The sequence below is a fragment of the Haliotis asinina genome, chromosome 6, assembly GCF_037392515.1.
Source record: "Haliotis asinina isolate JCU_RB_2024 chromosome 6, JCU_Hal_asi_v2, whole genome shotgun sequence".
NCBI classification, from domain to species: Eukaryota; Metazoa; Mollusca; class Gastropoda; order Lepetellida; family Haliotidae; genus Haliotis; species Haliotis asinina.
Genome location: NC_090285.1, coordinates 25861284 through 25933372, shown reverse-complemented (window position 1 = coordinate 25933372; position 72089 = coordinate 25861284). Strand labels below are relative to the sequence as shown.

Below are 72089 nucleotides of genomic sequence, written 5' to 3'. Positions count from 1 at the left end.
CAGGAATAATATGTGTCTCTATTTTGAATTGTGGTCAAACGGACGAATCATCAAAACTAACTGAACTGAAATACTATTTTACAGATTTGGAAAGGGACCCCTTATTTCTCCGACCAACACTAATTACATACAATTAAGCGGCTATCCTCGCGTCATTGTAGAAAAAACCTGTCTCCAACAAGTAACAAGTTTGAGAATACAGTTTAACTAAGATAAAGCATGTATTATATTTATCGAATTGTCGCCAGAATTACATTCCTATCAACTGGTTTCAATGAGAACCATTGAAATGGTGGGTATAAGCTTTCCTCCATGTCTGAAATTGACACTCTTATCTGCATTTGTCAGAAACAAATAAAAGGAAATGGAACTTAAATCTTTAAATCAATATGTCTGATAGGAGGTAATGTGTTAGCAGGACGTGGCAGTTGGAGTGACGTAGCTCCGAATGGTGCATGCAGTGAACCCAGTGAAACACCAGTATTGCGGGCAGAATCACCCCAGGCACGCCGACTGTCAGGGGTGTTCTGAAATTAACACAAGACATGATATGAAGTTGATAACGGTGGATGAAATGAATATATTCACTTCACATACTCATTGACACTACAGGTTGCTTGGTCCTAATGTCATGGATGACATCACTAAATAGTCATACTATGTGTTTTGATAGTTTCTGGTATCACTGTGTGTAAGAGACCAACCCTCATGTGATGAAAGGGCGCGTCCACGTCTGTAACCTGGGCACTCTCATCTTCAACCTTGTTCTGAAAGATCAGCAAAACCGTATTCATGAATTTACAGGTGAGAGCATATTTAACTTCCCGTTTCATATTGACTATAAACGAGGAGACATTTATGTTAATATTTACTTATTAATCTTATATAATTGCAATAAACAGGTTGCACTGTGTGAATATGTTAATGACAAGAGTCATGGAGTATCTGTCACTGGAGTATCCTCTGGCTGCCGACAGTCTAAGCTTGTCTTTGTTGAAAACGAATGTCCTAATTATAATATGATCAGAGCTTCATTACAGAGCAATATCGTATTAAAGACTGACGATTCAAACAATTCTCTATGGGAATATTTCATGCACCATATAACAGTCTATAGATTATTCGAAAGGTACTGGATATTTAGTGTCTTTAATGAGATAAATAGTAAAACAGTGGGACATCGACCTGAGATTGGCATTTGTCGTTGACAGTGAAATGACCATGAATGCTATTAAAATGATTGGTCTACCCACCCTACTGTCCATCGCATCATTTACCATGAACTGTTAAACTAATGAATATAATTAGTAGTAATATAATAATATGTTCCCAAGACAATCGTGAATATGACTACGTGAAAACGTTCGTCTTGTCTACGCGCTACGCTCTGCGGCTCTCAAAGAAGTGAAAACAAGCCTTACTTTATCCAAAACACCCCTACTCCGACTCGTTCTTGACACGAACGACGTTTTCCATTAGTGTAATGGTCTGTCAATCGTGGGATGGTAGGCTCCACCTTGAAAGCCGAGTACGAACCGTGTCCACTCGCTCTAACACTTGTAGCTCAGTAAAGGTCATCTCCAATCGGAGACGGCAATGGCCAAGATCTTGTGCGCCTGCTATGGCCATTGGTCGACTAGATCAACGTGTGCTATCGAAGTTGACATCGTGGTTGTAATATGTCAACTAATGACTGTGAACATTAAGACCTCGTCACAACACCACAAATGAAAGTTGCCACTCCTAGAGTGAGAGACGCCCCATGTCATGGTTGGTTCAGTCCACACCATCAGAGTCAGGCACCTAATCGCCAGCACACGATCATAAGGTGCCTCACCTGATGTGACTCGATCCAACAGAAGTGGTAGAATCAGTACTTCGCTAAGAAACTGTAATCCCAAATATAACATATGTTTCATTTAACTACTTTCTAAATGGCATTGTGTGAACACTGTTGTATATTTCGTTTGCTTCTTTACCATCCATGAATGTATGGCCCTCATACACACACAACTATTTACACGCTTGCCATTTTTTTGTATGTTTATGGAAGGAACATTTTTAAGTTGGAAATGTTTGCCTCATCCACTTGACCCTTTGATATTGATTAATATTATAAAAACAAAACCATACATATTAAGGGGTTAGAGAGTGGTAATGTTTTAGTAATACACAATGCATCCTGACGTGCATTGGGGTAGGGAATGACATGTTTTCGTTTTAATGTAATCACCGTTTTGTGGCACTTCTTGTATATAGCAAAAGAGATCGCAGATAGACAAAGCACTGCAACGAGCCCTCCGACGACACCTCCGATGATCGCTGAAAATATATGGTGCATGATGTAAAATGACAAAAGGTACTATGTCATAATCAGGTAAAAAATGAAGGATTTTTCTTGGATGATCGGATTCCAACCTAAATATTACCGTCCCCTATAGCAGACATAATTAAAGTGTAGAGAAAGCTGGTAGATTGTTTGCACATAACTCAAGCACAATGACTTCATCAAGGTTATAAACATGTGCCATGACGACGCTGAACCTAATACTCTAACGAGTCGTACTAAATTTACTACATGGTCATTTAGATGTGAAAATGCATGACAGGAAATATTCCCGTCGTTGACAGACTGTACCCAGTAAAGAATGTGCGACAGTATGTATGTATTACCACGCTGTTGGGATGACATATGGTATGTGTCGTTATGAACCTCCAGTGACGTCGAATTGTGAATATCCGGGGTGGAATAGGCCTTCAGCAACCCATGTTTGCCATAAAAGGCGACATTGCTTGCCGTTAGAGGCGACTAACGGGATTGGGTGGGAGGCTCGTTGACTTGGTTGACATATGTCATCGGTTCCCAATTGATCAGATCGATGCTAATGCTGTTGATCACTGTATTGTCGGATCCAAACTCTGTTATTTACAGATCGCCGCGATATAGACAAAACATTGCTTACTGAGGCGTAAAACTAAACTCACTCACTCCAGTGACACTACTCTATAGTCTCGCCAAGTTCTCCTTTTACCCAGTTCACCTTTACAAGCAATGCGCGGGCATTTCCCAGGAATAGTCCTGGACGTTGAATTATTTTCCTTTAACGAGTTTTGAAGACTGGAGTAAGTTTGAACGTACTGAACGTAACGGTAATGTATCACATTATTGAAAACGTCCAGTATTTTGTGCCGATGTCTGGCATCGACCCAACAATACATCGTTAGCTTCGTGGTTATATCCACTAGGCCATGAAAAATCGCTGTAGAAGATGCGACCCGTCGTCAGTGTGAACCGTGCGTTTCTCGCAAGATGGGTAGTGCAGGCAGCTCTCATGAAGGACACATGTATTGCTCTCCAAGGCAAGGCATCAGCTGCCAGTCGCTTCCCGGTTGATTTCAAAAGTAAATACAAAATATTGAAATTGAGTGTCAGTCGGTTTATAAGTTGGACCAAAACCTTCTCCTGAGTTTTGTTGGAAAAGGTGAGTCCTTGGCCTTATAAACTTGTGTCAGTCCTGTGGGCTCTGCTCAATTTCCCTTGCTGCAGGCTTACATTTTCAAACAAAACTTCGCAGTCGGTTTTGATCCTGCACTAAACATATATTAGCTATAAATGTAAGTAAATGATTATGGTGATTTATGATCCTGATAACGTGTATTAGACTCTGTTGTCAGTAGTATCATTGTCACTGACGGAGTCCCTTTCACGCGTGTTGTGCCGGAAGTAGGTGTGTCTGATGTGTCTGGTACAGCAGTCATCACTAATGGGACCAGTGGGGTCGTAGTTGTAACCTTCGGACAATAATGTGTCACGTCTGATGGAATTTTCGATCCACATGCCACAAACACAAGTCCTTTATTAGCAGAAACTGAAAATACAGCACCGTACCCATTCAAGCATGCTCATTTCTGCATCATGAAGTGCAGTCGATTGAATATCGAATACGCAATGCAAATGTAATGGCTACCACACATGTGCCACCAGTTGCATGTCAATAAATGTTCCCCCATACATATATATCACAAGATGATTACATGTACACACCCCTTAGTTTGTCATAGATCGAAACAGATCATATCACACCAGACAACTTTGATGAATTCTGAATTCCGACTATGGTGAATGAAAACCAGTTGTTTCAATTACATGTCTAAAGGATACAATACCTGTCACAAGAATCCACAGCAGTCCACTGGTACTCGTGCCAACGCTTGCAGTCTTGTTCAGGGCAATGTCTATCTTGCTGGTATTACTTTGAAATAATATGTTGTTAACGGTGTCATTACACTTCAAAATGGTGCGATATTTCCGCCTTCCTCCGAAAAGACGAGGGTGCAAGAGGATGAGTTCACGGTGTTGCCAACAAGTTTAACGGTAATGCTTGACTGACATGTATATGCAACACAATGAGAGTTTGTATCAGAATGGACTGCCTGGTTGTCAGGTAAGAACACCTGTGAGTCTTTGAGCGTGGAGTCCCCGGTGAAACTCAAAATTTTATCATCTGAAAATGCAGTGTTGCAGTCACGGTCAGCAATAACATGAAACAGATCTGAGTGGGTAAGTGAGTGAGTTTAGTTTTACGCCGCACTCAGCTATATTCCAGCTATGCGGCGGCGGTCTGTGATTAATCAAGTCTGGATCAGACAATCCTGTGATAAACAACACAAGTCTGATACGATGACATGTGTCAGCCATCTTTATATGGATCATACGAAACCTTTGGATGAGTACTCTCGTGTGCGGTGTCAGGAGCGGCACGTAACATCCTTAAGGTAGGCCATCATCATATGTAACAATTAATGATGGAAGTGATAATTAGATGCCCGTGAGGTATCAGCCAATAGGAAATGACGCTGATTAGAGTTCTATATAACGATGAACACATCAAGTGTTGAATCGATAGTAAGGCTAATACCTGAAACGTTTGATCACACCCTTCAGGAGATGTAGTGGACAACGAAGCCTGTCATTTTTTGGCCTTATTCTAGTATCCTGTCAAACATTTCTAAGTCATACGTTGGTAAAACTATTATTATGCTGATTATGTATGTTATCGTAAAGTGTTAGAGTTGTCTTGAATGTATCTATTCAACAGTACTTACCATCAACACATTCGTATTTCAAACATAATGCAATTCCAGTCCATTTGGATCCTGTCACTGTCTTTCCCATTCAACTGACAGTACTGTCTTCCTATGCATTGTGTCACAAAATCTTTGTACATCATGTCCTGTCCCGGGTTCAGTAAAGCTTTAGCTGGAAGTTCATACGTTCTCATGTCTTTAGTGTCTTCGATGTTATCAAATTTTGACAATGCGAAGCTGTTTTAAATTTTCTGGTTGTGAACATTTTGGAATACATCTTTTCACGATCTTTACATCTACCGGGATCGGTGGAGAACTGGTGTGGATAGCATCCTGCTTTGGTATACGTCCTATTCCCAACGATATCTGCATTGTGGAATAAGAAATTGGCTAATTATAGCATATCATCCAGGCTGCCTTTACCATAACGTTTTATTTACTTCCACGATGATATACTAAGGTACAGTTAAGGTTTCAAAGCATTCAGACTTACTTTACTCAAATGTCGAGTGTATATGCGGTTTTGCGTGCGCTTTCTTTAATCGAATGTTTAATTAATTTCATACTTATTTGGCCACGCTTTCACATATGCCTAATGGCTAAGGGCTACCACATATGAAAAAGCTTTCTATGTGGTATGTGCGCATTCTGTACACATGAAAAAGACACTGACAGTCAGGAGAGTGAAAGAAGAGTGGCAAGAAAGAAGAGAGGCTAGACAAGAGCAGGATATACGATGATCCATTACATGCATTCCGTGCTTGGTAAACTGAAAGGGTAGCCTATGTCTCTCCCTCCTTCTGTCTCCTAGTTTCTTGTTGAGTGACCATGCTTACCGACGAACTGAAGGGTGAAAGTGAAAAGATGAACTATCCGTATCTTGGACACCATCTCCTATCCGTATGTTCTTCCTTCTGAAATGGTGCCGTAAGCGAAGACATTATATATATATGATTCCTACAAGTATTTGATTCGGTCATTCCCTGTTAAATGCATAGCAAACATATAGGGCTGTCTATTTGTAATCGTTCTGGTTTTGTCTGTTTTTGCCTGCGTACCATGATCGCTTCTGATACAGTGCACAACTTATCAACCTTAATTAATTTTGCATGAAAAGATCATATAGAATATATGCCTGGTTGAGAGTAGAACATCGTCTGTTTTTGATTTACCAGATACATTAAACCCTAGAAATACAGCCACGAATGGCAAATCAGTTTCTCTCGAATACCTGTCAACAGTTGAAACATGTTGTCAGTACTAGTTATTGTCAGTATGCATGCTCTAACAGTTGTGATGGATTTATAATTAGTAGTTTCGTGTACTGCCACATATATTTGACTTTGTAGACGACCCATTGAAATCTGGTTACATTAAGATGCGGAGAAATCACACCGGTGATAAACAGATATGCGATATTCACATCACATTGCTGGCTGTCACATTTCTAAAATACGGGAACACGAAGTGATCATCACAACACCCTGCCTGATAACGTTCCAATGATTGTAAACACGAGTAGAAGACATATTACGGTGTTATTTCTTATTCTGAATAACAAGTCAACTAGAGAAGCAGATATTAACGTCAGTGTACTGTTGCAGGACCTCCAGCAATCGAAAATGTACATTGACGAAGAAGGCTCTCAAGTGTTCTTTTGAGAAATCTAATATAACCAACAAGGAATTGTAAAACGGAACTAATTATCAACCAAAAACATGCTATCAAAAGAAGAACATCTTAAAACGTACTATCCTACATATTTCAATGCAACTTGCATGAACCAGTAAACATCTTCAGCAGCCCATGCTTGTCTTAAGAAGCGACTAATGGGATCATTTGCTGACTTGTTTGATGTATGTCATCGGATACCTGCTGCTTCTTATGTCAGTCATATTCTAGTTTGGTCTCGACAAGACTATTTTCCTACCGCTGTCAACGTCTGAAATACACAACATGTAAAAACAATCGTGCAAACTTGAAATCTCAAAAGCATCATACACACCTAAAGTTACCTGTCGTGCAGACCAAAGTGTCTTTGACAGTGTTCTTGGCGAATAACACAAACCCTTTTATATGATGAACATGTAAGTGGGGTTATTTCTGACGTGTTTCGCATTCCAGTAACTCCTGACTTCACGGGTATTCAGGAACACTATCCAACGTAAGCGTTAATCAAAGCGGCCAATGCCATGAGGAGATAACAGATATATATTGATTATTGACGTTGCATTGACTTTTGTTCCAGTATCATGAGTCGGGTACCAACAAGGACCCTTGAATGGTAACCGACCTGTTATGGGAGAAGTCAGTTCATCGCATCAAGGTGCTTCACCTGCCCCATTGGAACGCCGCATTCAGATATGGATCAATAGTCTCTAAAGGTGGAACAAATTACTGGGGTGAATCATTCCACTCATTCCAGATGAAGCTTGTTAAACCACATATCTCGTCAACCGATCAGTGGTAGGTGGTGTCAAACGTGTACGATATCTGATTCTGTATGAGCATGAATTGAAATTGACCCCTTCATTCACCACACTTGACCCCTACAGTCAACCACAATCGTTGAAACTATATAATAGGTGTAACATGTCAACTCACAAAACAATGAAACGGGCATGTTTAATTGATAAACCTGAACTCGAACATCTCTTAAACCAGTTGTCTTTATCTCGCCCCACACCCACAACCACACCCACACGTGTACCTCGTACCCCACCATCACCCGAGAAGACCTTCTGCCTGCAAGAGTACGGAAGCGATCCATTGATGAGAATCAGAAGTTCAGTGTTGTGAGATGAGGATACCTGACTCCAGCTTGTAAGACCTCTCAGAACTATGTTAAGAAGTGCTACCTGTTATGTTTCCGAACTCAATGATTAATGTGCTGCTAAACATACTGTATACACGAAATGGCTTAACAAACAAACTTGGTCCATTAAAGATCAGAAAACAGCATTCGACACATAATCAACTTGACTCATTATATACTTATGTTTGCACTTCATGTTGCACTTCATGTTTCACTGATTGACGATTCTAAATAGTACTTTCCGAGTTAAAAGTGTTTGTCTGCTTTTTATGTCGATGTCTGAGGTGGTTTGAGTGTGTTTTAGCAAAGCATGACGATTGTTCAGATACATGTAGCTCAATGCCAGTTCATAATGCACTCATAATTGAAATCAGACTTAATGTTGGTCCGACAAGGTAATTTATCAACTGATATGCAATTAGAGACATCCTTCCAAGAGAAGATGTTCGAATCTCGGATGGAACTCGACCCAAACCAGTACTAGAATTTGTACTTTACTGAGTATGATCTGTATTACATCCGACAATTTCTAACCAACAGATCAGGTTACTTACTACCCACATGTTCTTGATAGCCTTATTCTGTGTTGTTTAGCTAGCAAGAGAAAAAATATATACATTGACCCTTCTATACAGCTTGACAGCCAGTGTGTGAAATATATCATGATACGAATGACCTAGGAAAATCAATTTAATCTGTCAATTTCGGATTAAGTTTAATCCCGAACTGCGCATAATGAAACGCCAATACTTGATGGAGTATTACATCAAAGTAAAATCGAATCATCTCTGAAGACCATTAATTTGCACAACTAAGCGCATCACACGCAAATGGTGTTGACAGGTAGAAAGTATATTGGTATATGCTACACAAATGATTCACAATTATTTATAACGACATGGACGTCGAAGAGAAAGTGTCATTTAATTTTTCATTAAGGTTACATGTGTAGTCCCAGTCCTCGGATAAATTTCCAAAATATGCATAAAGTTATGGGTGGGGTGTCGTTGATTGTGTACATGACATGCGGGGGGATCACATACTTTGTGCATACAATTTACTGGCATCATTTACATTATACAAGCTTCTCAAAAAACGTTAACATCACACCTCCACCCCCTTTTACACGACAGTATTTATCAAACTCCTCTATACATGTACATGTACATGTTTCTGCAGGCATATTTACGATGGAAATATTTTACAATCAGATGAACTGGTAATCACACTTTGTTGTGTCATTAGAGTTAGATTTCAGCCTTGATATTATGTATTGTGCATTTGAATAGAACGTCAAATAAAGGCCCTGAATCCATTCCTCTGAGTGCGGTAACGATAGATCGTTACTTATTGAAAGACACTATTTGTTAAGTGAACCCGTACATTATCAACAATGTTAGCGCTGGACACGAACGCAAACGTTTGAGACGTACGCCAGGTTTACGTTAGCTGTATGAAGTGCATCTATCGTGAACAGCACAGGATACCTCTTTAGATAATCATTGCACTGTTGTGCAAACACGAAATATCGAATACTGGCTCGAAACCAAATGCCAAGGTTTGTTGTGAACCATAAGACCATGAATACATCAATGAGTATTAAGCGTCCACATGCCCACAACACCACAACAAGTCCATACACCTAAAGACGTCATTGATTAATTAATGAGGGTCATCCCAAGTGTTCAAAATAAGACACCTGATCGTATTTAGACATGTAGTTTGTTGTGTGTTACTGTGAACTACCGGGGAGTTTACATTGAGAAAGTGCGCATGCTCTTTCCTTATGTGTCCTTGTGAAAAGTCACATGATATCAGCAGATACTGAGTACAGGCTGTAATCTAGGCGAGCGTCCCGACAAGGAAGTGACACAAATGATAGTCACGTAGGTCTATAATGAGGAATAATCTTTGTCTGAAGATAACCAATCAATCATCGTAATGAGGGTTATGATCACCGAATTCTACCGTTTATTTATAGGTAAGGACACGTGCAGAATATAACTGTGCTTAGCAACGATCCATACTTCCCGATGTACTTGTGGAAGGTGTGTTATTGCTAAACACCTCATTGTTAAATAAATATATCAGTACGCAGTGGACTGATTATCTTGATAGGAACACTGTAGTATAGGTGCATCCACGGTCTATGCCCTGTGTATATTGATGGGTGCACCTTTACTCACCAGTGATTCCGATTGTTGGAAACAGTGCTCGGCTGCCATATAAGCAGATTTTTCTGTAACAAGTAATACAAGCCTAGTTTATACAAAGGAATAATAAAGAAAACATGATTATATTATCACGTATATTGTAAGATCGTTTTTACAATGAGGAGGACGTCCTGATTTATCTGTGTGTGTTTCTTCAGGACATGTTCATGTTTTATCAGTGTGGGTCATCACTGCAGTAGTGTCAACATGTTGAAACAGTGACGTTGCACCGGACTGACGGTAGTGAAAGACAGTGTTATATTTATGTAGCAAGGCGCGGAGACATCCTACCGAGGACATCCTCACCTTTTTCGGCTTGCCAACGGGGATTATTCTCTTTGGTCATGTGGAAAAGGTGTCCGACCTCGCATTGGAAGCTCCAAGGTTCTAAGCCCAGCACGGGTCTCGGACATTTTATGGCCGCTACACGAACATTGATATTGTTTCTTGCCACGCCTCTCCTTTGTTGCTGAATCCCTTTCAATAAAATCTTGAAGAGCATTAGAAGTGAAATGCGTAAGAAAAGTAAGATCTATGGATGTCAACTTCTTTGTTGTGAATAACACGACGTTTGGGAGCGTCGAAACGTCGAGTTATTAAAGAAGCTGATATCCATAAATATTGCTTTCCCTTTAGACAGCACCTTCAGATAACAACTTTAGAGTTCACCTTTAGATTACACCGTTAGATTTATACCTGAAGATACGACTTATAGATTACCACATTAGATTACAGCTTCGTGTTATATAGTCTGATTGCACCATTGGATTGTACTTTTAGACAACGCCTTTAGATTATACCGTTATATTACACCATCAGAATACACCTGTAGATAACACCTTCAGGTCACCCTTTAGATAACACTTGTAGATTGCACCTTTAGATTAATATTAGTTGCATTAATTTTCAAATTCTCTAAGAATCGTCTAAGCAGTAAAACAAATTATATTTAGAGAAAATGGCAATTGTACAGCAAAAGGAAGATCATATCTCCATGTCATAGGCATAGATGCTTGATAGGTATTTGGAAGATTGCAGGATAATACACAACACTTAATATGGATGTGTAGCTTCCTCATTATTTATACCCGACATATGTTGGCTAATGCTTGCCGAGTCATTAGGTGACCTGATTCATTCATCTGGTGAAGGGGCAAACGTTAGCCCAGGAACGCCGCGTGCAAATAGTAAAGAAGTTGCACATTGATTCTAGTGTGTTGTATTATGATATAAATGGTTGGCAAAAGTACCTTAAAAGATTTGCACTAATTTGCATAATGTCAGTACGACCTGCATGGTTTGCTTCGGTATCGTGTGGAGAGAGCAGATATACCAGAGAGCAGAGATGTTGTGGGGATTTTATATACCTGACAAGTGAACGATTTTCCGAGGGGACAATTGTTGGGAAAGAGTTTTCTCCCCTGAAAGACTGCACCAGCCCTTTGTGTGCTTCCTGGCTTGTGCGGTGTAATGTTGCAACGGTGTTTTAGATAAACACAGATCTGACATTTCAAGGTAGATTTGTGTTACATCATCTAAGACAAATTACAATGTACCCTGTGTGTGGTAGGGGTGGTGGGGGGATCACACTGAACAAAATCGTGATTTGTATGTGGACGATCATGGTGTGTACCACAATACGGCCCAATCAGTCATCGAACATTGAAACGCGATCGCCTTCCTTTGAGACCGTACGCTAAACACTTCAACTCTGTTGTAAATTTGTCGCCATACTGACACATGCTAAGAGTAAAGAGTCATGCTTTGAATTCATTACCAGGAGCTGATGTAATTGATGTAAATATAGCTTGGAATCAGTACCCCACGGTGTCCATGTCTTGTAAATTTAGCCCCCCAAATATTTGCGCATTGTTAAACTGTTAAGCTGTACACGTATATACCAGAAGCCGTGGGACTGGTTTGCCAATGACTGATCTGCACAAGAGACTAATTTCCACAGGGTGTTCAACAGTCCGATATCATCACTAATAATAGTACAGTAGGAGAAACGGTTGATATCAAAATGATCAGCGCGAACAAATTACATAGCTGGTTTGGTGGGCAGCGTTCAACATAGATGTGGGCAAGCACACCGCCACATTATACCATGGTTAAACATGTGTAGTCAGATATGTAATCAGCAATATGTGTTGTTCGTCTGCTGTTCAGTTGTTGCACGTTCATTGATCTTATCCATGTACTATGAAATGTTAAATTAAAAAATAAAACTAAAAAACTCCAACAACATGTGCCTCCGCTCTGCGCAGAAATAACAACCGAAAGGATAGATTTATCAGAAATGCCTCACAGCTACTTTAATGCGATAACTACTAGTAGTTTAACAGGGACAGGTATCTGGTTGTGATTAACATTAGTCGATGAACATTTGATGACAGTTCATTTTGTCTGACGTCTGTCATCAGTGTAGTATATCTGTCCACATTGTGTCATTTTCTAACACGCCCGTTTTGTGTAGCCGTTAACAACACTGAGACCTGTAAAACCCATTCACCCTCATTCTTGTCCCAGGGATGTGCTTAAACACACTGATTCTTTTCCCGATATTACGTCGACCACGTTCACGTCCACATCTTGAAAAACGCTTGCATGCTGTTTTTTTACATTCATACACACTCATACGCCTTTTCCTTTTCAAAATCAACCCGAAATGGAAACCCCCCGACTATGTTTAATAGAATATAATGTTAAACCAAGTCTATTGTTTTGCCTCGGCCAATGCCTTCGGGTGATTGTTAGTGGAACCGAGCCGCAGCTCAAAAGCGCTCGTGTCATTGCGAGGATTAAAGATTTTTAGACGAAGCAAGTATAGATTTCCTTAGGTATGTGAATCTCCCATTTTCGTCTCCTTTTCACATAAAATGTGATTATTTCTCACTCTGAAACAAACCCACACTAATCTAGCAAGGCTGGCTTGCTTACACATCGCTAGTTCAGTCCGGCCCAACTAGATACACACTAGGGCTTCGTGTGGTGTTTTATTTTGGCCTCCACACATTTTATTCACTATCATTATTATTATTGTGATAGTATTTTGGTATGGGTGGTCAAGGTAAATTATGAATTGAAGATGTTTTCGTGTCTTTGTTTTTTTTTATCAAGCAGCAGCAGCAGAATCTTGTAGACTAAGTAGACATATTTGCTGTACTTATGGCCATATTTAACACCTACAGTTTGTGTCATATCCGCTTGGAAGCGTGTATATCTACGTATGGGTGACTCATGATCTGCTTGGAAACGTGTATATCTACGTATGGGTGACTCATGATCTGCTTGGAAACGTGTATATCTACGTATGGGTGACTCATGATCTGCTTGGAAACGTGTATATCTTCGTATGGGTGACTCATGATCTGTTCTTTGTTTGGTGCATAAGTATGTTTTCTGCTCCATGTTTTGGTTCCCTAAGTATCTGTTATTTTGCTGATCGTGTTTCTTATACCCTACTTGGCATTACACGATTATGAATGTTATATGGAGGTATAGAGGGGTTCCAGTTAGCCAGTGGAAATCGCTCACTCCGAGTGGCCCGTATGTGAGAAAGGTTATAGTTGGGGATCATAGTTCAGGTGAAATTGGGTTTAACGTCGATATTGTTAAAAATTTCGCTCATATGTGCATGTGTGGCTGCATGTACTTCCCCAGACTTTAGTGACTTTTATAGTGTTTGTTCTCTGAGATACCATGCCACAGTTAAACATGAATGCCCCACTCAAACACATTATGCTGAGCCGAGCGCCAGACAGGGACCAACCATATTTTAATGTCTTTGGGTATGATGCTGCCGCGTATTGAACCCGCAACCTTCCGGTCTTCGGGTGGACCACGCCTGGCAGACACCGCATGTCAGACAATCTCAGAACAACTTTCATCTGTGTTTTCGTTGTTATGTACAGTAGCGCACTAACACGTTCACGGTAAATTCCGAATTTCCCCCCGACGTGAACCCGAACCCATCCGGTCTCCGAGTTTAGGCCTAATACCTGGACCGTTACTAGAGTGAGTTTCGGTTACGTCGCTTTTAATAATATTCCCGCAATATCAAGACAAGGGACATAGTAAATCGATGGATTTTGGCTATAGAATCAAGCATAGACATTGTACACCTTACTAAGGTTGACGCTTGTCTACAGAGAGTAACAGTGGTACAGTGAGTTTACTTGTACGCAGCTTTTGCCAATATTACAGCAATTTCACATGACGTGACGAGATGACACGTTAACCCCTAAGCTACCGCCGCCCTCCTTCGCTATTTAATACTGACGGGTGTATTCGAACCTTGCAATGACATGTTTCTCAAAGAAGGACGAACTGTGCCGTGTGTTGTCTTGCTTTGCTCGTTGCTCGATGCTCGACTAAAGGTATTGACCAATTTTTATCGGGTTTGACCAATCAACTACCGTAGTCTAAAGCGTTCTATCGTTTGCTTGTCACCCCAGGTTCGATTTCCCCATATGTATACAACGTGTGAAGCAAATATCCGGTTTCTAATAACAAGCAGAACGTGTGGTCTTAGAATTGCATAACACGAAGCACAGCCGTTTGATATGGATAATGAATAAGATCTATTACATGCACCCCCCCCCTTCCAACCTTCCCCCTCCCCTCTGCATAGGAACACCCGTAGGAGGCAATGTAAATAATCAACAGCTGGCATTGGCGTGAAACATATATATGTCAACATACGTCCTGGGGTACGTAGCGGGGCTTTGATGTGTGGTTCATCGGACGTTTGTTATGGCTTTTTTGGTTGTTTCTTTTCGCGCGCAGGTGTGTGTGTGTGTGTGTGTGTGTGTGTGTGTGTGTGTGTGTGTGTGTGTGTGTGTGTGTGTGCATATATATACACACCCTAATTTGTTGTAATATGCGGTGCTAGCACAACCTTACTTCGGTGCAAGGAACAAACCCTTTCACCTTGGAGGACCTTTGCTCTTTCTAATCTGTATTGATTCGACTGACGAGGACGTTATTATAGAGCTGACAAGGAGCAGACTTTTGTACCCTAAGGACGTTCTTCCTTATCTGTATTGATTCGACTAACCCATAGACGTCTTTATATAGCTGACAAAGTTACCGAAGGAAGTACAGCCTTAATAATGATATATGTCTCAGGATCAGAAAACACAGGTATGTAAGAGCATTATTCCATTTAATTTGGGCAAGCATCATTGTCTCTCTTCATTCCTGCCACTATTATCGCTAGACGAGGACGAAAAATCATTTCTACTGCTTTATTAAATATACTGTTTCCTCAATCTTCATCCCAAAAGAGCAGTACATTTTCCCAGGGCAAGGTCAAAGTATGATGTAATGAACACCTAAACCAGGGACACAATAAACCTACACAACCCAACAAGCTACACATCAACAGGAAAAGGCACCTCAGGGTACATAGGTATGAATGTAAGAACATAAGTAATGTGTTTTTATGAAAGTATGCTCTGACAAAAAAACAACAACAAAAAAACAATAAAACCAAACAACAAAAACGAATTTCACATCACACACTCATATATTATTCAATAACACGTATGAAGGCATATTGTAAACCAGATTCATTCGTAAACTAAACTATGGTCAGCATTTGGTATTGATGATGTGCTTATACTATGTTGACCACAACAAGGGGTTTGAACTCTCCAGACAGTATTACCATCTCATATAGGACGTACATAAATACTGGAGTGAGTATGTTTAACGTGGCTTTTAGCAATATTCCAGCAATATAACAGCGTGGGCCACCAGAGATGACAGTCACACGGTCTACAGCAAGACGAGCGGCAGCGTAACTATTAAACCACCCCACCGCCCTCTTTCGTTGTTAGGGCGGTGGAGCAGCCTTGTAGTTAAAGCGGTCGCTCGCCATGCCGAAGACTCGGGTTCTATTCCCCCAAATGGATATAATGTGTGAAGTCCATTCCAGGTATCCCCCGTCGTTATATTCCTGGAATATTACTAAAAACTCACTCACTCACTCTTTCGCTGTTAAACCGTGACACAAAACAGATTCTTAGTTCCAGACTAGATCCAATATATTTCACACAAAGTGGATAAGTACATTTATTTTGGTCATTAAATGGTACTCCCCAAACATTCAGCCAGACCAAAGGGCTGGTTAGATGTAAAACTTGCCAACCCTGACAAAAACGTACCTTTCCTCAAATGATTTAGGTTTGACAAGCGAGGTAGTTCATCATTCAATTGGAATTCATCATTTATTTTTAAGAGTGAATTAATAATGATATATAATCCTGGGATATGGTGTATACCTACATATACATGTCTAAGTTTTAACCCGGCCGTCGGGTAGGTGAATTTGAGACTATGGTAGTCCGCGTTGAAAGCACCCGTCCCTGGCGACCTGGTAGACAAGTATTTCGAACGCTGGTTTAATGTTATAGTAATACTTGGTAATATATTGTGCACGTTAAACAAAAGCAACCTGACAGTACAATATATGTACATGTTACATTCTATACATTGAAACACTCCCTAAAAACGGTAAAAAGTAGATGTACATTATGACAGACAGTGTACATTTTGTTTCAGTGGGTACTGGTGATCATGAAATACAATGTATAGGTGCAGTCACGTATTTGTGACCACGAGTAGACATCTTCCAGATAATTCTTGACAGCGACAACTACTGACTTCTACTACAGGTTTGACACTGAGAATTTACATAATATGATTACAAGAAACAGTTAAAGGCGTTGGAAAAATATTATTGATGAAAACTCTGAGATGTTAGAAGGCGGTTTCCAAACAGGATGAAATCGCTATCTGTTGTGGTTTTTCACAGACGCATTTGCAAATTAAAACGCCAAGAGAGGTACAGTGTTTACAAACATGACATTGTCCTAGTCTGACTCTAAAGTAGACGTCGTGCGCCCATCGGGATTCTACACACATTACTTGTATAATTGTTAACATAGAATAGTACACAATGCTGCAAACCTACATCGGACGCAGCTCACGACTTGTATAACGACATTTATTATTAGCTCGTTGAAGATACTGCAGTGTAATATTTTCACTTCAGCATTACACTAGTGTAATACCGCTTGACCTATGACGTCAAAATGGTGCAAAGTTGTGACGTCACAATGCTAATGTTGATGTCGCGATTTTACTAGACCTTGCTTTACTTGAAAGCTGAGTGTCCTCACACTATAGGCAATTTCGCCGCAGTTTCTGTCAATTTATGTCGGCGAGTAATAAACAGAATACTAAACTCGCTTCCGTGAAATACCATTTTCATTAAACTCGTTACAGATTTAGAATCAAACTCGCTTTCGCTCGTTTGATACAAAATCATTAACTCGTTTAATAAAAATGGTATTACACGGAAGGTCGTTTAGTATCCTCTATGTATTATATTGGAGATAAAAGGAACGAATCTAATAAGAACGGTAGCATTCCAGTTCCATCCAGGCCAAAATCTGGGGCGGATCTGTAACTTAGTGGTGAACGACACCGCTCATAAAGGCTCATGTTCAATTTCCTACACATTATAACATGTTCACAGTACAAAGAACATTTATGGTGTTACTCGTCGGATACTGGAGGGATAATGATGAAAAAAGCACGCTCACCTACCGAAAAGATGTGTATGGATTGGGACAGGTGTTGTTGTATTCTTGAGTGTCAAGACTGCTCCGAGTCAGAATATATCATGGTAACAATACACATCTGTATACATCTTCCACACCACTCGAGGGAGTGCCTTCTACACATGCTTCAGATGTAGCTGTGCAACCTATTGTCACTGTCCAATTACCCAAAACTTGTGAAACAATATGTTAACTCATTGTGAGAGAATCACGCTATCACATTGTGATCTCATATAAACCGACATAGGTAGTGCTTGATACAAGAATACTGTGCCCATCTCCTCATGGTATTCTTCTTGAGGGATTGCCTTCCATAGAAGTTTCAGTATCAGGGCCTACCAGTAGAACAGAACTGGTTATCAAAGATGAATGCCGGTTCCTGGGACCTCTATGGGTGCTAGACGCCATGGTCGTGGCTGAATGACGGAAGTCGGGGCTGTACTGCCCATATTTGCTCTTGTTATACCTAGGGCATCAGCAAACTCAGAATCCAGAACATGGTCGCCTTGGTTGCCAACTTTCACCGGCAGTTGAAGCATAGCATGGAGAAAATGTAGCATTACCGAGTAATTATTTAATATGGAGGAATCGCTATTAGACCATGTGATGTTTACACTTCGTTCGTTTGAAATGAATATCATGGCATGAAGTACTAATCGATGATTACATAAATTGATTCCACACACATACACTCACATGGCACCCCAATCACTATACACGTTTACTGATTAAAACATTATAGGACGTGAACACATATCGCACGTGTAACAGAATGACATGTATGGACTATTACGTGTTATAGAATATTTCATTGATGACTCTGTTCTGTGGTATGTCTACACTTCTTCCACTGTGTTAAATACAAGGAGAACAAACAGACAAAGGACTGTCATTGCCATCAGGCCAAAGTGACGAGCTCTAAAATACTGTCATGCATGCGAACAGATAATGCCAGCTGCAAAAAAAATGGTTTGGTTTCCTGTATGCGAAGATCAAATAAGTAGACTTCTTTGTTATCTTACGATTTGAAATGCTGTTCTTTCATCAGAAAGTGTTGCCTTTCAAGAAACTGTACAATTTCATGTACAAGTAAACTACTGGTGTTTCGTTTTATGAAGAAAATACACGAGTATGAGAAGTAGTAGGGAGGACGCAATGACGCCTATACCAATACCTGCAGCCTCGACAAGACCCATGACACCTGTGGAGGAAGGGGTATATCTTTGTAATAGTCGTAAAGTCTAGGAGCCTGAACGGTACTTGGAATACAGGATAAAGATACAAAACACATAACATCTCAAGTATGAGTAAATATATAATGAAACGTAAGTTATAAACGTGCACATTATACATCATTATTATGTGTGTTATTTGTTGCGTTTGTAGAGACACAGTTGATATAATAAAACTGCATACCATGTGGTGATGCAGTCAGTTTTGTAGTTGTGTCCAAACCAGCTTCCGCCTTCGGCTGAATGGATGCATATGTTTGAAGACTAGATGTAGTCATCGTTGTTGAAATCACTTGAATGGAGGCAGAGTTTTGAGGACTAGGTGGTATCGGTGGTATCACTGTTGAAATCAGCGGTCTGGATGCAGATGTTTGAGGACTAGATATTTTCCCTGTCTTCATTGTTGAAATCGGTGGTCTGGATGCAGATGTTTGAGGGTTGGATATTTTCCCTGTCATCACTGGTGAAATCGATGGTCCTGAGGGAGATGTTTGAGGACTAGATAGTTTTCCTGTCATCATTGTTGAAATCGATGATCTGGATGCAGATGTTTGAGGAGTAGATATTTTCCCTGTCATCATTGTTGAAATCGGTGGTCTGGATGCAGATGTTTGAGGACTAAATATTTTCGCTGTTATCTTTGTTGAAATCGGTGGTCTGGATCTAAATGCTTGAGGACTTGGTGTTATCGATGGCGTCAGTGTTGAAATCAGCAGTCTGGATGCAGCTATGTCAGGAGTAGATCGTTTCACTGTCATCATTGTTGAAATCAGTGGTCTGGATCCAACTGCTTGAGGACTAGGCGTTATCGGTTGCATCATTGCTGAGACCGGCGGTCTGGATGCAGATGTTTGAGAACTAGATATTTTCCTTGTCGTCACTGTTGAAATCGGCGGTCTGGATGCAGATGTTTGAGGACTAGATATTTTCGCTGTAATCATTGTTGAAATCGGCGGTCTGGATGCAGATGTTTGAGGACTAGATATTTTCGCTGTAATCATTGTTGAAATCGGCGGTCTGGATGCAGATGCTTCAGGATTAGATGGTGTTGGTGGCATCATCGTGGAAACAGGCTGAACGGAAGAGGGGCGTTGTATAGTTGTAGATAACACCGGGGACGTAACTGGCTTCGCTAAGAGATTCTTCTTGAACGTAGCTGTAGTCTTTGTCGCATCTCTGTACACTGTTACATTCGGCAGCGTTGTTGCATGAGATTTTGTTATCATATTAATATTGGGATCTGTTGTTGAAAAGGATGCACATTGTAAATCCAAGTTTTCTATGCTGTCTGATGCTGTATGAGAAAAAAAGATCCTATGCAAATCATTGATAACACGAGTATATGGATGACAATTTCTTTGTTAAATAAGACAATGTCTTAGGACTACCTCTTGCCCCTCCTTCATGTGATTCTAGACAGGAGTACAAAATATACAACAATAAACTCCCTGGATCTCGTATCTTCTAATTACCTCGAACCCTTTTCTCCTGTCCCAACCTCTTCTTATATGTTTATCATTATTTTGTATTTATATCTCGAAGTTCGAGACACACATACACATGATATCTCGAACTTGAAAATTAGTCCCAAGATCACCAAATACATTTAGTATCTCAGTCTCGAAATGTACACACCATAGCAAACATTTTACAGACACATTCAATGCGTTGTCAACAAACAACTAGTTGAAAAACAATTGCACTTACGTGGTTAAATAACAAGAGGATAAGTTAAAATGAGTTTACCGAGTCACTGCCACTTTGTTTTGGGAATCATCTTTGAGACTATGACACAAGAACAGTTAACCAGCTTCATCCGCCACTAAAAGACAGTTTACTATACATACTATATTAATTTACAGGAAGCTAGAGGACTAAGCAAACGCAATGGAAAAACAGTAAAGCCAGTTGATGGAAACAAAGAGGGAAAAGACATTTGAATGCAGCCGTCAGGCGAATTATGGAGGGAAACATCGAGGAAAGGCAAGGTGTGTTGTTGTTCGGTCTCTGCGAGTCTGTGTTATCTATGTCTCCATTCCAGCCTCTGTGTTGGTGCTGGAAGATCGGTGATGTGATTGCCATCACCCATCCTTACCATGAACCTGCAGTCCTCCTCGACCACCTCAACAGTCAATATGATCGAATTCAATTTACCACGGAGACCGAACAACAACACCCCTTGCCTTTCCTCGATGTTTCCATTCCATAGCTCGCCTAACAAGATCACTGCATCAGTCTATTGAAAGCCCACCCACACCGACCAATGCATCCATTACCTGGCCAATCATCACCCCCAGATTAAAAGCGCCATTATATGAACGCTAACCAGAAGTCAGATAACTTCCATCGCTCTAAACGGCTATCCTCAAAACCTTGTTGAGCAGACCATAGCTAAAACTCTCAACCAGAAAAAAAATACTCAGCAAAAAAATGAACCTTCGCCAGTCAGCATCCCCAACAATGCCAGATTAGTCATTACATTAGCCGACATCTAAAAAGACTAAAAGCAAAGACGTGATGTTGCGGATAAAAGTTTGAAGGCCATCCTAAAGGCCCCAGCGAACGCATACCAACTGAACTGCAACTGAGGCGGTAGGTACATTGGAGAAACATCACCCCCTTTGATACTGGACTCAAAGAACACAAAACATCAGTCGAAAGAGTCGACAATAAATCTGACCTGTCAAAGTACTCAAATATATACCCCAGCCACTGCACTGACTGGTAACAGACTAGCATCTTGGGCCACCAATGTGCACGACTGGCACAAGGAAGATATACTAGAAGCCGTACGCGTCAACGTCAGGAGATTAACCCCAGAGATTAATAGAGATCAAGGTGTATATCTCTCTGGAATATCACAGTAGCCGCACCTATTGTCACTAAATTAGCTGCACATAACTCTGCTGCGTCTACATCTCTTATCATCACAGTTTTTACATAACGTCTTACTTTTTGATTGATATACCTACTTCTCTGGCTTTCTGTAAATCTAATTATCACTTCATTAGCTGTGTTCACGTTTCCTTATCCTCTTTGTTTGTATCTACTGGCTTTTCTTTATCCCTACTGTCATTGTTTTATATAACTGAGTTATAACTGCGGTCCCCTTTGATTCTTTGTATAAACATTTACCTCACTGGCTTATTATAAATTCTGGTATAAATAGTATATTTTGTACTCCGGGCTTTAATCACCCAAAGAGGGGGAAAGAAGTAGCCCTGAGACGTTGTGTTATACACCTACAATAAAGAAAAAGTTGTCATCCATATTTGTCTTATATATTGACCAGCTTCTAAATGCCTCTCAAGAATCTTATAGTTACAGAATGCCATCCCTTTGTATTATACGAAATGTGTTAACGTGGGTCTGACCCCAACCCTCCTCAAATCTCCCTCACCTGCCCCCAGGTATTTCAGTACCGGGTCATCGATGTGTAGAGCTCAAAGCGACGTGAACGTTAACTCACTCACTCATTCTCCCATACATCAACTATAAAGTAAATATATATCAAAAGCAGAGTTTAATATTTAGGCATTGCCAGTCTAACAGCAGCGCATCACCTCTACAGAACTGTCAAGAGCAGTGAAAAACATAATTGCTTCCATGTTCTGTTTTCATACCTGAAAACTTTGGATGCACGTTCACATTTAACATTCAGTTTGTGACAATGCTCTGCACATTATTGGTCATTGCCTGTAAACTGAATCCATAACCGCCTAGAGATAGTGAGCTCAGACGTCCAGCTAAGGCTGATGACATTATTCCTGCTTATGAGAAAAGTACCAGAACTGTAGTTGGTGTTGTGTCTACAATCGATTCTTTCACGAGCACTACCGTCAAGTATGTCAATGTACTGCTGACAGGTAATATTCAGATGTACCAATGACACAACTATTGATGAATTGTGCAACGCAGTGACTCTGCACATCCCAGCACTGGCAGAAGGTGCTGATGTCGGAAAGCCCTTATTTTGGATTGAAACTGTCGTCCCTTTGGCACTCTCGTTGGACGGAATGTGTACAATGCCACTGGCTGCAATACAATAATGATATAATTTCACTAATTTCTCTTATCAATATGTGATCTCATACTAGCGATTCTGGTGTTAGGACTTCTGTAACGTGCACAACGGGGAACAGTGATACGTGATCCTGCTCTGACTACAACCTTGTCGTGGTCGAGAAGAAAGAACACTTAAAGCAAACGGCTACTCTGACATATTATTAAACAGGCAGAACAAAGGTGAGTTGCGCGATAAGGCTGCATAAAGAAATGCTTCTCGGGCACATATTTTTCAAAAGTGGCGAGAGCGGAAGGACGTTTTAAATATTTTTTATAGAAATCATTAAAGGTGATGCGGGAAGAGCACATTTATATTTGTTCCCTCAGAAATACAGCTTGGGAAGTTTGACACGCGTTAATGAGTTGTAGATTCAGTCGCGCCCGACACTCTTTCTTATAGTGGATAAATGGATGATCGGGACGCGGCCAAGCCAAAATGTTTAATATATATCATTAATATTGTTAACACGTGGTATGGTCTACAATTTCCTTTGTGCACGCCTGGTTACCTGAACAAGTTTCATGGTACCAGACCTGTGAAGGTCCCGGGGTAGAATAGGCCTTCAACAACCCATTCTTGCCATAAAAGGCAACTATGCTTGTCGGGGTCGGGTGGTCGGGCTCTCTGATTTGGTTGACACATGTCACGTTCCCATTTCCGCAGATCGATGCTCATGTTGTTGATCACTGGATTGCCTCGTCCAGACTGGAGTATTTACAGACCGCCGCCATATGGCTGGAATATTGCTGAGTGCGGCGTAAAACTAAACTAGCTCATTTATGGTACCATCAGCATCATGATAACATTCAACAGGACATTTATTTCAACACACGCCATACCTTATCCCTGTTATTGGGGAATAGAATCTGAGGAAATAGGGGGAGCGGACTCTTGAACAAGAAGGCCACCGGAACGTAGTACTATATCGAAAGTGTGCTGATTATTTGAATGTACATTACGTCAATTGTACTTCTGTAATGAACTGGACAAAAAATAACTGCCACCATATTTACCTTCTACACAGTGATACTCAACTGCCATATAGTTTGAAATTGGCATCCTATTTGTCAAACCACATACTATGTCCTGGTTCACAATCTCCTTTTTGCACGCCTGTCTCCCAGAACAAACGTCGTGATAACGGAAAACACTTTCACCGGTGTAGTTCATCTTGCAGTCATGAACATCCATATCTGTTTCACAGCAAGTGCGTATCGGTGTATTCGGGCCACCGACAGAACAGTTGTCGGACATTGCAACACCGTACATGTTGTCCAGGGCGATGATCTTTCTGCTCGAGTTGCAGGATAAAGAAACCATATTGCCAGGACCATAGCATCCGCTCGATTGAAGCGAATCTGAAAAGCATTGTAATTGCAGTTTGCTAAAATGTCGAATAAAATCGGAATCGAGAGATTGCAATGTGTAATGTGGCTACTAACATTTAAAACATTACTGCCGAAGTCATTCTGAAAATTCTTTCTCCAATGTAGTTCAACTTGCAGTCATGAACATCCATAGCTATTTCACAGCAAGTGCGTATCTGTGTGTCAGTACTATGGCCACCGACAGAACAGTCAGGGGACATCGCAACTACGTACATGTTGTCCAGGGCGATGACGCTTCTGCTGGCAATGCAGGATAAATGGACCATATTGCCATAGCATCCGCTTGCTTGAAGCGAATCTGAAATGCATTATCAATGCAGATATGCAGAACGGATGGACCGTGCGGCCAGAATAATAGCAACCGCCAGAAAGAAGCCAGTCTGAAATGTATTACACATATTCCATTTTCTTTCGCAAGGACGTGACTTAATAATTTCGAAATGGTCACCATAAGGAGGGATCTTCAAAGAGGCAGCTTGTATCAAACCAAATGTATTCAAATGTGAATAGTTTAAAATCGGTAACCGTAGAGCATACCTGCATTTTGTACGTGTGTACACCAGGCCACCAGCCCACTCAAGAAAATAATACGAGTATTCATGATCGTAAGTATCTAGAGCGGAAACCTCACATCTGTAACAAGCGTAATGTGGAACTGCGTAATAGGTACAGGAGGTATACCTGACGTATTAGTCCGCGTAAGTAAATAATGTGCAAGGCAGTTGTTAAGTTTTTAACTTATTAAACAAATACCTGATAAGCTGATGGTGACATGTTCCTGATCCCTTGGGTCACATACTATGAAAAACACTCTGATGTCACGATGTAGGTGGTATTCTTTACTCTTACAGGCCTGCAAGTAGGCAGTCGTTATCTCCTGTGATCCGTCTTGCCTGACTATTTCGATATGCCTGGACTAGAGCTGACCAATCAAAAAGTTTTCTCATTCAAAGTTTCAAAGTTTGCATAGACTTGTTCATGTGGTGTCTTCTGAAATATTTCTTGTTCTTTCATCTCCATTAAGAGCTGCGTTGAACAGTTTAAAACAGTGAAAACAGTGCGTATACTGACCTGTCCTGATCTGTCGTTATATGTGGAAATGTAGCTTAGCGACAAACGCCTTCAGATTCCGCTACATTCTGTTAGTGGTTGGTGTCGACCTGTAGTAAAGGGCATGTTTCCGAGAGCACAGAAGCCGCAAGGACAAAGTTCTTTGACAAAGAAAAAATCACCCAGATTTTTTTACAAAGAAAACTCAAGTAAAACAATACGTTTAACCAAATGTAGACTTCAAGCATCACTCTGTCGCCATCCTCTTGTTCGAATATATAAGGATTTTTGTTTTATTTTTTTGTGTGTACATATCACCCGTATTCATTCAACTCTTGACACATCGTAGTCTGTCCAGCTATACCGCTAAGGTAACTTTGCTAAGGATTAAATCGTGGATTCCACAGAAAATTTTATGTGGGGTCAAATTTGGTTGACAGTCGGTTTGAAATTTGGTAAAGTTCGGTTGAAATACTTGAAATTATAGGAGGCATAGATCCTAGGTTTCCGTATGTCATCGCACCTTGTGGATCCCATACCTGCTATTGACGTATCGTCTATTTGTCATGGACTCTTTCCTTGATTTGCCAAATTGTTGATTTGTACCCTTTCTATGGTTACACATGTATCAGGTAGGTAAAGTAAGTACTTAAGTTGTAACGTGGCTGTTTGTCTAAAGAGGGGCTACCATGTTATTATTTATTCGGTTTTAAATGAATACAATTTACAATTATAAATACTAGTATACTTTGAAGTGAAATTTATGATCCTCAGCAAATTTTGTGATCCTTAGCAAAGTGTGAGTAGCATATGTAAACTCGCCTCACACTTGTATCCGTAGTGTGTACTGTTTGATAATGTGACAGAGAAGTTGTTCATCCGTACATGGTAAAACACACTGACAAGTTATTTCTCCACAACCCATGCGCCACTATACTGCCCCAACTGCGTGATAGACATGTGCATGGAATATAAACATTCCATATAAAAATTCCATGTGATTACTTCGACAATGTACAATGTAGGCTTGGGTTGGAGGTAGGTAAGGGTAGGTAGGTAAGCATACCTCACTGTCACCTTGTAACTGGGGAAACCATATGTAACTGGGGAAACCATATGTAATCAGCTAGATCAAGGCCAAATTTACCCTGCGAGCTGACTTCATTTGCCAGTGATACGCAGCTGATACGAGTTCTCAATATGATCATTAATCTTGCATGCCACTGGACATGTAAACCTCCGTTACTTTGAATGTGCATTGTACAGAATTATTACCAAGGACACATTTCAATATTAGCAGATAAAAGAAGTCCCTTTCAGCTGTTTGTTACTTGAACCAGCTAGTCCAAGTGGCATCCCTTGCTTGTGCCAGTAATCAACGAGTTTCAGGATTTGCAAATGTGTTATACCAACATCGCATCGGATTTTCCATTTACGTTAACTAAAATGGAGATATCAGGAATGCTGAAAGCATCCAAATTTGTCCATTTATGAGTGCTGGTTTCCATTCGGTTCACGGATATCTTTCATTATCAAATGTACGCTGTTCAACTGTACGCAGGTCTATCGCCTACATAGATACTAATAATATTTAATTTGATGAAAGTTACGCTTGATAAATGTCTGAAAGAAATACGCCGTCGGGCGGGACAATTCAGTACTCAGTCTAAGTAATCTTAGTCTCAGTATTATTCGTTACACTCCACCACTGAATCAAACTAACCCTAGAAGAAGGTCGCGTCAGGTCCCCTTTGAGCGACCTATGACCTCCCAATCAATAGCGAGACGGTTATAGATTTAACCAATCAGACTACTACTTAGGGATCGGAGGGACTTACAAAATATTCAGGTCACTGACACAGATCTCCCCACAAACAAAACTCCGCATATAACACAGTATATACACTTTGGGGTTTCGGCTAAAAAAAAGCTATTTTCAGCGACTGTTTACTCACCGTTGTCATGGTGCGCCGTGTGCATCGTACGCTAAATAGCATTCGGAATCATTCGGAACCTTTTCGAAATAAAAGATCAAAAAGTATGTGCGATTTGGTAAGCAGTGTTCTGTTTGGTCAATCTCAAAGGTTACCTGACGCTACCTCACATAAAATGTTGCCAGACTCAGTAATGGGGTGTAACGAAAAGTACTGGGGCTGAGTTTACTTAGACTGATTCAGTACTGCAAACAGTCGGCAAAGTGTTACTTTTAGCGTACATCTTTTTGATACAGGTTATCTCCTATGTGTGCAAACGTTGGGCCAATGTTGGACCAGCTATGAATGCTATCTGGGTACAAGCTGGTACTATGCAGACATTTCTGTTGCATTTGAATATGTGTTCATTTTTGCCATCTCACAAATATGTGCCATATCAGTCTAAAAATGAACTACTAAATTTATATTTACCGTTGAATGTCTCGTGACATAATATTATATATCGTATATTGAGGGATCTACATCTACACGATATGTTTATTTGTTAGCCTGTTGATGATGGTTCGTTTACCTTGCATTATGGAATACAATCGTGACTGTTCCCTGTGGTATACAGAGGTCCCAGGTGGCCAGAACTGGTTGCTCACTCCGGCGTGCGTGTCCCGTGTATCGAAAATGTCCTTTTTCTATCGTATATGTATCATTAGCCACAATTAGTGGACTGTTACTCTCCGTGTCGTTACTGGATGGTCAAGTATAATCTCTGTATCGATGGGACTTTTGGATCTGACGTGAGTCTGTTGTTACTGAGCTCATCTGATTAGTTAGTGACCATTGTTCACCGAGTAAGTCATGGTCAACAATCTTCCGTTGCCGTTAGTCAAGTTACTCTTCAAGTCAAGTGAATATTCGCTGTGGAATGTTTCCTTGCGCCATACCAGTAACTTTTCTGGGTTTTCCTGTAAACGTATACTTCTGACCTAGATAGTCCAAAAGACGTTATAGGGGCAGGCTCTCAGTACCTGTATTTGTATCTCCTTATTTATCCACCTTGGGGTTACTTGTTCTGTACATTAGTAGTATGTGGACCAGGCCAACAAGCTGAGATGTATTGCAAACAATGTGCGTAAATAACTTGGTTACCTATGTAAAAGCTTCTTTGTTGGAAGCAAGAAAAATGATTTATTCACTCACTGCTTCCTGCTGACTTATATGGATGTCAATGCATCTTGTCGGAGAACGGTTGTAGCCATCTTTCGTAATAGCAGTCGTACATACTCTTGTTCATTGTTCGCTGCTCATAATAAACTGTGAACCGTTACCACTTTTTCTAGTGACATTATTCCGGTCTTGGTCTTAGCAACACAACACAACGTAGTTCAGAGCTTGTTGTGTGTTTTGAGGACTACAAAACATGAAATACGGTGATATTAATTTGTTAATAAGATCGGTTGCTTGCTCCCCTACCCCGTGCCCTCTACACAGAAACACAAGTAGGCGTATTGTAAATTGCTAACAGCCGGAACCGAACTGACACCTCGGTCAACATACGCCCTCCTTGTTAGGTTCGAGTCTTTGATGTGCAGTAATCAATGTTCAATGCAGTTGACGTTAAGTCGTCAAAAGCTGGGTTTGTATTTATACACAAGAAGAAATAAACACGTATATGTAAATATTTTCTGGGTTTTCCTCTAAAAGTATACTCCTGACCTAGATAGTCTGTTTGTCAGACACGAGTCTTTGATGTGCAGTAATCAATGTATAATGCAGTGAACGTTAAGTCGCCAAAAGCTGGGTTTGAATTTGTACACAAGAAGAAATAAACACGTATATACAAACATTGTTCTCACTGACAATGCACAACTGCTGTGATGGTTACAGTCTGCACAGCTTTACCTCTGCTTGAGGAACAAACCTTTGTACCTCGAGGAGAATTGATCGTCCCTGTCTGCATTGATTCGACTGACACATGGAGGTCATTGTAGAGCTGACAACGTTGCAACGAGAAGTACAGCTGTAATACACGACATGTGATTCCTGATCAGAATACATTAGGATGTTTTGAAACAGTATGTCAAAAGAGCATTCAGCAGTGTGTTTACAAACAAGCAGGGACATATTCTTTCGAGTCAGAGATAACTTAAAGTATGAACACAGTTAGCTCAAGACGTGATACATACGACGCCTACACCAGGGACACACCGCCTAGACAACGTAGTGGTTAGAGCGTCCGCCAGAGAGCAGGTCACAGGTTCGATCCCCGGCTGCGTTATGCCAAAACATGTTAATATTTGGTACTTGATGGTCTCTGCCTGGTGCTGGACATGAGTGGGTGCAATAAAGATTGGATGGTGTGGAGTCAGGATAATGTGTCTGCGTGGGGTAGTCATGCCTAACCGCGGCATGCTATCTCAGCGCGCTTAAGTTTGGATGCCTGCACGTCCTCAGTTGACCAAAATATTCTTACGTACGACGTTGAACCCCACTTAACCTCACCTGACCTCACCAGGCATACAGTCAGACAAAACAACTCAATACACAAACAGATGTTTATTGTAAGGAACCCTGTTAAAGTGTCTCAGTGTACGTGTATAAGAGTTTAACTGATACCTTGTAAACTTTCAAATCACACATTGCGTAATTTTGGATTCATACTTTTGAAACTGGGCCTCTAAACATGATATGTGAGTCAATTGATATGCCAGGACTTTCCCTTTGAAGAAATGGTAAGGAAATATGTCTTCATATTGGGAATCCTTCTTATTGGGAATTCTTAAAGTGAATTATGCTTATTGGGAATGTTCTCACATCTTCATCAAAGGAGAAAGTTAACTTCTTGCAAAAGAATCAGCAGTCCACCCATAGGATAAATATAAATACCGGAAACAAAGACATGGGATAAATTGATTGCTACAGTGTAATATTCTTTCCCATAGTACAGGCAAGTGACATTTCAAACATAGTTGAAAACAAGTGTATCATATTATAGAAAACAAAGTGGCAATGCTTGTGGAACATGAGTCTGACAACTGTTTTTATTATTACTTGTTGAGTTAGGTAAGTCAAGTATACGTCTTTGTACTTCACGGTATGAAATTTATACATACATTATAAATGTATAGAACAACTTATGCCCATTAAAAGAACACTACGTGTGAATGGATCAGTCATAGTATTTTGTAGAGAGATATCACCACATGCTCTGAACAATATATGACATTGGTAGTGCTTGATACAAGAACACCGTGCCCATCTCCACACGGTAGCCTCCTTCAGGGATTGCCTTCCAAAGAAGTTTCAGTATGAGATGACGCAGAGCCTACTAGTAGAACAGAACTGCTTATCAAAGATGATTTTGAACAATATCCTTTGCCTTTTTCTGTATTTACAAAGGGAGCGGGTATATATACTTCGCAAAAAGTTTACACTTGCACAAGTATATTTACCAGCTGGTATTTCTTGTTATGCAGAACACACATGGATGTGATTAGTGATATTCCGAACGTAAAGAGGCCAATACCGATACCTGCTGCTTCAGACGGACTAATGTATCGGGAAGAGGGAAATTTTAGAAGCGATAATGACACTTAAATCCAGGAGAACCAGGAATAACGAAGCAAGAGGAATAAAACTGAATTTTATACACAAGATATTACAACAGATGGCATCCACTGAAGTAGCTAAATATGAGTTAATGTGATGGATGACATAACTGTTAACTTGATTGATAATTTGAAAGTTGGAGACTTAATGTATGAGGTCAATATATCCCCATCGTCATCATAGCTGGAATCAGTTCGATCCTCGACATGTGATGGTGTTATACCAGATGCCCATGTGCTTATCGTGAAACGTTTACCAAGAAACGACACACCTGACTTGCCTCGACCTCTTGTTGCTGAGGGTGCACAGAGCAGCATTAAGTTGGCTTGGTAATTTGTCGCTTCATGAAAAGAAAACACACACGAGGCATGAGGTCAGGATTCTCATATGGGTAACGATCATTTTATTGCATATGGATAACTCGCTACAGACATATACATTTATATGTATATTATACATAAGATTTTGCAATACGTTAGAGACTGAATAAAGCACATGCATAACACCTTGCAGGGCAAGGAAACATCAACATTTTCAGGAAAAGTCCATTTTTGACTTGTGCAGTTATGTAAAATCATGTTATCAACACTTTTGTTATATATTTTGTTTGAACACAAAAGGTAATGAATTGGTTTTTAAAAATACAGCAAGATCATTCGTTTCATTTTGGGGATAGTATATACATGTATTGCCTCACACTTATACAACACATGTGTTTGCAGATTATTTATACAACGAGACAGTTCTGTTCGTATACTCAATACAACATCGATACTTCAGTTTTTAAGGGAGCAAAACGTCACACAATGTTGAAGAGGAAACTCTTTTTATGGATAGACTACTTCTTTATTACAAAAAATGCGACCTTTCGGTACATGTCTTAAGGCCGTTATCATGGAAATGATAGTATTACTATCACCAGCAAGACGGAGATTAACGCTCTTACAACTCATAGCAGGTACTTCACCAGGTGTCCACAACATAGTGATATTGATAAATGGTGTGTACATGTAATGGATTCTGATCTAGTATGTACATATTTTCATGATCAAACCTTAGTTTCCTATAGCGACATACTCACTCTCACAGACACACACGCACAGACCCACGCGCGCTTTACACATTAACCCTGTTTAGGATTCACTGTAAATATGTGCCGTGTAACTGCTCAAACTGTGACATGTTCAGTTATTCACTTTTTCATACTTTGTTTGGCGGGTTAGTATTTGGAAGTATTTACAGCTTAATATGGCTCTGCACATGCTGTCGGCATTGTGATTTATTCCTAAAAACCGACATCCTACATTCGTGGATAAAAATGTGTTTTGTTTCACGAGCTGAAAAGGATGCAACTCTGCTAATATATCGAAGTATTATTAATCAACTATGATCATCAAATCATGTTGTTATATTTCCACAGAGAGGATGACTAGATTTTAACATTAGCGTCAGATAAACAGACACAGATTTACATATTACAAATCGGTTTCATTCCTCAACGGTTATATACGTGAAAGGTAGAAAGATTTATATCTTTTTAGTGTTTTGAGCACGATTTATTTCAAACAGCTGGTAACATTCGCTGGATGCTGTAGAAGATAAGTTACATATTCTGTAACTTCATTTCAAGTCAAATAATTGTTACTAGTTAGTGTCCGTATTAGTACAGTGGATATGTAGTAAAGTTTCAAGTCGGCATGTGTAACTCACTGGTTTCAGTTCTCGGTACACCGTAAAGAAAGACTACATTTTATCGTTAAAACCTTCTTTCACATATTCGTTTAATTTTCAGAAGGGAAATATAAATTTAGTGGAAATGTGTATGCAAGTAATAGTGTTAAGTTATTTTAACTTTTTAAAAAAACATTGTTAGGATGTGTGAAAAATATGACATATCGCCGATCTGATCTGATCCGCCTGTGTAAATTCATTATCACATATACTTAGATAAGATACCTCACACCTTCCACAAGGGATGTGTCTCTATATGTGGATCACTTTCATAGGTTCATGACACAAACTCTTTTAGTACAATACGTGCTAGGCAGTTGCCATGTTTTCTTTTACTGAACAAAAAATACCTGACACGTACCTCTTGATATGTGAACACACACACACACACACACACACACACACACACACACACACACACACACACACACACACACACACACACCCAAGCATCACCTCCTAAGTTGTAATATCTTAACACATCATACATAAGTTCGATGATCATTACATGACTGTATAACAAACTGTGGCTGTGCGGATCCATAGCGACTGCAATGTATATCATTGAGATTACCTTTTGGGATGTATGCATACTGATATTGAAGTATATGTTGTGACAGTATATATTACCATATCTCAGAGGAGTCGTTAGTATAAGGCGTCAACAAAACGTGATTTATCGTGAATGTCATAGGTGAATGTCAAGTGACAACATAATGAAAACCCCATGGATTCCATCATTAAGCTGTCATAGTCAGTGCACTCCACTGGCCTTTTTCCATTTTGTTATATTGTGACTGATATCGTGAGAGAACGCCTTTCCGTTTTGTGCCATCATCTCTCTCGATATTTCAAACACACTAGTCTTTGTTGAGTCAGGTTGGGTGGACCTGTTCTCATCTGTTTTACCACCAGTTGATGCCATGCTTTTCACAACAGACATGGTTGGTGGCATCCAGGTGAGGGTATTCCAACGTGTCCGCTTATGTTCTTCATCTGGCGCTCCAATGGGTGTGAGTCGTCTTGGCATCGTGTGTACAAGCGATGTTACAGGGGCTCTGCTGCTGATATATGTTCCAGTGATACCAAGGGCTTCAGCAAACTCAGAATCAGGGATATCGTCAACTTTGTGTGCTACTTTCATCTGTAACCGAAAATTGCATGTGAAAAATAACTAAAAATGGGTGACGGTACATTTGAAATGAATAACGCTTAACAGCAACAATGAGTTTAGTTGCACTCAACAATACTCCTGCTATATGGCGGCGGTCTGGCCAGACAATCCAGTGATCAACTGCATGAACATCGATCTGCGTAACTGGGAACCGATGACATGTGTCAACCAAGTCAGTAAGTCTGACCACGCCTTTTATTGAAAGCATGGGTTACAGAAGACGTATTCCACCCCGTATCTTCACGGGCACTGAACAACATAAAACGCATCAGCAATCTTCAAAACTCAGTACTTAGACTCTTGACATTACAAATTCTCCTGGGAGCGCCAAACTACACGGGGCATTACCCAATAATTTGTTCACAGCCGCGTTGAAACCAGCTCACTCACATTAAATCTCCTGCTGATATATCACATAGAGGTAGACAGAAAAATATTCAATATGGAAACATTATTTGCTCCTACTGCATCTATTGGACTCGTACTTTCTAAAAATATTAATTGTTATATTCGCATAAAATTATGTGTCTTTTATATCCTCAGATATCAATATTACCAAAATATGGGTTTCAAGCTTTACGTACCGAATCAATATTGCCTTCTTGTGTATTGTTTTATTGACATTAACACTAATTTTAGATTATTTTAAAATGGGTAAAATGCTGTAGCCTGATAAAACGTCAGACTGTGTAAAAGACGATCTTCAAAGACAGTTATTACGTCAAACTTGCCGTATCTTCCTCTTTTATGCTTATTTGTTCCTGTGTCCATGGCTACCAAACTTTACCTCCCGAAACTAATGCTTTTGAGGACGATTGAGGTCCATGGGTTTATGGCAAAAAATCCACAATTCTCATGTCCTAATCTCCTGCATTGCATTGTCCATACAATCTAGCATAACACTTATATTGAAGGTCGTTTCATATAGGTAGAATCGTTGCAAGCAATATCTTCTTTATGTGTATCTTCTTTATCAAGGACACTTAATGGGCTTTGCAAAGGTCTTTCATTCATACAAATACTCTCCGTACTTCATGGACCTCTTGTTTAGACACAGTTCATGAGCAAACACATGAGATTGTACTCCATGTTTTTAGGTATTGATTCATGGCATGGCAGAACACCTGGTCAAACATTTGATTATAAATGTATTATATAACTTGAAATGAAATACATATAACATTTCTGGTCACGACACGTGGAAGTGGGATCATGTGTAGAGACGCAGCGGATTTGCTTATCCATGACAGGTAAACAAGGTTAAAGCATGCACCTGCAAGTGTCCGTTATTACTTCAATGGGTATACACTAAGCAAACCTATGTGTTCAGGTGCAAATGGCTATGCATTAAACGTGGAGTTGTTCTAGTGGGTGAGTTAAGTTTTACGCCGCACGCAGCAACATTCCAGCTGTATAGCGGCGGTCTGTAAATAATCAAGTCTGGACTAGACAATCCAGGGGTCAACAACATGAGCATCGATCTGGGAACAGGGAACCGATGACATGTGTCAACCAATCAGCGAGCCTGACCATCGGGTCTCGTTAGTCGCCTCTCACGACAAGCATTCCACCCCGGGACCTTCACGGGTCGGACATGTACATGTTGTTTTCAATATTATCCACCACAGTTATACGTATACCTACCTGCTGTCAGCACACAGACTAATTTATATTATGGAGGATATTTTGTTTTCAAAATATCTCTCGATTCTCAATCATTATTTGCTTCATATGTATTTTTAAATGATTGTAAGTGCTATCTTTAGAAACAATGTAGCTCGATCACATTCTAATTATTTAGGTAGATCTGTCAAAATAGTCTGAATGTATCCGTGTGCTGTCAAGGGTACAATTCAGTAATACACATTAAAGTATACATATATCATCATGGATACTGAATAAACAATATTTGTGTATCCCTACCTCATTTTTCTTCAGCTTCTTTTTACAGAAAACACATAATAGTATCAGCAAAAGAAGCACTAGCAGCACAATACCTATGGTGAGGCCGACTGCTGCCCCGCGACTCAAGCCACCTGGAAATGTGGAACAAAGATCGCGTACCAATAGCAGTAACATCTGGTGAAGGTCTGTGTCAAACGGTTGTTGATTTATAACTTTTAGCTAATGATGCTGTTATTAGTCATTTTATGTCATTACATAAAAGTTTAGCGTTCATCCTACCTAGATCCACTAGTACAAAATTGTCACATAAAATGTCTCGCTAGTTGTGTCGGGATGTTTTGATGGCGCTACGATCGATTATGATTAACAATGACTATCATCTGACGTTCAGTAAAGATCGAATGAAGGATATTGAAAATACGTTGTGAGAGCACCACGCTTGGTCTTTATCAAGAAGAACACATTGCTTTCAATGTCTTGTAAACACATTAGGTATGCGATGCAAACGTTTGGCAACCTCCTTTGCTACCTACCACCACCCGAATCATCGTCATCATCCTTTCCCCTCCTCGGCTTTCTTGAAGGTGACGTCACGATCCTAGTTGTGGTCGTTTCCGGGCAAGTTGAGACATTCGGGGCTGCTGTTAACGTTGACGTCCCACAGTGAACTACTATGCTGGCTTCATAATGTGTGGCTGTGTAAAATGACAGATATATGTACATCGACTGCTAGCTACATTTCATTTACCATGTTACAAAACCATCCACTCATATCAAAAAGTTATGTTTGTTTAGTTCTCATGTGATCAATCACGCGGCTTGTCTTTAATAGTTTCCAAATGTATAAATTGTAAAACATATATACACATGTTCAGATCTACGTTCAGTTGATAAGCTTGAGCAAAAACGGACATCATGCGGCTCACCAATTCTGTGCCCATAGTTTTGAACATTCCGTCATGATCCCATCCTTGGCAATAAACATCATCGTTATAAAGAGCCTACATTGTCATTTCTGTTTCCCAGCGCAATCGCAATTGCAAATAGTTTAAGGTACGTGTTTAATGGTTCAAGTCACCTTTAGGAGCGTGAAATCACTATCGTACTTTACAAATGTGATAGTCAAACCTGGAACATCTTACAAAATCTGACAAGGATAAGGTATATTTATTCTCTTATCCACCAGATAGTTTGATGTCAAATTTTCAACACAATAAACTTAACGCGTCTTCTACGCAAGGTAGAACCACGATCGCATTGGGAAATGTTGGCCTGAGATAACAAAGATGGCAACTAAACTCTATATTGGCTAGGCACGTGGAAATATCTCACTGTGAACGATAATAATAAATCAAGACCGGCGATAAAGTTGAGGTGAAATGTTTCTGTTTTGCCTTTTTTGTTTTTGCTGTTGTTGTGATAATTCTACATGTAATAAACTGTAGTACTCATATTTTGGTATGTTTTGATATGTTCATTCCTTGGTTAAACGCATAACCTAATTGTTGATTTGCCTTGCCATAGGTCTTATGTCTATTACCTCAAGTCCTGGAATGACTTTCTCATGTACGAATGTACAGAAACGGAGGTGACTTGAACTCCACTGGCGCGGACTATAAAAACAAAGATCACTTTTACTTCAACCTCTTGCGATTTTAGTTGCCACTAAGTTGCTACTTACTGATACCTCATCACTATTAAAGTTGCTGTCTGTATCTGGTAGGCATTCCTCTTAAAACCTTTCCTCGTTCATGTGCTGGTGAAAATATACTGAGTCCCAAAAGAACCTTCACATTCTTTCTTCTGGGCACTATAAAAAACCAAGAGGTGGTAAGATGGTTAAATTGTTATTATTTCATTGATGAGATCTGTGTGATGTTCTCGATACACTGACAGTGTCAAAATCAGTTCCATTGGGCTACCGTTCCAAAACATGGGTATACAGTATGTCAAGTCACAAGAATAAAACTTCGAAATTTCTCAGTTCAGTATTGTGTATGGCCGTCCCGCGCATTCACCACTGCCAAACACCGTCTCCTCATCGACTGCCTGATGCTTGTGAACAGGTGGCTGGGGATTCTGTGCCATTGCTTTTGCAAGGCAGTTCCTGCAAATTATGAAGTTGGTTTCTAAGACCACGAAGCCTTCTCCCAAGTGCATCCCAAACGTGCTCTACTGGATTAAGGGGACCTCGATGGCTAGTCCATGACGTTGATTACAGCGTTTTGAAGGAAATTCCGTGTCAACATCGCAGTATGCGGCCGAGCATTATCATGCTGGAACTGTAGACCTGAGCCATAAGCCGCCATGAAAGGAACTATTTCAGGGGTGATCACCTGGTCGCGGTAAACAGCAGCTTTGAGGTTTCCACGGATGACCAGAAGTCGGGAACGATTGTTCCCACAGAAGGCATCCCATACCATGCTACTTCCATCCCCGAATATGTCTACGTCCTGAGCACAACATTGGGCATACCTTTCACGACGCCGTGTCCAGACTCTATACCAGCCGGCCACGAATGTGAGGGTAAGCCTGGATTCATCGCTAAACACGACTCGATTCCAGTCTCTCTTGGTCCATCGGAGGTGATGTTGGGCCTACAGCAGACGGTGACGAAAACGGTGATGAAACGGCGTCAGTACTGGCCCACGATATGAACGTCGAGAATGTAGATTGGCAGTCAGCAACCGATTTCGAACGGTCTCTGAGGACAGTCGACCTCTGAACCCTGGCTCAGCCCTGATTCGCGTAGCCGCAGAAATCTTTCGCCTAGGTGACCGACGGACGATTTGACGGTCTTCTGCTCGTGACGTCACACGTGGACGACCCGACTTTGGGCGATCAGAAGTGATGCCAGTGTGTTGTAGACGACCTCGCAAGTTATACACAGTACGACGGCTGCATCCCATTGCTCGTGCGACGTCAATAACTGATCTTCCCGCTTGCAACATGCCAGCGGCACGTTCACATTGCACACTTGATGAAGAAATCTTCGATCCGAAGATCACGTGATCGACTGCTCGTACAAAACCTGATTTGGGACCAACGTCATTTGCAGGAGGAATGGATGGCTTTGAGTTGGTTTTGCGTACGTTTTTCTAGAGTCGAAAGATAGGGATCAAAGTTCGGATACATAGATGTATTATCAGAGAAAAAAAATTATTCATTATTTTCAAAACTTACATTTTGTGAAGTTTCTTTTTCATTCTTTAACCTAACCTACCTCGCTACACCGTGTCTCTCACTTCGGTGGGGGTGTATTTTCTACGTTGTTAGTATCCCTCCGCTTGGCTATTGTGGTGTTTTCTTTTTGGTGATTACGTTTCACCTTTTTCGTGTGTTACAGCTTTGTGTATATGACACGACAATTCTGTTGTATCAGAAATCAGCGAAGGACCCAATCCCCGGTGTCCGGACTGTACAACAGTCTTGTGTAAACTTACTGAACGGTGTCATCACTGTATTTCTTTGTTTCAAAGCGTTTCCCTTTGCGAAGAGGAAACCGTTTACACAATGCAAGAGGAAGATGTCTTCCCTGGCTTCGTCCTTGGGCTCACGATCTTCTCTGCCACAGACACTGGACAACCGTTCCTTCCTTTCGAAAGTTTAGGGGCTCTTAACATCCATGTAGGTCGACGCATGAACCTCAGCGCTCGTCGGACGTCTTCTCCTGATGCGCCTTCTCACACGGAAGTAGAGAAGTTTCTTCGGACGCTCCTTTTGACAATAGTGGTTACTTATGAGGGGATATCAAAACGTTTTGAGCCTTGCATATTAATTCTTGACAAATAGTAATGGGCAGGGAACCTAACGTATATTAGTGTCCTAGCTACATATTGACGGTAGGATCACATAGCTGGATGCATTTCTTCAATTACAGTGCCTTGTAGAAGAGATATACCCCCTAGTGAATGTGAAAAATGGACAAGGTTGAATATAAAGCAGTAATAAATTTTCTTGTCCTGGAGGGCAACACGGCCCAGCAGGTTGAAGAGCGACTCATTGTTGTTCACAAGGAGTCTTCCCCTTCTGCTGCAACCATCAAACTTTGGGTGAAAGAGTTTCAGCGAGGAGGAGAGAGCTTAGATGATGACCCCCGTCCAGGACGACCCTGAAATACGATACGAAATCGTCGTATCCCCCTAAACGAGTTAGAAGATGCAACCGGGCTCTCATATGGATCCATTCACTGCATACTCCATGACAATGTCCACATGTCCAAGGAGTGTGCAAGATGGGCCCCAAGAATGCTTTCTGATGAAGCTTTCTCGGGTCAACATCTGTGGCGCGATGCTGAGTCGTTACCATGCCAACCCAAAATATTTTCACTTTAGAATTATAACCTGTGATGAAACCTGGCTTCATCATTATGACCCCGAGAGCAAGCAAGATTGAATGGAATGGAAACATGTCACCTCTCCAAGGACAAAGAAGTTCAAATCGACCAGGTCCCTAAAGAATGTTATGGGGGACAGTAAAGGTGTTATCCACATCGACTACTTGCCTCACGGTACGGCAATGAATGAAGAGTATTGGCTAACCTTCTGAAGCTGGTATGCCAGTCCATTAAAGAGAAGCGGTGAGGAAGGATCCGGCGAGGGATTCTTCTTCACCAGGACAATGCGCCAATCCACACCAGTCAAGCTGCGATGGAAATTGCGGGTACGAAATTTTACCTCACCCTCCCTATTCACCAGATCTAGCCCCTAGCCACTTCCACCTCTTTCCTCGACTGGAAAAAAAAACACATCCGGGGCCAGAAATTTCAGGATGATGATGAGCTTATCGCTGCTGTGGAGGGTCTTTTAGGGGACCAAGATGTGGTGTTTTTCAGATCAGGAATCAGTAATTGGCAAACCAGATGGGAGAAGTGTGTGAAGTTGGAAGGCGACTATGTTGAAAAATATAGCAGTATGAATTCCAAAATCTTGCATTTTCAGGGCGAGGCTCAAAACTTTTTGATATTCCCTCCTAACCTAGCCCTTTCCCAACGCCGACGCCAGCGCCGACTTCTGTCTCGTCAACTGTGACTCCAGCGCCGACGCCCATGGCTTTTTCCACTGACACAATTGAGTTGCTGGATAAACAAGCGCCAATGTCGACTCCAATGCCTATACCTATCCGACAGAGGATTTACAGCGGATTATTGAGGAGTGTGCCCGTTGCCTGGAGGAGAGACGTTTCACATCTCCAACTCAAGGGAAGCGCCATCGTCAGTCCCATTCTAGGTCGTCTCCTCCTCGCCGGTCGCCACGTTGCTTACGCTCAAAGCTCCTTCTCTGAAAGAACATCAGTTGCCGTCTGCTCTTCAGTGTCCAAAGCCTATTGCCTCTAGTCAGCGGCATGATGCCCTTACTGTATCATGGGATGATTCAGACGAACGGCATTTTCCCCTGGATTAAGAGGAGATGCTAGATGAGACAGATAATGGGGCTAATTATCTATTCTCTGCGCTCTATGATCGCATCACCAGCATATTGGTGTGGCAGTGCCTCCTGGATCTCCTCACCTTAGGCCGTGACTCAGATGTCGTTTGATGCTCCGTCCGTTACTGTGATTCCTTCCTTCATTAAAGCCGACGACCTGCATGTCAGATTTCTTTTGCCGTTGCACCTGTGTCTTTACCTCTGTTGTCGAGTCGAATGCGGATTCGAATGCCGGATGAAGAATTTGTACTATATTAAGAAAGTGTAATCTCAAATATGATCTCATATATATTACATCTTTCCAGGGTTGGGGTGCACACGCCAATGTCCACACCACCTCAGGGCTGTGGTCCGACGTCGAGTTTGGCATATCAACAGCGTAGAGCTACAAGTAGTCATTCTAGTGGTGCGACACTGGACGCCTCTGCTGAGAAACACCTGACCATATATAATGACCATATTATGACCATATATAATGACGGTGTGGTTGATTTCCAAGGTCAGTCAGACGGAGGGGATTCATCTGCCTTTAGTCGCACCTTGATGGCCAAACAGGATGTGGTTTCCAGATCTGTATCACCTCACCGATGAAAATCTGCAACAGTTATCAGACTGGCCTCACCTGCTCCGGCATCCTCACTGTCCCAGACTGCATCCCGTTCCATCGCCTTTTCATCTGCACAGTTAGACCATCTGCAGAAGGCACTGAAGGCCAAAGGTTTCTCCAAGCGTGTGGCTAATGTTATTGCTCACGCTCATTGAGTTTCCACAAGATCCCTCAATGACAATAAGAGGATGTCTTTTGAGAAGTTTGTGCACAGAAGTCCAAGGATCCGCTGAATGTTTCTCCTCAGTTCACCACAGAGTACATCACAGGAAGTCTCAAAGGCAACACTATAGGGACTTATTTTGTCAGCTCTTAACTTGGTGGTCAAGTGCGACAAGCCTTCAAGCTGGGGGATCAGAAAGACAAGTTTTGGCCTCCTGCTTTGGACCTTAACATCGTCCTTGAGCATCTGCGGGGTCCTCCTTATGAACCTTTGGACACTGCTTCTTTTGAGAATCTTTCGAGAAAGACAGCTTTTCTCCTGGCATTGTCCACGGCGGCAAGGGTTAGTGAGATGCACCCACTGGATGTCACCAGGGTGCATTTTGAGCAGTCGTGGCATGGTTCACTTAGGATATTTTGGTGAAGGATCAAGTGCCAGTACAACCGGACAGAATGTTCTCCATTCTTCCATCTTAGGACCCCACAACGCTGAGGAACTACTGCTTTGTCCTGTGCGGGCTCTTGGGATGCATATTGCAGCACCCAGAAAGAAGTCTCATCCCGGTTTCCACTACATCTAAGGGTGAGGCTAACAGCAACACCATTGCACTCTGCCTACGTACCACAATGCTGCCCACTCGTGATGCATGAGATTTTCCGCCAGTAGGGCCTTGTCTTCCACCAGGGCTCTCAACAGGAACTGCATCGTTCCGACTAACGTGGAATGATGTTTTAGGTAATCTACGGTCTTTACTAGGCACTACCTGAGGGATCTAGCTGTGGAGAACGTGGGGGGCCTTCAATCCTTTGGTCCACTGGTGGTTTGCCATCAGCTCACCGGACCTTCCGCCCATTAGGTACCTACTTCTCGTTAACTTCTGGTCTTAAGGATAAGGGTGTGCCTCTTGTCCTTTGTGTTTCCATGGGTTACTATCTGTCTCTTGTTCCAGGCGTTGCCTGAGATTGCCGTTTCAGTTTGTCCCGGATTCCCGAATGCAGTGGGTCTGGTTAATCGTTGGACGTTCCTCGGAAGCCCGACACCGCCATCCTACTGTCGAATCCATATGCATGAGACCTTTGGTAAGGTAAGTTAAAAATTCTTAAAATCTAAAATATTTTAGATATTTAAGTACTTACCTTACCATAGGGCGTTAACACCCTCACAATGATCATTTCACCTCTCTGGGATCTTCGGACCTGTTCAGTTACAGTGATTTTTTTATAGTCCGCGCTTGCACGTGAGGGGAGATCACGTCACTTCCGTCTGATCTCCTTTAAGCGAAGCTTGAGGTAATATGCATAAGACCTACGATAATGTAAGTATTAAAATATCTAGAACATTTAGATTTTAAATAATTCTCTTTATGTCAAGCGTAAAAATGACTTATCTCCTTATCCCCATAAAAATATCACCAGAAAACGTACATACACCAACATGCCATACCTTACCATGAAATTGCATCCATAGGCGCCCGCCTTTAGTCGGTAAGTTACTTCTTAAGTTGACTGTTATAAAATGTGCTCTGCTGGTGTACAATATACCAGAACTGTAGTTCGTGTTTTGGGCACAATCTATTCTCGACCTGTTGGCAGTGTTACCGTCCAAGATGTCTACGTGTTGAGTACACACGCCACTGGCATCTTGCACAAAATCCTGATATAGTGACGTCACAGCTATGGAAGAGTTACAGGATGCTGTAACGCTGCATGTAGTATCTGTGTTAGGGTCGATGCCTGAAGTTGGATTCTGGATTGTAACAGTCTTTCCGCTTTTGGATGCATCTGACGGAACTGATATGATGTCGGACTCTGGAATAAATAACTATGAATAACACCACAAAGAGTTTCATACTCAAGAAATCACTCCAAAGTAGCAACTCAAGACAAGGGTCCGAACCATTAAACGATGGTAGCGTTGAGGCAATCGTAACTCACACACTTAGTAACGACTGTCGTTGCTCTACGATCCCTTTTGGCGTAAGCGTGATGAGAATGGACCATTTTTTTCTAAACTTGTAGTAGGGTAATTTGCAATATAGACTTAATAACAAAAGAAACGTAACTGATTTCTTTTCAAGGTTTAAACGGAAGACACAAACGTGAATGCTTACGTTTTATAAGAATCCATTTTTTATTTTTGATGTTTCGGGTTTTTTTCAGGAACATATGTTCAGAAGCATATGTTTGTTTCCATATGTTCAAACCTGCTGTTGTATTCTTCAACTTACTTGAAACACATTGATAACTCATCAGCATGTAATTCGATCTTGGTTGATATCCAGTCTCACTGCATGTTGTAAGCTGCCAAGCGACTCTCTTGGTACAAGTCGACGCCCCGATACAGATGGTGTGATAGTCACTGACACCGGTGTAGGGCATTACACAGTCTTCGGGGTTCCTGGAGCAGCATAGCTGCCTCCTCGCAACGTCACTGACTGTGAACTCTTGCGGACAATTCATAGATGCTTTTTTGGCTACTGCATATAGGTTATCTATGGAGATGACCTTTTCAGAATCACATCTGGGAATGATAAAATCGTCTGCCGTGTTGCCATAACAACCAACTGCTTCGAGGGACACTGAAACAGAGTGTTACCGAAACTGTTTTATTTGTACCTCACATCAGCATGACTGGGATGAAAATCTGAATCTTGATGGTTATACATCGTTTCTCACCAATGCATACGACTCCTAATGTGTTGAGTTAAATAAGCGTGATCTTTAGCGAACGCGTTGTGTTACGACTGAAAGTAAAGCGTTTAATGTACGGTGATGGTGAGTGTTTAGTGTATGGTGATGGTAAGTGTTTAGTGTAAGGTGATGGTGAGTGTTTAGTGTAAGGTGATGGTGAGTGTTTAGTGTAAGGTGATGGTGAGTGTTTAGTGTAAAGTTACGGTGAGCGGTGATTGTAGGAAAACCGTGTGCTGGAGATACTTTAAGACTGTTTACCATTACATAACACCTTGAGACAATACTTGCCTGATATTAGAGCCACGGTAACGTCGGTGAACCTACCAAGGCACCTAACAAACCTAATAATCTGACACTTCTAGTGTTTCACCTATTCTAACCTTATTCACATGGGAAAGACACATGTTACGAAACATATTTGATATAAGTGAGTCGGTGTGATTGCTCATGTTGTTACGGTTAAGAATTTGAGAGAGATAAACAGCCATGCAGAATGTAATACAGCGAGCAGTCTGACAGCGGTTAATGAAGATCAAATGTTGGCAGCGATTTATGATACTACTCCAGTGATGTGTCCCCCTCTCAACACGGCAACTAGCTTATATATACAGTATGGTACAAAATTATTGAGAATAGCTAAAGCATTTCATATTATTAAACGAGAACAAATCAGATAAAATTGAATGTATTGTGAAAGTGAACTGACCTTTTCATATTGTGTAGGTAACAATCTAATATTTTATCAAGTCTCCTTGAGCTTCACGGCACAGTCTAAGACGGGTAGGCATACTTCCTATCAGAAAGGTTAGTGTCTCGTGAGTTATGCTGTCCCAGTATCGGACCACTTCTCTCTTCATGTCTTCAATTTTTGTCAACCCCTTTTGATTCACACATTCCTTCATCATCCCCCAAATGTTCTCAATGGGATTTAAGTCAGGACTATATGCAGGAAATGGTAATGCAGTCACATTTTTCTCCTGAAACCACTGCTTGGCATGTTTTGCGGTGTGTTTAGGATCATTATCTTGCTGCAAAATCCAGTCATTTCCATAAAACACATGTGCACTTGGAAGGAGAAAATTATCTAATATGTTAGTGTAGCGTTAACTTGTCAGATTTCCCTCAAACACACACAGCGGGGTCGTTCCTAATAAGGATATCCCTCCCCATACATGACACTTTGGGCTGTATTTAGGTCGTCGATACAACGGTGCTGACGCAGACTTTGTCCATATTTTCTCATTATTGGGATATACCCATACTGAGCTTTCATCAGTAAAAATCACATTTTCCGAGTCAAAGTTTTCATGTGCCAAACACCACTCAACACGCCTGTCGTTATGTTCTTGTTTCATGAGAGGAGAAGGAATTCCAGTCTTTTTCTGCCATCTAAGGTCAATCAAATTTCTTCTAACTGTAGATTTTGATACAAATGTTGATCCCCTTTCTATCATTTCATACCTGATGTTGGAGATGCTTGCCCTTTGCTTTTTAGACGCTAAAAATTCAGGGGAGGTAGCTCTAATTGTACTATACTCAGTAGGCCAAGACGAGTTACCTCCCTTATACCATTAATTAGTTTTAAGTATCAGTGAATCAGTTGAGGTGTTAGGATAGCTCAAAGTAAGAAGAAAAATTCTCAATAATTATGAACCAGACTATATATATATATATACTCGGTCATTTCCCGAAAGTTAGGGCACATACAACCATCGCCAACACTGTAGAAATCTACATCTATTCTACTAAAGGTGATCAATCAAAAATATTATTCAAAACACTAAAACGTTGTGAATAATTATTATTTAACTAATAACAAAATATACAGAAATACACACTCGTAACAATGTGTAGAACGTATAATGGTACATGAATATCCTGGTTCAAAACATTCTCAGCGGAGGTTACAGAGCATATAGCACACTCGTGGTTGTTCACAAATGCCGAATGTTCGGTTACATCAGGTCATGTATAATCAAGAAGTACATACCTGCACAATGTAAGTAGTAAGAAAAGGTCACCACACAAAGACAAAAGGTATTCATTATCATATGTATTATCTATCAACAAGAGAAACCTGACACCCTCCAGTGGAGGTCTGCTGGTGAAATAACGACACCGTGTGCGTCTTTATCAACGCGTGGTCACCCATGTATGGACGTTTACTGTACTACGTCATTCAATCAATATTCAATGCACCATGTAATCACAATAAGCAGTATTGATAGATTATAGACATCGTGACACTGTCAACAAACGAGCTTTATATGCTAGGGCAACTCTACAGTGTGGTGGGGGACTTTGGTCTCGTCACTTAGCATTAAATAGTCAGTTGCCAGGCACTGCATTATATACGTTTACATGAACTCGTGACTGAAGATTTTTTTCGGTGTGTTTTTTATCGATTAAATGACTCATATGGATATATCTGCCAGTTACTTGTGTCACATGGCTAGCGTTGGGTATTGTGTTCATGACATCGGATGTATCAATGTTCATGTGTATCAACTCATGGGTAAAACACGATGTGCAATTACTGTGCGCATGTAGTTGTAAGGGTGTTGTTGATTACACACTTGGTTCTGACCACATTGCAAGATGACAGAGAAAGCGTAATGAATACTGCCAATACAAATGGGATAAGTAACGTGGCCTCGCCAAGAAAACCTACTTTGTAAATTGTGTACCCCATGTACATGTATTGTTGAAGTGATTAGAGACGAGCACCATTTGTTGTGGATATTCAATGTTTTACTTATATTAGACCGATTTATATTCATTCCAGCATTGTACTGTTGAACCATTCATTCAATGAGGTCACTCCCCATTATATATGTGAGTGTGTGTAGTGATATCTTGCCTGGCCTGGTACAGACAAATGAAAATGAACTACATGAAACGTCCAAGATATATTATTTAATGCAGAAACAACAAATAATATTGCATCAAAAAAAGACTAACTGGAAGAAAAGTTTTGCAGTCTCTCACAAAAAAGGAATATATTTGAAAAATTGTTTGAATGATGGTCACAGTGTTGTCATTGTTACTTTATAAAAATCATGGAAGTGATAAAAACAGCAACGTTCGTTTCTCACATGGACCGTTACATAGGGTGGAGGAAAGGATTTGTTGTATAAGGAAGATATGTATGTAGTTATGTTTAGGGTGTTAAGCTAATAATCTGTTTGACATTATAATACCAAAGAAACCCATTGTTTGAAAGACACACAATTTATGAGCACACGTACAGGTGTTGCGATAGACTGGGCAAACCAAAAAATAATTTGTTTTACCTGTTAACATCTTTATTAGCAAAAAGATATCACAATGTTTTTCTGTGCATCATGATCCGTTGTCTTGTCTGTCTTTTTTCTTCTGCTTCCTTGGTTCACCTTCTGTACTTCTGCCCTCTTCTTCTTTCGTTTTGGTCTTCTTTCTCTTTTTTTTCTTCCTCTTCTTCTCTGTCTGCATGTCTTCACGCGGACCCGCATCTTCCAAAGCTATGTTGTTGCTAAGCTGACCATTTAGCTCTGTAGAGGGAGACACATTTTGAGCTTGTGAAGTCAATACGGACAGGTGTTCTGACTGAGGAGGTTGAGGAGGTTGTCTGACTGGAGGAAGTGTCTGACCAGCACTCGGTATAGTATGCATTTCGACATCGCCAAACCTCCTAAATGCAGGTGGAACACGGTCACGTGGGGTGGGGTGTATATCTACGGTTTGTCCTGTTGACTGTTTCGCACACAGTAGTCCTTGCGTTGGTGCTACCTGTGGAATAACCTCCGTTTCCGGGCCAGAACTATAGAGAGGCAGTCCGTGATGGACGTTGCCCTGTGTGTTATCGGATGTATGTACCTGTGCATCATATCAACAAGTTGTCAGGGCGATGCGCTATCAATTTTACCTTATGGAATTACAGATTACAAGAGTCTAACGTGGGAAATCCACGACGTAATGTATTATGCAATTAATAGTAGTCAGAAAACTATAAATGGCTGATTCTGAGATCAAAAGACCCCGAAGGCGGATTCACAGATGTGCCCTACCCATCAGAACACCTATTAAAAAACCAGCAGACCACCAAGGGTTTACAGCGTGTCATCTTAAGACTTAGAGGAAAACTATGGTTATACCTATGTAATAGGTATGTGATGTAATACGTCCAAGCACTGAAACTCATAAAAGTACACTCGATCAGTGTGATACAAATGGTACCTAAAGAAATGCACCCATACCTTGTTCGGTCTGTTCTTTCTCCGGGATTTACAGTCAAGTATGCCCGCAAACAAAATCATGAGAACTAGAAGTACTCCAACGACGATTATTACTCGTATCCAGTTTTCTGAAAGTGGACAGGGAACATATATAATCTTTAAAATGTAGGGGAACTGTACTTTCCATGTTTGAGAATGCATTACCACATGGATTTCATTCAAAGCAAAGCTGGTCGTTCAGTAATCTCCCTTGTTAGGTGACTGGAGTATGGCATGAAAGTTTCAGGTTTACAATTTTCAGTCAGTAGTATGTCATTTAACCCTGAAAACACTGACCATGGTGAGATGCAAGACAATTATCGGAAAAATCTACAGTCTACAGTGATTTATGGACCTGCAAGAAAAACGTCCAGATTCATAATGACACCCCATGCACGTGCAGGAGGCTTCCACGTTGTGCACGTGCTCTCCATTCATTGTGTTTGCGTGTGTTGATAACGTGAAATGATGCTGCATATGACACAAGATGCACAAGATGAATGTCATTGTAACTTTCCTAAATGGGATTTCTTTCTACCAGACTTCAAAGTTCAGGTTCCCCTACTTTTGAAAGAGTGTATTTACGTGAAGTCAGTTAACTGAACCAAAGTAAATTTAATTTCATTAAAAATTGTCTTTGCTGAATATATGTTACTGGTATACAATGCTGTATTCACTTTGCGTATCTGTTGACGCTTCAAACATATCCCCATATACCGAGAACGAACATCCGTCATATCTCACAGCATTTTGCTTTAACGTGTCAGTTGTTATTTTTCGAGCCTTTTACTTTCCAAATACATGTAAGACAATGCAATGAAGTCACACTTCTGAGGCAGTTCATCAGTATGACGGTCCGGGGTAGAATAGACCTTCAGCAACCCATGCATTTGGTGGACAGACTCACTGCGTTGGTTGACACATGTCATTGGTTCCCAATTTGCCCAGGTCGATGCTGTTGCTGTTGAGTTCTGGATTGTCTGGTCTACACTCGATTATTTTCCATATAGCTGGAATATTACTTAATACGGAAATCTAAACTCATTCACTCACTCACTCAGTATGAGAGTTAAAGCTAGATTAAGAATACGGCTTATATTAATACGATACAGGATTTAGATATTAATCGCTGGTGATGTAGCATATACGTATTGCTGTTTGACAATCAAATGACTTTACAAATCCAACCCAGTAAATGCTAACGTGTAGTGTTTCTGGCGATGGTAGACGTCCTTTCCGACGATGACTGCGTCTGTGATAATGGTGTAGACGTTGATGCTGTTGTTGTTGTGTTAACAGGGCATTCGTCTACAGTCAAGGGTTCAGAAACTGCCGACGATCCACATCGAAGGTCCATGGTCGAATATGAATTTGAACCTTACGAAAGGAAGCGTATTAAGATGTCAGCAGAATGTAGTAGACGTTGACTGCTGATAACATTAAAACTGATGCATTGTTAAATCGCTTTACTATTTTCATCATGCAGTTCAATTCCAACGTTCCGTGTATCCGCTAATTGTAATCTATGAGCGTCAAGCGTTAATTTCAGATCTATTTCGAGTTTTTAAATAGAATTGTTTTACCTCTTACACCACGTATTACCTCTAACTTCTATCCACAACTGTCCCTTGGCGCCAGGCACGACAGTGGTAACATCCAGCACAAGGGAATGACCGATGCTTGTATAGACGTCTGTAATAGGGAAGTAATCGCCATGGTTGTTATGAGAGCAGTCAATAATGTGATTGTCGCTTCCATCAGTGATGCTCAGACGTTGACTACATCCGTTGGTGCTGCTGTGGTTAAGGTTGAGGTGTATGACAGTCAACACTATGGTTGTATTGCAGGAGGAGGAAACACTACAAGACCCTCCTATTTCTGATGAACTGGGGTAACCTTGATTTTGTATATACACAGCGGCCCCTCTCGTTGCACCAGTCTCAGCGCTGCTTACATAGAGGATCAGGGACCCTGGTGAAATATGATAATACATTGTAACAAGTATATCAGTTGTTAAATTCGAACGAAAGTAAGCCACTAAGATCTGATGATTAACTGCGTCTGTTAATCAGCCAATATCCTTCCATGCATTTAACCTTCAGACAGTTTTCATATTCGGAAAGATATCTGTCACTACTTCCTCTTGTGCCGTCCAAAGCCCGTGCCCACCATAACCCGATTGTAATTTCATTATATTTACTTGGCTGGGTAGCGATGAAAACCGAATCAGTACATTCAAAGGAAATATGTAAGGGTCGAAACGAATGGTCTCATTGTTAGTTGTTTCAGAGCAATGCCAACCTTCAATAGCTAAGACAATCCAGACTTTCCACTTACGTTATATCCTCTAAGACCTTGCTACCAACTGCTGCTCATTCAGCAGGATATACGAGATATGAAAGTAAATCCATCTGGTGTCCTAGCAGTATAGCTGGTATAGTCCCTAGGGAATTGTGAATGTTTACCTGAATACACAAGGATCCACAGGTCAGGGCACATGTATAATCTTCATTCTAACAGAAAAGAAATCCTTGATGCGTGTATATAAATGGAGAAGTGTATGTGAAAAATATTTTACATTTCATTCTCGTGTCACATGTCGTGCATCCTTATATATATTATACGGATATTTTGCCAGGGTAACGAAAGAAATAGAGGAAATACGTTTAATAGCATGGAGCCAAAATGCCACTTAGAAAATGCTCAAATGTAACAGATTTATGTGTTTTCTGACAAGGTGTAATTTCAAACATATGCGATAGCTACTATTCTTAAACACTCATGTACACCAGGCGTATTTACCGAATGATGTTTTGTTAATGCATCACAAAACGGTTATCATAACAAATTAGGAATATTTGTCACACATACTTGAGATACAGTAGAATTCCATCAGCATATAATTTGATGTGGTCAGAAACGTGGTGATATTGCATGTAGTGACATCTTTAGCGACGTTGGCCCTGCAAGTCTCCAGACCACTACATTCTGGATAATACGGCATGTCCGAGACATTGTAGACCATTTTACAGTCCTCTGGCGCCACACGGCAGCACTTCTCCTCATCTCTGTTCATGGAGTCCGCTTCTTCTGAACAATTTGTCGTCCGTTCTTTGACCATTGCAAACACACCACTGATAGCCATTACTTGTGAATTGTTGCACGATGGAGTGAGGAAGTCATCATGGGTGTTTCCAAAACACCCGGTGGCTGTCTGCAGAGGCCATGGAATGCAATCTGGAAATAGCGCAAGCATCCGTTGCGTTATATAAACATATGTATCGACAGACAGACGGAGAGATAGGTGTAGGGGATGGAAGGGAGGTTCGGTCTGCGGAATGAAACTGTAAGTGTGAGTATGCATATCTATGGAGTTGTTTCATTTACATATAGTGCAGAATATCAGGCGTAGATCAAGAGTTCAAACGCTGGAGGTCAGCTACTGGCGAATAAATAATATTTCATGTGGAACCAATAATCGCAGTCCTGCATTCCTGGGTTAAAATAAATAAGAAGTCTATAACAGACATTTAATCTGTTTTCTACTTAAAGATCGCTGTATGTGGCTTGATTTCAAATAGTAGAGGAAGTATTGAACGTTTTGATATGATGAGGTAACACCTAAGTATTTCTTATGGGATTCAACCTGAACATTATGCAACTGGAATTCGCGACGTATACGTAAGGAGGAAAATCGCACAAACAGGTTAGAATTAAACCTACTTACCCACATTCTTTAAACAGCAAAGAATCACAATCACACCGCCCAGCATGTCGAACAGTTATAGTAGACGTTCTGGTTGTCTGTGCATGACCACATGGAATGATTATGAAGAAATGAGATCGGGTGACTTGTTGCGGTAGATGAATGCCCTTTGTATAAGAACTGCAAAAGGTTCGCACGTCACGAACATCTCGTTCATATTGAAGTCATATATAGGGGAACCTCGTCACGAACGTTTTCTTCATTGTGAATTAGCATAGTGGAGAGGCTCGTCGCGAACATCTTGTTCTTAGTACGTACTTGGCGGCGTCAAAAACGTAATACCATGTCAAACAAAGATACTTAATACAATTTGATATTAAACATAGCGCCTTATATGTAAAACATTAAAGTGGTTCTTTGTGAACAAAACAAAATATCCACATGCTCAAAAGTCAAGTGCCACTATTATAGTGTCTTAATTTCACCACTGAAGATCAGAAATACAAACTATAAATGTTTATGACTGAATTAGGCTTCCATAGATTCTTGAACCTAAGATTGTCAAGATATGACAAGGAAAACGTTCTGCGCGTGCAACTCCATTTTCCCTCCATCTGAATCTTGAATATCAAGTTTCACATACTTGGTTTCACCGGTCTGTTGTGAGATTCTCCTGTCACTTTAGAGTTAGAAAAACTCCTTCATGGTGAGGAAGGAGAAAGTTAACTACCGCTGAGAGATGGCATGTGATTGGCATGAAAAATGCTGGATGTCATGCAGGGCTATTGCAAGGCAAATGGGTCGTCACAACAGCGTCATCACCCGTTTAATTGCCAAACATAGTCAAACCAATGATGTCAATTACAGTCATAGATCTCGTTATGATAGTTGCCATTGAGTATCCAAAGTAGCAGATTACAATAATAGTGGGTGGTGCTTAACTTTTGTGCATGTGTATACACATAAAATACAAGCTACGTGTCTTTATGGCGCCGTGTCACTGCTAACAAGCATATATTGTCAGTATTCTGTGTGTTGGCCTTGAGTGCTGGTGAGAGTCCGCACTCTGCTGTCCATAGACATGCACAGACGAGCACTAGATTGACAAACTGTATGGAAAACAACTCCTTTATTACGATAGCGCGACGTTTCGGTACAGATTCTTGCACCGTTGTCAAGCAGGAATGTAACATACAATGGGGGCAAAGTATATATAATGAGACTAACAAAGACAACAAGATAACGAGGTAATTATCACAATAGGGTGAGGTGATGAAGCCAGTGGGTAGACAATGGGGGAGGGAGTGGAAGCTAGCGATGTACAAATGTAAGGGATGGTTTAACAAGGCAGTGATGTTTATACAGCTGACTGGGCTTGGAGGAGGGCATCAGAAGCTGATGGAATGTAATATCCTTGATCTCGGTTGATGGTAGGCTTTTGACGTTTGATATGAATGGATTCGGTGAGTTTGCATTTGGTTTTGTGCCAGGATGGTGATGTCAGTCCAGTTAATGAGGTGATTGGGGTTAGACTGGATGTGATCGGCGATGGCCGATTTGTTGTCGGACTTTGTGACTGTGAGGTTGACTTGCCACTGTTGTTGGAGAGTTGCGGTCAGTTCTGCAATGGATGGGTTTGGAAGGGCTCGAACTCTCCGACCGGGCTCGAGTTGTTTAGGAATGCCAACGTGGCCCTTGTGGTATCGGGTTGAAAGATGTCGAATTGAAAGATGAGCTGACATTGGCCATTTCCCGCCACCACCGACAGAAGAAACGTTGTAAGAAGAACCTTGCCAACGTACCGCTGGACGGTCAGGTTTCCACGGATTACAAACAAGTGTAATCTGATGTTAACATTTATGGCTCCCCATACCATGGCACTTCCCCTACCATATCGCCCACATCACCAATGCAGCTCGCCGCCAGTCCTTCACTTTGGCGTCAATAGAACCTCTTCCATCGTTAAACTTTAACTTGAACATCGAGTCGTCAGAGAAAACGACATTTCCCCATGGAGTGTTGCCCAAGTATCCACTGTTCTGGGCCCAGTCGAGTCTGTCGCGAAGGTGACGTCAGGATCTGTCCGATGTTTAGGGCGCTGACGGCGTACACAGTGACCAGCAACATGGCTACGGACGGTACGTGCGCTGATCCTTCTATGTCTTGTCCTATGGCTTCTATGTCTTGTCGCTTCATGGGGATACTGGTCATGAAATCTGGTTCAGAAGGAAGCAATGTCCACGGTAGAGGCTGTCAATACTTTTGAAAAGAAATTTTCAATACACTACTTGTAATTTGACGAAGGTGGGGTGGGGTTGGGGGGTGGTCATTTAACTGGTACCCATGGAGTCAGATGACAAACTACAACAATGTAGAGCAGGGCAGAAATGAGTGCATGTCAGCAGTTGACTTTAAATGTCTTCAGTGTTTTGCTTTTCACATTTTCCACGGATAGAGCTCGAACAAATGTGTGAGTCGGTTAACATTGTATAACGCCATGAAATACAGCCAAGAAAGCCACGTTTCTAGTCCGATCGTGTACATATAGATGTTGGTGAGTGGTGTAAAGCATCATGCACCAATGCGTCCATATTTGGACTGGATCATATTGTCCAGTAAACGATTGAGTTGTATCCATTAAAACCAGTGTTCAGTTGTTCTTTAAACGGTCCCTTGTGTTTCGGATGTGCAGGTCCTTGTCATAATTCCCCTCATTTGCATCTTTATAGAGGTTTTCACGCAAGTATCTACCGATATCAGTTATATCAACACGAGCTGTAAAGTTACAAATATCCGAGGCTTGCGTTTTACTTCTATCAAAGACTGTTGATGTAAATGATGTCCGGGTGACATTCTATATGTCATAAACATAACTCTTCCTTCGTTTTAAATGAAATATGTACAGTTCTGAACAATGAAATGGCATTAGACTTGCAGTTATGCAACGTCACAGGATTGCGACGTCACAAAGGTCATGACGTCATAGCACGGTCAGAATGGCGGGGACGGACGCTTTTGTTTTAGATAAATATTCACTGTTGCGCGATGATCCCTTACTCTATAGAGGATGAACTTGCTAGTCTGTTTAGAAGTAACAAAGTACATATTACATTAATTCATCTCGATTTTTTTATTTCAGCATTTCAGCATTTTTGGTGTATTTTCTCTTCATGACAAAATTCAAAAATACACTTTTTTCTCGTTCATTTCCAGAGAGTGAGAAAATGGTAACGGAAGAAATATGTAGACATAAATGTATTTTTCATAAATATCTGTATAATTATTCCAAAACAAGGACACCAACCAAGTCTGAGACAAGGTCCCTATATGCCTCTGGACTGTAAAGCTCAGTTACGAGACGCATGTGTCTTACAAACAAATTTTCAACGAACTCCGTCCCTTATTGTGCTCCTAATACTAAATGTGTTCCCTAGATAGATTAAGCGTCTATCTTCCCTTGGTTTTCGAATGCGCTGAATGTTAACTTGTGCGTTTGCTATTGTCTATGAGAAAACCATGTCTACATTTTCTGGAATGGCAGGTATAATCATTTGTATAAGTTTCATACAAATTAGCTAATATAAAATCGAGCTCTCACAAATTAGCGTGAAATCGATTTCCCTAAAAAACTCGTGCCTTGGAATTAATGAGTTCGGACTGAGTCGATCAAACGCTCGTGTGCCCCAGATGAGACCAGGGGTCACAACTACACACTGAAAACAGACTAAGTGGGGGACCGTTACTCTTAATCTGTTATAACGTCAGCTGTAGGGCAAAGTGGGGTATGACCGGATTGTACAATGTAAGCGATCTCCTAGAGATGTCATTTGATCTGAAACAATCAATATCTCCAGTGGAACAGTTTTGGATGATAAATATTGCTCATTTTATCTTCGTTTATCGTCGTTTATGTAAAGGACAAAGGTCGCTGAACTGAAGTGTGCAAAGTTGAAATAGTTTCTACAGGATTCGGTATCCATGGCTATGAGTGAACGAGTGGTTAAAATTTTATCGTCATATCGGCAATATTTCAACCACATTGTGACGGGAACAGGTAATTGTCTATGGATATGAATCAGAGAGTTGGATCACTTATCACCGGGTCCTTTTATGTGAGGAACTATGCTGTCTGTGGAGTAAATCAAAACGTATTCTATGAACCACTATATAAAATACATGGTTATCCTAAACTATTGCATGAGACTCCTGGTTTCAGATATTTTCTGTGCATGTCATTAATATCAGATGTTGTTCCAGATCACAAGATATGTCCAAGGTACAGTGTTTTGCCACACGCATCCAGACCATGCTTGCCACAAGCGGCGACTAATGGGATTGTGTTTTCAGGTTCAATGACTTGGTTGACACATGCCATCATATCTCAACTGCGTAGATCGCTGTTCATGCTATTGATCATTCGATTGTCTGCTCCATGCTAGATTATTAAGAGACTGCCGCCATATAGCTGAAATACCTTTGATTGCGGCGATAAATAAGAATCAAGCAAACTTACGGTGGCCCTGTTCAGCTGAACACGACAAAATCTATGTTTTTCCGCAGATAATAAACTCAAGCTCGACTCTATTCTATTTACAAAACACTAGAAAAACATGCATCCTCAGAAATCGTAATGGCATATTTCCCTTGAACATGTAAAGTCCTTCAGTGTTTGTTGCAGAGTATTTGAGGCCATACGTGTGAATAGAGTGTTAATTTGTTGTAGTTGAAGCAATACTGACTTACAAATATGGACACCTTTTTATGCCTAAAGATCACCATAACGCTTATCGCTTCGTATACTTTGGGCTCCATCCTTATAAACACACGAAACAAAAACCATCGAATGTCTCCAGGGTTAAATAGTAGTACATGTTTCTCGTCAATACAGAGTGTGTGTCCTACATATGCATCTGTCTCAGCGAACACTCAAGCACCCAAGAGTTAACGCCCCTTAACGAATAGATACTAGTAACCTATTTACGTAAGATAAAGAACAAAACAAGTGGCTCGATGTTTACTTTAGGTCATGACAAGTCTCCTCCGATATCAAATCATTAACAGCTTCAGACAGAACATAACGAATCCTGAACTCCGTGTGAAATGGATGGAAGGGTGTAAATAATAATACATATGTAAGAGCATTTACATGTGTATTTACAAAAGGAAAACGCCATAAGCTATGTTGATATAATAACACCAGTATTTCAGGGGATCACACAATCAGTGAACGCTACAGTGAACGCATGGAAAAATAGGTTTAGTTGGGGTAATGAGACACATTTTCGAACACCATGAAAATGAATATAATATATGAATTATATTCAGTCAATTGAATCTATGTCAGCAGCTACAAATTGGAATATGTAAAGAAGTTGACACAGTGTTGAAAGTTCAACCTACGACCCGTGTACTGGGGCAACGGTGGAGCACAGGTTGAGTGGTCAGCATGCAGGTCGCTCACGCCAAAGGCCCTTGTTCGAATCCCGGTGGAGACACCAAACATTTGTGACCTGGTTCTCATACTGTGTTATACATATTAAATACAGAATATATTAAGATACATTCGAAATATTGTTACGATGAGAATACATGGGAAAAAGCACTAAGCATAAACCAGAAATCAAGGGATTCTGCAATGATCACAGATAACACATGACTTTCATATATCCTTAATGCCTGCAGAGATGTTCGCGTTTTATAAATGAAATAAAATACATAACGAACGAAGACAAGTCAAGCTAAGACAAGAGAGGAAACGAGACAAGATAAGATAAGAGGTGAGGTAACAGATGCGAAAAGGGAGATAATAAATGAATGAACAAACAAAAAGATAATACAAGATTAATTGATGCATTCTCGCTAAGAACTAAGCACTTTACTGTAATCCTCATTGAATTCATCGGTATTTCGTAATTTGGCAGTATGTGATTTTTGCTCAATTGGAGGTAGTTCAGAAGCTACTGGTCCGCGCCCATTGCCACCAACACATTGTTCTGGGGATAAGCTATATTGTCCCTGAAAACAAGGTAGCAGAGGATCAATGTTAGTTATCTTAAACCCCTAGCTCGCTAAAAGTCACTCATGTGTAGCCTTTGACATCTACCTGAAGGTTTATATGGTAGTACTGTGTGTATGCTTAAGCTTACTGGGGATATATTGTTACTCACGGAAGTAATTAACTGTAGCAGATTATCAATTATTGGAATAAATATTTATGATGTATCTTTTGAAACAAACGATGTTTGAGAATTGGAGTATGGGAGTAAGTTTATGAGGTAACTGATATCTTGATTTGTCTGGCATAGGTCACAGCGTTTCATGAGTTACCTCCTTACCTGCGGGTCACCAGAGCCATCAACACTGTTCGAAGTGGGCCTGCCGGTTGCCTGATCTGCCGGTTGAACTTTTACCTATGCGTTACATGAAAACAAATCGTTCACCTCGTTTGTAAGCTGTGTCAATTAGGTATTGGGACATGTGTATCATACTCTAATCGTGAAAAGGGGAATTGATTTCAATTAGGATATGTTTGTAGAACAAATGGTAATTAGAGGCAGGTGTTAACTTCGTGCTTTGTCTAATGCCTGCTCATATGTGTGCCCTCTTGGTAATGTTTTGGAAGAGTTTACAGGAGATTCGAAAAGATACATCGACTGCAGTGACCTGTCACTGTATTATCTTACCTTATTACATCGCTTTAAGGTGAGGACACCAATTAATACAAGGAGGCATACAGCCAAACCAGTACCCAGACCAATCGTAGCCTTCTTATATCCGTCTGAAACTAGAAGGCCAATCATTCAGAATGAATGAAGGAAATCGAAGATAAATGTCCCTGTTAAATGCGTGCTGTCGTTGGTATGAAATGTACTACTACTGCTAACAAATTTCACGTTCTGACATTCACTGAATCGGTTGACAAACTGTTTGAGAGACTACGAGAACAGGACTAGAAGGGATTAGATAAATACTTATGTTGCTTTTACAGTTCCAGATTTCTAAAATTGTCAATAAAATGGGCATTTCTTTCAGGAGTTAGCATTATACTACACTCTCGTCTACGTAGAAGATGAAGTGTGAACTTAGCTCTCACTTGATTCTGACATGACAGGGTCCTCCGTAACATCAACAGGTCCTTTGGAATGATCAGGGTCTTCTGTACACTTGTCAGCACTGGGTGAGGTGGATGCTGCGTCATTTCCACAAGTCATTTCCACAGTAGCACCACTTGCGTCAGCTAAAATGATTATGGAATGTAATATGTATTTTAGTCACCAACTGAATTATTTTGGAAATACTATTGACAATCCAATATTAGTAGAGGAAGTAGTGTCAGAAAGGATATGGTCACCTATTGCACGGAGTATACTTTCATCAGAATAACCATGTTTACTAGGTGTTATAGCTAATGTGATTTAGTAACTGTTAATGCTTATACATTCTATATATAATGTAACAAATAAAACTGAAATACTGCTAGCAAAATATTGATAAATAAATTAGTTGCAAACAAAAGCGGCAATGTGTTGACAGCGTCAAATTTAGTTATGATCCAACCAGCGTATTCTGTTACTGTTCTCGCCACAACATGGCTGAAACATTGCCGATGTGACGTTACATCCTCTCACTCACTCACTCACTCACTCACTCACTCACTCACTCACTCACTCACTCACTCACTCACTCACTCACTCACTCACTCACTCACTCACTGTTCTGTTATTTGAAGGGATCACGGTATAGCTGAAATAATACCAGTACATAAAGCCACTACAGACCTAACCTCACCAGGAGTAACAGACACAAGGACAAGAACACACCATACCCTTTATTTCAAGCCAATAGCGTCCAGTATTTCCACTGTTGTTATTCAAGAAGCTGATCACCAGAAAATGAGATTTGCTTTTGAAAGCTTCGGTTATCGTAAAGGTGTCCCCGTTGTTGCTGTCGCAATCTATTTGCTTTTCCTCATTGTTGTCTTTAATGTTGAGACGCTGCTGACACGTTCCACTGCTGTCGTTGTGAAGATCGACATGGATTGTGGTGATGATCACAGGTGTATGACAGGATGCAGCAATCGAGCATTTCACCTCAGTACCAGCAGGTATACCAGCTGGATAACCCTTGCTTTTGAGATACACCGCCGAGGCGGAGACGCTGGCATCTTCCACTCCCTCCAACGTCATAGATCCTACAAAAATCTTATATAATTTGCTATTAATGTAGGGGAAGATGTGTACATATGTTGTCTGTGTCGATACACAACGAAAGTGATTAAATAACCTTAACCAGAAATCAGAATAGAGTTGACATCGAATGAAATTCGAATTTGTAACTCGACTTTGTTGTGTTTGCATGGTCCTTCCTTAGGTCACCTTAGGTCAATATGTATGGTTGTGTTGCAAAATTGTACTAATGCATGTGGGTCTCCATACTGTTTCAGGGCATCGGGGCACAGTACCTGAATGGGATGTTACACACCACTGACTATGTGATATTGAATCTTTGTTCTCATGGAGATCCGGGTGAGAGCAAACTTTCATTGTCGGAAGAGGCGATTATTAGGTTCAGGTTTGTTGACACATCATCTTATCCCAGATCGATATTCGTAGTGTCAACTCCTGGACTGTCTGCTCCAAGTTCGATTATTTACAGACCGCCATCATTTACCTGGAATACTGCTAAGTGAGTCTTGAAACAACAAATATAATCTGGGTTTGTACGACAATCACCCACATATAGTTCATGTGATTTCATATCCATTTCGACATTGAAGTATACTGGCAAGGGGGCACTACAAATATGTTCCATAGGTTGGGCGATCTTTTCCTGTTTATCTTCATTAGACCCTTCAGTGATCTGATGCAGATTCTCTAATATTAAACTGATTGCGCGTGTGGATTGCACTAAACGAGCCGTCACATCTACACACAGATAACCAGTATCACAGTATACTTTGCAGGCACAGTTCCCGGTATCGTCTGTTTCATCTGTACGACAGTTACATGTGTTACCCTAGACTCTGTATGTATCGTTTCCTGACGGAGGATAATATACCGTTCTTCATGTCGTTTTGTTTCAACATGCCAATTGGTGTTTTAACTGAACATGAGAATCTATGCCTATTAAGCTGGCATATCGTAGAATAGCTGGAATAGTGCTCTGAGTTATATCAAACTGACACGCACGTTTGTCGGAAAGCAACGGTACACACTGTGATGGCTGAATAGTAATGACGAACACATTTTGAGCATTTAAAAGTAAGAAGAGGTTAAGATGGTACGTACTTGGTATACAAAAGTATTCCATCATCATGTAGTTGGATCGTAAGAGGTATCCAACGTCGTTACAACCCTGAGTCAGTTGTGTCGCTACCTTCATCTTGCACGTGTAAACCCCCGTGCAATCTTCATAGAAGGACATTTCTGAAGCTTTGTACAACAGCTTGCAGTCTCTGGTGCTGTAGGTGCAACACTTTTCTTCATCCCTGTCTGTTTCTGTTGCAGCCTCAGGACACCCGGTGTCTGTCTTCTTAACCATAGCATAAACACCAGACACTGCAATGATAGTCTGGTTTGCACAAGCAGGGATAAGAAAATCACCATGTGTGTTCCCATGGCAACCTGTACTGACTTGAGCCGGAGCCGATAATTCTGCTAGAAACCGAAAACATTTTGATTATGCACATATAAATTTACGATTATACAATGCCAAAGAAATGTCAAGAACGTTATTTCTATAACTTACTTGACATAAAACAGAAACAGTTTCAAAATATGTTGGTTTTTGGACACTTACCAGTTTTAGATGCATGCTGTGGTGGAAATAGTATGGAAAACAATACAGCATATTTACACATTAGAATGTGCATTTTACCACCGTTACTTCGCTCCTTCTAGTATGTAAACGTAAGGTGCTGTACCGTTATTTTAGGATCGCACTGACCCTTCATTAACGTACACTATACACACAAAGACTTCCTGGTTGAAAACAACCAATGCGTTGACTCCAGACCCTTTTTCTGAGTATTCTGGACCACAGTAATTACTAAGAATGGGCCATTTAACAATTACGTATCTAATCAAATAGATCAACTGAAGGAATTGTAGGCCATAAAGCAGACGATCTGAGAGTTGATCCTCGTGTCACAAGATATGCAACCATTTAATTTCTCGCCGTGGGTAGCGTATAATCAGTGTACTTAAGTACTAAGTATGTATGTAAAATGGTAGAACCGTCAAAATAGTATAGTATTCTGTGACACTTATTCAAAATGAGATACGTTCTGTTTACAACTGCTGCTACATGACACTTGTTGCAAAAAGGAGTTAAACAACACCACACGGTATTGTAACGCATTGTGAACAGCAGATATGGTAGTCTTCGGTAAACGAAACGCTACTCATTTATGAGTTTTGTAGTAGTGTTGTGACGTGATATAAGGTATCCTATGTCATTACAATTGAGGATCCATAGGAATTGGTACTAATGTTCTCTGATACCAGTTTTATGGCTAATGTCTAACGCGTCCGCTTCTCACCCACATCCTGGTTCGATTCTCAGCATGGGCACACTATGTGACGCCCATTCTTGCCCTGCCTTGACATTGCTTGTGTGTTTCGAAATGCGGCGTAAGATCTAACTCAGTAATTCTCTGAGGGAAATGGAACCAACATATTGAACATCACGTAAGTTATATAATTACAGTGGATGCTGTCAAAATCAGTATCTGTCCAATCCGGCAAGTTGTCAACACCGGCATGAAATCACATTCCCATGCGTGGCTTGTACATTTATCATCAGCTCTACAACCAGGCACATAGTCAAAACTGAATTGCATATTCAGTCCCAATGAGTGCCGGTTTAGACAGCCTCCTTTGTAATGTATTTCAGTATGAACCTGGCTAAGTGTGAAGTGAAACATGTAACTTATTTTAAAGCACACTTATGTCAAAGGTATCCAAACAGACAACGTCAAGCTCCAGTAGTTTTATATTCTGATGTGTCGGAAAAGTAGGGGACAGCTTTTAGCTGCACTCACTAAACACCTCCTGGGTTGCTTCAAATTACACCCAGTCAGTAATCCTGTGCTGAAAGTGCAGACTGACACGAGACATTTCGGTATTGATTTTGTTACAGACTGAATATTCAGCAAAAAGTAATGCAGTGAATCATTAATTTAACTTGTGTAATGTGTGTCAATTTCAGAATATTGTATCGGCTAATAAATGGAATTATGTTCAGGATTGTTTGATTGATGTAAGATATGTGTGCAGGCATGACACACTTACCAAACAGACATTGCGACCAGAGTTACATATTCATCATGAACCACCAAGTCAGGTATCAAACTGTAGACATGAAACAACATTTTTCCTTCCCTGTTAGCCACTTGAACAGTTATTGAGCACATTGTTTAGGCTTTTAGATGTATTTATGTAGAGTGTAAATGTTAAGACGCAAATTGTTGTAACAAACAGTCCACAGTTAACCACGACTTCCCAATTGAATAACCCGGTTTCGACACTCATATAGCAAATAAATTCAGTCCAATAGGCAGAAAGACAGGTTTATAAAAGTCTCACCTCCAGCTTGTACATAAAATACACATGCTACACTGCATACACTCGCATATATGTATGCAATGTGAGCCATCCAAACTGGGATATGAGAGACCACAAAATTACGAATTAAGTACAATTGTACATATGATCAAATGAATACAATACACAATACACATACGATGAATACTGAAGCATTGTCAAACAATAAAGCTTAGCTCTCTCAAGGGCGCTGTAATACATGGATAACGTCAGTGATCACTTAGACCTCGAAGGTAATTCGATTTTGTTTACACCTTGGTCTGTTAGTCCGACAAAATCACCCTCCGGACATGTTTGTATGGAAAATCGATATAGTCCAACAATCGTTCCATGTCTGGAAAATCAAAATACAGACCTATGCCAGTTACATTGGGCCACGTGACGTACGAAATTTGCATTGACTTACAGGTTTATTTACTATAGTATGATGTTCTTGACTTAAATTTTCGTAAGATCCAAGTAAAATTTTGCACATTTGTAAGGAATCAGCTAACCTAGTACTGTCACATAATTTCTGTTTAATTTCCCGTTGCTTATTTATCGAATGGCAATACGTTAATCAACACATGTACACTGCTGAGAGGTCCGTTAACATGGCGGCAATGGGATCATCTATGTTGGAACAATACGTAAGTTGATAAATGGGATGTCATTTGTTAAATAGCGGTCCGAAAACTGAACCGAAATTATGTACGCAGGGAAGAGATGATTTCACAAGTGCCTGCCAAATTTGACAAACATCCATACTAAACTCATTTCATGAGAAATGTTTATGCGAACGAAATAACATGTTAGTCTAGGGAAATGGCGTCTAGTGGCCAGGTATAAACACAACAATCAATAGCTCAACCATCATTAGAACACACAAACAAGAAAACTGCAATGGGTAATGAACAGTTCCGTCTGTCCAGTTACAGTTTAGTTACAGACAACCGTTACTGACAACCTATCAGGAGCCCACATATACCATCCGGCGATTTATTACCCACGTGGTCAACGCATGGGTAGTTGCATGCTAATCTCGTATGACACACGATTGTCGTATCGCGTTGATCTGTGTCGTAACGACTTGACCTGAGATTCTGACGATTTGATTGGATAATCGATTGCCTCTCAGGTCACGTTGTGACGAAACTACTTTTTCTTTCGTAACAAACGCGTGAATTCATTCACTCTATAGCTTATATGAATTGTGGGAATGTAAACATTGCGAACGTTGCCGTGTCGAACTGAGACATTATATCTGTCAAAAAATACTAACGCGATGTTTCCACGGTGATGTTAGCCGAGTGAGGTAACTGTAAACCAAGAAACGTACTAACGAATATGTTTCTGTACGGGCCTGTACGAGGTAATGACAACTGACATGCATCTTTCCGTCGGTTACCAATGAGCAGGCAAGAATGGTCATTACTGTGTGACGTCATACGAAAGTTTTTCCGCAATCTTTAAATGAAACCAGTTTCAGTTTAAAACGATTAAAATAACGAAAATACGATATTTTGCCAATTTCATATTTTCTTCATCTTTCTTCATCTTGAGCCTCCTCGACAGGATAAACAGGCGCAGTTTCTTCTTCTCGCTTACGTTTCTTGTGCTTTCGTTTCTTTGTCTTTAGCCGTGTTCCATTGTCCAGTGAATCAACATGCCCTGGAAGATTCTCACCAGATGGACGAAGTGCAACAGGTGAAGAGTCCGCTATTTCATCATCTGTTAATATCTCCTCGCTACTTGTCTTGTGTTTCCTCTTTTTCCTCTTCTTCGTTTTTTTCTTCGCTGCCTCTCCTGCCATTACGCTGGTTGGATCGGGCAGAGTTTCATCTGCAAATATCCCCAGCTTTTCACATCGCTGAGAGACACCTTCTATATCAGGAAGAATATGTTCCTTGCTGTATCCAACAGGTTGTAGCAGACAGTCCTTGGTTAACAGCCCTCGTGGAGGTACTGCCTCGTGTAATGGTGGAAGTCGTGTTAGCCGATTACCCCCGCCGACATGATCCCCGGATACCTGCAGCTGCCGTGTGGTGAGAGGTGCAACCTGTGTATTAGGCAAAAAGCGTTTTCCTGGATCAAGATTCGTCGAGTCTGAGACTTCATTTTGCCCTTGCACACCGTCGTCACCTTTCTCCACGTCTTTCTCTACGACAACCTGCAGGAACAAGATGGAAAATTTGAGGAATAAAGGAATTTAGTACATCTTTCTCTAAATTTATATCATACTACGTAATGATTGTGAGTGAATGTGTAAATCCATAGTCTCCACTTGACGTGTGTGAACATCACTTATTCACAGGTTCAGACTGATTAACAGAGAAGCGGTGACCCATGTTTTGACTTCACAATCCTATGACATCGCTGCACTGCAACTCTAATGGCAGTGCTTTGTTCAGAGATGTACATTTTTCAATGAAAACTAAAGAAGAATGATTTGGGATGATAAATAGAATCTCACCCGCTTGTCGACTGATGTCAGCTATATCAACTATAAAGGTAAATATATCCTCGACAAGCTTCGGATATTTGTTTCTTTATCAACTTGCGTTGATATATTTGATATCAGTAGACACTTGGGTGAGATTCTCTATGTGTGCTAGCTCGGCTTTAGTGCAAATGCTTCTGCTCCCACACCGACGCGTTCATTGCAGTCAGGCAAACACGAATAATTTCCCTAAGTCACTCCATGCCTTCATACGAGCACGCAGAAAAGTGCACTGACAGTGAAGGCGTTATGTATATCAAAATATTTTATCCCTTTTAGACTGAAAGTTTACTGTACATATGCATTATTTGGTAAACGTCGGCTTACTGTGGCCAATGGAAGCCGTCCATTACGATTAATCTAGAAGGACAAAGGACGCCTTGGTTCCCGAATGTGTGTCACACCATGGTTACCGGTATATAAGACCTACTGTGAATTGTGTCATCTTGACTACAAAAACAACAACATTTTCTGCCCACAACCAAGTTTAATCTCTTTTTATATGATTTGTCAAAATTTCAGATGTGATACATTGTCTTATTATTGTATGACAGGAATTAATGGTAAATGGCCGAATCATAATATTTGTTTGAGTGGCATTCTAGAGATTGGCTCTATAGAGATAAGAGATGACAAAACTGCATGGATGGTCAACTTCTTCATTTTAACAACGGTGACGTTTCGATATAGATTCTTATACGGTATGCTTGAAAACGGTATAAGAATTTATATCGAAACGTCGTCATTATTGAAATAAAGAAGCTGACCACCCATAAAGTTTTGTTATTTCTGAATCATAATACGCCGGAAATAGTGCTGCCGTGACTTAATGCATAATGGTGTTCGGATGGCAATATTTACCTTGTTGTTGCAAATCTTTCTTCTGAATATAATACCGAGGACGATTATGGCAACTCCAATGACAAGTCCAAATGCCCATCCAAGTATTGCTGCTGAAAAGATTATATGCGTGTATTGGAATAGTGTCGTTTCATAATTGTCTTAGCTGTGGAGTGGAATTATAATTCATATTTATCAATATACCTATGTTCCTGGTTGCAATTGGATAAAAGCATACTTTATATGTGTTTCCATGAATGTTACGTGTCTGTCGATGCAGTGTGTTTCGAAACTTCCCTACCGATACCTTACTTTAATCCGTCACAGATGTGAAACTGAGTAGTGAGTGAGTGAGTGAGTTTAGTTTTACGCCGCACTCGGCAATATTCCAGCTATATGGCGGCAGTCTGTAAATAATCGAGCCTGCAGCAGACAACCCAGTGATCAACAACATGAGCCTCGATCTGCGCATTTGGGAACCGATGACATTAAGGATACGTTACCTGGAACGCGCCCTGAAGACCCGGGTGCAGCAGGCACAGTGGAACTAAGCAGGCCAGTTGCCATTGATGTGAGTTCAGTGGGTAAGGCTGATGGTAGGGTCCCATGTCGACACTCAGACCCATGAACCGATAACATTGTGGGCACATCAGACAGTGCAATAACCCTGGGTGTATCTAACACATGTATGGCTTTCTTCACAGATGTCCTCAAATCTTTTGTAATACACGTGGAATCAGAACAACTTTCAGAAAAGTAACTTGTGTCGTTGAATTTGGAATCGTCCCACAGTCTGTCTGATTCATCAACACTAATGGCGCTGGAAATCAGAACATCAACAGACAAAGTGTGTGTCATTGTAATCGTCTTCGTATGTAAGTCAGTTGAAGGTACTGGTAAATGACCTCTGCTTTCAGATACGACTCCAAACATATAAGAACCACTACCTCGAACGCTTGCATCAAACCCTGGATGCAGCATACTATCCTGAAGAAAAACATCACTTGCTTTATATGATGATACTATACCAAAATCCAAAGTGTTTCTATCTTTGGTAGAAGGATTTCTGTCATCACTCTGAGTCAACCCAAAGTCTGTTTCCATGCTACCAAAGTCTCTAGTAGGGCTATTTTCGAAACTGTTCTCAGTTGTATCCGACCATATAGTTGAAGAAAATGACGGTTCCAGTTCTCTTTGTGATGGAGAGTAGGTGTCTAACTCTGATTCAACCTCAAGGCTACTGGCCTGCGATTGCTGGTATGTTAACATGTATGTGCCCTGTGAGGAATCACCATACACATCGCTTGAAATGTCCATGCTAGAGGTGACGCAGACATTGTGTGTATAACCCATGTCCACTTGGCCGCAAGTCACTGTCACACTGCTACTAGGACTGGAAGCTAGGAAAACAGGAGTCATCGATTACAAATATGAACACTTTACTTAAAACTATATTTTAATGTTGTTGACAGTATACATAACTGCGCAGCCTCCGACTGCCAGTGTTAAGTATCGCCACTCGACATCTTTGGTAACATTTGTAAAACTACATTAATAAGAAATCCAGCACTACGATGTTCCAGTTATTATAGCATCTATACCAACCATTCGCCTTGTGGCCATCTCCCCACTTCGTCCCCACGTCTCTGGTAATGTTCTTTTGTGAAATTATTAATAGGAAATCCAGTATTACCTTGTTCAAGCTGGTACTACCTTTCATTCTCCCTGTGAACATCTCCCCACTTTATCAAGAGAATTACCGTGAATGTACAACCAGAATCGAAGCGGCCCCACTCCATTTGTTCTAAGAGTAACAGCACTTGAGGAGCTTGTGTAGATAGTCCTCATATAGTAATCATTGTTGGCGTTACAGGACAAGTTCGTCACTGAGCCGTCGTCCATGATTTCCATCCAAATGCTGCAGTTCAGGTAAAGATCTATCGCCACGATGTGTATTACGTCTTCACAAGATGTACTGATGTAGCACGTGTATGAAGGCGTCAACTGTGTAACAGCCGGGTACGCTGTGTGCGCAACATATAATGATGTCCGAGTACATTCAGTTGTATCATCCATGTAAACCATTGACGATTCTGAAAGCGAGAAGTGTATTGACTGAATGAGTTTATGATTGTGGTCTGCCTCGCAACACTCTGTGCGAGATGATTTACCTTTTATGTACCATATCTAATAGAGGACGTCTCATTGCCGCACTCAGCAAAAGTCCAGCTACATGGCGGCGGTCTGTAAATCATCGTGTCTGGAGTGGACAGTCCACTGATGAACAGCATGAGCATCGTTCTATGCACTTGGGATATGATGACTTATGTCAACCAAGTCGGCAAGTCTGACCAGCATTAGTGGCCTCTTTCGACCAGCATGAATTACTGAAGACCATTTCTGACCCGGATCCTCACGGGTTTATACGTGAATGGCTTGTGCACATCTATGTAGATGATCATTCGATTCATTATCATTCTTAACTTCTAGTCATACCGGGTCGCCGTGTGTTTCTTTGGTAGCCCTTTCGTTACCTGCTATGCAGTAAAAGTTAGCTATCAAGTAGTTGGAATAGTCCAGATGTTGGGTGGTGCTACAGGTGGGCGATGTAACCAGCCGGGACCTGGAGATGCGGACTGGAGAGTTGCAGCGTCTGTATCCAGTACAGCTGGTGAAGAAGTCCTTAGTGTTGTTGTGAGGCAGTCGGAAGGAACAATCCCCCACCTCCGGCATGCAGCATTCCTGTAGAGTCCCGTTCAACATTTCAATAGGACATGCTGTCGATCTGGGTTTCGAAGCATGTTGTATGGTGTACATTGCGACTCGCTCACCATTCTGACACTCTGCATTTATGAAATCACGTTGTAGATCTCCGTTACCATAACAGCCAGATGTTTGATGTGATTGCAGAGGCAGCGGACCTAAAACGTAAGCACGCCACTTATGCTTTGGCACCACTAGTTATGACGTGATTGTTGAATATTTAGAATGTATTAACATCAAATTTCAAGTGCCACGATTGGTAAAATGGGCATGTGCGTAAGCTGTACTCTACCTTGTATTGGGAAATTACTCGATTGTGATTAGCTTTTCACAGATAAGAACCCCAAACAATCACTGAGTTAAACACCAGATGCCACCACTGGAGCTCGTCGTATAGCAAACTGATTCTTTATCAGTCATCATCAATGGTAATTTTAAAAACACGTTGTGCTGAATTATGACACGACTCAAAAATGAAACACGACTTTGTATTGTATGTTAATTTGAAGACGAACCTGGCCCATTCGGAGCTTTTATATAACATATGTTTCCTGCATCACAATGGGCGGTGTGGCACTGGGTGGGTGTGCGTGTATTTTCCATCCGGTAAGAAGCAGTAGGACGGATTTTCAGTTACTTCAAGTCCTGGGAACACCAAGACAGGGATTACGTTCAACGCACTTGTATGTGTCTGGTAGACGCTCTGCACAGTCATACTTGGGGAAGAAGTGCTGCTTTAAGGTGCGGAGATCTGTCCAGGTCCCATCCACTACCCAACATCTAGATGATGTAGCTAGTAAAGTTTAAAAATAATCAATTTCATTAGGCAACACCGCCCTTCCAAAACAAGGGTATACAGAATGTCAAGTAACAAGAATAAACATTCGGAATTTCAGTTCAGTACTGTGAATGGCCGACCCGCGCATTCACCACTGCCAAACACCCTCTCCCCATCGACTGCCTAATGCTTGTGAACACGTGTTTGGGGATTCTACGTCATTTCTCTTGCAAGGCAGCGCCAAGTTTCCACAAATTCTGAGGTTGGTTCCCAAGACCACGATGCCTTCTCCCAAGTGCATCCCAAACGTGCTTTATTTGATGAAGGACAGGGGACCTCGATGGCCAGTCCATGACGTTGATTCCAGCTTTTTTTCGTGTCAACATCGCGGTAAGCGCCCGAGCATTGTCATGCTGGAACTGTAGACCTGGGCCATGAGCCGCCATGAAAGAAACGAGTTCAGTGGTGAGCACCTGGTCCCGGTAAGCAGCAGCTGGGATTTTTCCATGGATAACCAGAAATCAGGGACGGTTGTTCCCACAGAAAGCACTCCATACCATGCAACTTCCGCCTTCGAATCTGTCGACTTCCTGTACACAACATTGGGCATACCATTCACGACGTCGTTTCCAGACTCTATGCCCGTCGTCCTGGAATCTGAGGGTAAACCTGGACTCATCGCTAAACACGACTCGATTTCAGTCTCTCTTGGTCCATCGGAGGTGACGCTGGGCCCACAGCAGACGTTGACCCTCATGAAACGACGTCAATATTGGCCCACGTCGAGAATGGAGACTGGCAGCCCGAAACCGATTTCGAGTGATCTGTGAGTGCAGTCGACCTCTTAACATCTCAGCCCTGGTTCGTGTAGCCGGCAGAAATTTATCACGTAGGTGGCGTAGGACGATTTGACGGTCTTCTGCTCGTGACGTCACACGTGGACGACCCGAC

The 72089-nt window shown here is 41.0% G+C and overlaps 2 protein-coding genes across 2 annotated transcripts; both read right to left on the bottom strand.

Annotated features, from left to right (window-relative positions):
- Positions 1-31389: 31389 nt before the first annotated feature.
- On the bottom strand, positions 31390-46767 carry LOC137287628 (uncharacterized). The gene is made up of 6 exons (XM_067820007.1): positions 46707-46767; positions 44254-44604; positions 43475-43834; positions 36370-36525; positions 35849-35961; positions 31390-33895 (listed from the first exon to the last, which is right to left on the bottom strand). The coding sequence occupies exons 1-6, from the start codon at positions 46765-46767 to the stop codon at positions 33506-33508; spliced, it is 1431 nt and encodes a 476-aa protein (XP_067676108.1). The 3' UTR covers positions 31390-33505.
- A 10908-nt stretch (positions 46768-57675) lies between these two features.
- On the bottom strand, positions 57676-62684 carry LOC137286967 (uncharacterized). The gene is made up of 7 exons (XM_067819026.1): positions 62474-62684; positions 61963-62331; positions 60501-60866; positions 59769-59912; positions 59359-59459; positions 59011-59085; positions 57676-58690 (listed from the first exon to the last, which is right to left on the bottom strand). The coding sequence occupies exons 1-7, from the start codon at positions 62544-62546 to the stop codon at positions 58535-58537; spliced, it is 1284 nt and encodes a 427-aa protein (XP_067675127.1). The 5' UTR covers positions 62547-62684; the 3' UTR covers positions 57676-58534.
- Positions 62685-72089: the final 9405 nt, after the last annotated feature.

Bases quoted from the DNA above. Each gene is read 5' to 3' on its own strand.
- LOC137286967 (XM_067819026.1), bottom strand. From the start codon at position 62,546: ATGCACATTCTAATGTGTAAATATGCTGTATTGTTTTCCATACTATTT. The intron at 59,460-59,768 runs GTGAGAGCTAAG...TTGGCCTTCTAG, and splicing joins CCCTGTCATGTCAGAATCAA to TTTCAGACGGATATAAGAAG. The intron at 59,086-59,358 runs GTAAGATAATAC...TGTAACGCATAG, and splicing joins CCTTAAAGCGATGTAATAAG to GTAAAAGTTCAACCGGCAGA.
- LOC137287628 (XM_067820007.1), bottom strand. From the start codon at position 46,767: ATGATAATGAATACCTTTTGTCTTTGTGTGGTGACCTTTTCTTACTAC. The intron at 44,605-46,706 runs GTATGTACTTCT...ACTCTGTTTCAG, and splicing joins TTACTACTTACATTGTGCAG to TGTCCCTCGAAGCAGTTGGT. The intron at 35,962-36,369 runs GTGGTGGTAGGT...CCACATTTCCAG, and splicing joins GGATGATGACGATGATTCGG to GTGGCTTGAGTCGCGGGGCA.